Below are 72,089 nucleotides of genomic sequence, written 5' to 3' on the forward strand. Positions count from 1 at the left end.
ATTCTTCAGCTCTGGGCCCCAGATTAGATGATGAATTATATCCTCCTTTTATTCCAAAACAATGAGGTACTGAATCTATATTTGAAATAATATAATTAGGCAGCTGTGATTTTTTATTTTCTTTGTATAGACAGATCCTGTCTTTTATTAAACAGCCTTAATATACATTACAGCTGCTAGTCTTACATATGTTCATATGATTTTTCTCAGCCTCATGCTAGCTTAGACCTTCCTTCCATTTGCAACTCAGAGGATTTTATGTAATTTCTTTCTCATCCTCCTGACACAATAAAACCTGAGTTTTATTGACAGCTCTGCATTTCTGTAGCCAGTTTCTTTGTTCCTAAACTCCCCACCAAACTTCTCTGTTGCTCCTCCCCTGCTGATCCATTACTAATCTCAGTACAGATAAACTATTCTTCCTACCAGCTTTCAACTACTTTTCTAGGTTGGCTTTTCTTCCTCTTTATACAGAGCCAACTTGTGTTGGGCGTATAAGAAATTCATAATTGCTATGGGGGTGTATGCACTATATATACATTAGTGGGGCATCTCATTTTCCTCAATATAGCTGACAAATAAAAAATCAGTTTTTACTTGTAGCATCAGGGAACAGATTGCTTATTATGAAATATAATCAGTATGTGAAGGCATAATTTTTACAATTTGTGTTTTCTGGCATCAGTTTGTTTGTATACATTTAAAGTTTTGTTTCCAGCAAACTTCACCTGTGCAAATTGGTAATTTCTAAGAAGATAAATGTCAGTTTTGCTCAAAAGTATGCCTCCTCACAGAGCAGATCATATTTCAGAGGATTCAATGTGGCCAAAAATAATGGAATACTCTGCATTCATATATAACATGTATAGTATATATGTATAGTCTGGATATCCAGCTAAGGCCTTTAACATGATTCTTGCATTTCTCATATGTATAAATTTTCAAGTGGACTTTTTTCTCTGCTGATGGACTGTTGGATGTCTTATTCCCTGGTCTTTCTAGCTAGTGCTTGGCATATAATTCAGTTATATTCTGCCAGTAAACTGAAGACAGCAAAAAAAAATCCTGTTTTTCTCAATGAGTTCTACATTGCCACTAACCTTTAAGAGTTTAAGTGATATTTATAGGATGAATATAAACATAAGCACACTTCACTCTTTTGCATCCATAATCCTGCCTAGTTTCTGTGTGCAAATTAGTTGTATAAATAAGGAAATGTGGTATTTGGGAGTGAAAATGTTCTGACTTGTATGCAACAGTGTAAGAATTGCATGTGGAATCCAGACATGCTGATCATGAACATTTGTTGGGCTGAACTGTATTCTTTGATAAGCTAAAAATCAGATTTAACATGCCTTTATTTTGAAGGTATATGTATAGATGAACTTTCAAAATGAAACGTGCTGATTACACACTTGGAAAGCCTGAATTTTGTAAATTAGATGGGTGGGGATTTGCATGAAGGAACTCTTGCTAACACAACTGAAGAACACCAGCCTGGTATGGGGGTTTTGCTTTTTGAGTTCCTGTGTGATGCTTAGACATAGCCTCTCTTACATTACACTAGCAATTAGAAAAATTGTTACCATTTGTGTTTCGGTTTCAGACAGAATTTTTGGCAACGGTGCTTCTGGATTCTGAATTTAAGGCAATGAGAGAAAGAATGACTGAAAGGGACAAGGCCCAGAGCTGTAACAGGTGACACCTTTAAATTGCAGACCCAAACTTCCCATTAAACTAAAGTGGCTGAAAGCCCTTGGTAGCCAAAAACCCCAAACCCTTGCTATTTGTTGCAGTCACTTGGGATTGGATCTTTCTCACCTGCTTTTTACAATAAAGTGATGCATATCTCATTTCTGCAGTTGTGTGACAGCACTGGTGGCTGTCACCCACATCCCCTGGTGGAGTGGTTTGCTTCTGCTTTGAAGCAGTTGGTCCAAATGGGCCTTAGGGATGCTATTCCCCTTCTCCAAAACATTAGGAAAGAAGTGTAAATGGGTTATCTGCTTGGACATGGGAAGAAGATGATTGAGCACATTCATCAGAAGATCCTGGAGCAGCAGCTGTGGTTCTGCTGGTGAGAGAGGTGGGTCTCTCAGTGATGATGGGGCTCCTGAGTTTGTGAAAGGTAAGGTCTTGGTAAAGAAAATTTTTAATAGTAATAAATCTGTTCAACTGCAATACTTCTGTTCAACAGTAATACTTCAGGTCTACCTACCTACCAGATGTCAGAAGGTCCAGGTCTTGTTTGAGGGGAAAAAAAAATGTAGTTTTTGATCAAATCACTTTCAGATTTTTGCCTTAGCTGTTGGTTTGCCAGCTGAGGCTGCAGTTCTGCTGCTGGATTATCTAGAACACCCCCAAAAAGCACTTAGATCTCAATAGCATGGAAATGTATAGATGTGGTTTTCCCTGTGCTTGCTGCTGAGCAGTGTGCAGCCTGGAACAAGAGGGGCTCCTGCAGAAGCAGCATGCCCATCATCTTGGGGGCATTGCTGGCTCTGTGCTGAGCAGGTGCCCCTGAACTACTCCACCACCCCTCTCTGTGGGGACTTGGAGACCAAGCTCATCCTGATTATTTGGGTTAGACCAGGAAAATCAGTTTGTTGCATTGGCGATGGCATGGGATTTCTGTAGCAGTTTGGGAGCACAGGAAGCAAAGAGAGAGACAGCCATTTTATTTTTAGGCTTATGCTATACATTGAGATTCATTATACAATTTTTCCCCTAAATTAATACAAAAATAGTAAAAATAGGTTAAAAAAAGCCTAAATGAAAACCCCTGACATCTTGCAAGCCATTTATTTGATGCACAGATTAAGACTTCTTGGAGCTTAAATAATCTAGAATCGTTTCTGCCGACCTTTTTTGTTTTGTTTTTCCCAAAAATTAAAAAAAAGGTAATGACTTGCAGAATGCCAACGACATCAGAACGATTTGTGCCTGAGAAGCGGCTGCCCCAGGCAGGCGCACGTGATGCTGAGGTGCCCTCTCTCCAGGCAGGAAGCTGTGCCAGGACAACAGGGCAAGGGGTGGCATGGCAGGGCATGCCATTCTGCTCCAACCCACGCACCATGGACAGGAATTTGTGTTCAAATGCCCTCCTGGGATACTTTTGCCATCTCTTTCTCAAAAAAAAACCCAACCAAACAAGAAGTGCCACTGCGCTTTCCTGGCAGTGAGTGGGTTTCACAAGGGCTCCCTGGGGGCCCATCTCCCCCCATAGTTTGGAGTAAAAGCTTCTCCCTGCTCTCTAATAAGGTTGGGGAGGGGGAATAAGGTTGCCCTCCCCACTGCACTGAGCTGGGGTCACTAGGGGTGCCCTGCAGCTATGGTGTAGTGCCTTGCCATGGGTGGAAGATGCTTCTTACCTTTGGGAAAGGGAGGGGGCTCTGCCCACCTCCTTCTCATCAGACTTGTGTGTACCCCAGAAAGGCTTACTTATTTCACAATGTTTATAAGAAAACGAATTACAGGTACTTTTAGTGATAAATGTAGGGATAAAGCCATGGAAGAAATACACTTTGTCCCTACATAGGTAAATTGTACAATCTGATTTTTATGGATCAGGATTTTAACATGTGCAAAGGCAGGGGAGGAAAAGGCTCTGGGTAATTCTTCCTAAGCAAGAGCCTCCAGAAAGTGGTTTCCTATGGGGCTTGTGCCTCACCATGAAAGCACTGGTTCAGCAAAACCCACCAGCAGTGCTGCCACAGTGTGAGAATCGTGAGGAACTGTTCCCGCACGACAGCTGATTCTCTCTGCAGGCTGCACACCCTGGGAACCCTGGGCAGGGCTGTGGGATGGGGACAAGGGAAATGGCACCACCACAGTCCCTGGTCTGGCATCCCCAGTGCCCACACAGCAGTGTCAGCCCTGCCCCTCCCAATTCCCATCCTGCTGACAGTTCCCAACCAGGCCAGAGGAGAGACTGTAACTGGAGTGCACAGCAAACCCACAGCTGACTCCTGCTTACTCAGCTTCCCTTCCCCGTGTCTCCCTGAATATGCTATTTGCATTCTGAGTTAACAAAGTAGGAAAAAACACCACTTTGCTAAGTTTTGAAGTCACCAGGTCTTCTCCCACAACCCACTTGCTTTGCTGGCTCTCTCTGGCTTTCAGAGAAGCCAGTCTTCCTTCTGGACTCCCCTGATCTCTACCCAGTCGTGCCACCACTTAGCTTTGTTTTCCCTTTGAATAAAAATAAAGATGTTGGCTGATGTGGGATTTCATGGCTCACAGGAGGACAGTCAGCCTAGAAAAAAACCATTTAAAAGTACACCTTTCAATTTACAGTACATGTTTTACCTGAATTCAGCGCTGGCTCAGGAGGCTTCTGAGAGCAGATGTGAATCCTCTCGTGACTCAACATAACCTCAGGCCACTTTGGTACTGTATTCCCTCCAGGTTGATGAAGTTGACCATAATAAGTGTGTTTGCTTGTCTTTGGAAAAGAAGTTATTTTTCTTTGACAGATAGGTTTTTCTCAACAATTCCAGCTCTAATTTTAATCTAACTAGAACACTTCCACAAGCAGAAAATTCTGTCTTCATCAATTAATGTTTATGGCATAGTTATTCCAGCTATAACAAATTTTATTTTTTTTTCTCCAGTTAGAGTAATTGTAAATTGAAAGTGGACTTGTGCTAACACAATATCAGAAGTTATATTACAAGAAAACTGGATTGATCTTGAGGGCCATATGCCATATGAGGGCCATATGCATAGGTTGTCTCTTTTTCCCCATGCTTACCCTGTAATAAAAATATACTGTACACCATACCTTACTGTATGGGAATTTTAATGTTTGTAGAAGATATATGTGCTCAGTGAGCCATAGTCCTACATAGTCTTGTTAGCCTTAGCTAAAATTTTCACTGTTAGATTTTAGTCAGTGTATAATACTCTGTTCTACTCACTGCCTTTATAAAAAATTGGATCATCTATATTGCAAACAAAACCACAGTGATACCTGGGCTAAAAAGCCACATAAGAGTATGACAAAAATCTGCTTAAGCCTAGGTAGTCTTCCAAACTGGAGGTTCACCAGTAAAGGTAAAATCTCATGCACAGTTAGCCACTGGGAGTGCTTTGGACTGAGAACAGAGCACTGCATCTGCACCTACTAATCAATCAGTGCAGGGAGGTCCATTGACTTTGGTGAAGATAATTGCTCCAGAGGAAAAAGTTGAAGGGGAGGAAGGCCAAAGTGGCTTAGCATAGTCTGAAACCTTGAGAACGTGGTTCATGTTGAGGTATTCAAGCTACCTGCAGAGAAGGAGCATTTGGTGCATCCCTCAGACCCATCAGGCCGAAGTCTCACGGACCTGGGCTGAGTGCACCATGGACACTTCCATGGCTCTACCTTGCCAATGCTGGGGAACAGAATGGCAGCTTGATGTGAAACACAGTGAAAAATGTATGTAAGTTGGTTTTGGCTGTATTCTGGGTTTTCTCTCTTTTGGAGATGCTCCAGTCTCCTGCCTGTCCTATTCCTGTGTAGACAGGGGCACAGCTCCTCTTCTCCATCCCAGTCTTGGATGGCTAGCAGGAGTTACTGGTTACTAGAGAGGGTAACATGGCATTGGGGGGGAATTACTGGGAAAGGAATCTGCCCTTAAAAAGACTTTTATGAATGGGCTGGACAAACATCTTTCAGAAATTATTTAATTGTTGTCGATTCTGCCCTGGGGGCAAGGGTGTGCACTGCATGACTTCTCACCCTGCCTTCTGTGGACACTCAAACCTCTTCTGCAGCACTTTGTCACAGGAATGCCTCCATATCCTCTTTCTGACAGGTTTGGAGATACAGAAGTAATTTTATCTCTGGTTTCATCACCTTTCTTGAAGATCTCTGAAGGCCTCACATGGTGAGATTTAATAAGAGATCTGTGAAACTGCAAGCTTGTCTTTGGACATCTCTTTAAAGATGCTCCTGTCTATGCACCACAATTAGATGTGAGGAGGTTTATGGTAACTATCTTGGCGCCTGGTGTTTGCAAGTGAATAGCATGAGGGAGAGCAGAGGTGTAAAATCAGTGTTTGCCATGTATTCCTCTCGGCAGTGTACAAACAACCTCTTTGACACATGGCCCGTTTCCAAGTGTCGCACAAGTCAGCAGACCACTGCAGAGGAATTGCAGCTCCTCTGTAACTCTCAGCTAGTTTGCTAATGCCCTCAGAAGTTTAAAAGCCACTGCAGCTGCCTGTTGAACAGCCAGGGGACAGGGGGACTGGTATTTAAACAACATACTGACGATTACAGAAAATCTACAGTGAAGTATATTTAAGGAATATTTTTTGGCTGGAAAACATAGCTCCAAGCCTGAGTCTAAAAAAACAGGGGAAACAGATCTTTTTCCTAGCCTTACATTCATTTGGCTGTCTTCAAGGTGTCTGCCTGTGTTCTGCCAAGGCTGAAGTTGTTGTTACAGCTTCCCAGCTGCTACTGAAGCAACTGTTGTTTACTTAAGCAAAGAGCCTGTGCATTCCTGGACACAGCTTCCTTTCTTCTGGTCAGGGAAGGGACTTATCCAGGGGAAAGTAAATGTTGCCAGCTGCTCTGCTGATTTCTTTTGCTAGTGAGAAAGTAATACTTTGCTTCAGGGCAAAATATCTGGTTATCTTATTTTCTGCTAGGAAGGTTGCTTCAGAAATATCTCTTTGCTGGAAAATTAATATTCAGTAGGTGGCATTTGCAGGTTTTGTACAGGGCATTTGAGGGTCACTGGGATTTGGATGGTATAGAGACATTTCATGTAAAGAAGCACATCCTGGTTTGTGAGCACAGACATCCTAGTGACTGTTCAGTACCACAGGCAGCCTCCCAAGCCACGGTGCTCCCAGTGCCCCAAGCCCCGCGGCTCTTGCAATACCCCTTCCCCTCCAGATACTGTCATTGAAGCAAACTTTGTGCCAGATGCTGAAAACTTTTCAAGTACTCTTAGTTTCCAGATGAGCTGCAAAAGGGAGCCTGGTTGGAATACATTCTTGTTGCACCACATGGCAACAGTCCGTACGAAACCACCCGACACACACCAGCCAGCTCCCTGCTGCTGGGCTTTCACAGGCAATGTATGGTCAGAATACTCAGCAAAACCTACAGAATTGGCTTACATATCCCCACTGGGGTTCAACCACATGATAAAACCTTACAGTAATGAGCCTGTTGCTCTCAAGGGTGGAGGGGGCGGAGGAGGGAAGAGATGCTGCTTTATCTGTTTTACTCCACATCACAGATGCTGACAAAATTATTGATTTAGAACTCATGGCTCCAAAAAGACTCGGTAGTGTAATCTTTTTAAGGTTTTTTTTTTTTTGTGGTTTTTTTTTTGGGGGTTGGTTTTTTTTTCCCTCTCACATGTGATAGTTTTAATAGACCCCTTAGATATTGGCTCTTTGGGGACACTGTTAAACCTGCTGCTGCTAAACCAGTCCCAACCTTCAGTTTGTTCCACACAACTCTTACTGTCTACTGTCTCCTGGAAGAGCCCATAGCTGCAAGGTCTATTGCTTTACAGGTACTCTAGGAAGATTGAGGGATTAAGTTATACATTATGTAAAACTGCCCACTAATCCTCTTAGTGTGCATTACCAGTGAATGGCCTGAAATAGGCTCTCACTAAAAGAGCCCTAACATTCACTTTCTTGATGACATTTTAGTATTTGAGGTTTGTATCATGGATTGTGGTGCTGAAATATTCAGTACACCATCTTCTGTCTGCTGCTAGATCCACTCACATGTCTTAGTAGAGTGCTAACAAAATTACAGTTGGTAAAGCAGATTACATGTTTAACTAGTAGCGAGACATGTATAAAATAGAATTATATATTTTCTAGAGTGACAGAGTCACATGGATTTTTTTGTTCCTTTTTTTTGTTCTTTTTTGTTTTTATAAGAAAAAGAAACAGCTATAAAACCATGATTAAAAATGTTACAAGGGATGATTTCAATTTTAAAATAATGATACTTTTAGGAAAAAAAATGATTCATAACATAAAGGTGTTTGGAAAGCACTTGGTTGCTGTGTACTGCCTTCTTTCCCAGTACAGTTTGCTATCTTTAATATAGTCTTGCATAAATGTTTAGATTAGGGGAGAAAAGAAATATTAAATGTGATGGCAAAGACTTATAAGAGCTGACTCACTGACTTGAGTTATTGCTGTGCAGAAAGTTTGTAAAGCCTTTACATCCAGCGAACATTTAGTGCTACTTCAGCCTTGACAGTTGACCTTTCAACATGATTTGGTTTAGCCACAATAATTGCAGCATCTGCAGTACAGGCGATGCAGACGACTGCTTAAGAACCCAACTTCTTCCATTAGATCTTACTTCATGCATCTAAAATTTAACCTCTCTTTGCATGGGTGTGAAAATTCTCCCATATTACCTGTTACAGGAACTGAGCAAGGTACAATACCCCAGCTCTTTTTATTTTTTTAAAATTTATTTTTAATTTCTCCCATAATTTTGAATATTCCTGGATTTAGCTTAGAGGAGGGAGGGGAAAACCTCCAATCTTCCTGTCCCCACACATTTAGTCAGTACTGGTTTCTTTTTTTTTTTTTTTTTTCTCAGTAAGACCTAGTGTAAAAAAGCAACCAACAAATCAAGTTAGACTGTTGTAATTTGGTCAACCACTCGGGTGCTATCCATATCCACCATTTCAACACACTCTATTTCCTCACGGTTTTCAGGATTCTTCTTCTCTTTCCTCTTCTTCTTGGAGGGTGGCAGGAAAGTCAGTATCACAGGTAAAATGGCAAAGCAGTGAAAGAAGGTGACTAATGCTATTAAAAACAAGCACCTGAACAGTGTACGGGTCAGATTTGAAGGCACAGCTGCAAGAGGAATCAGACCAACAATATAGCAGAGGTAGCTCTGCAAAATAGCTACCCCATGCACTTCCAGGGCATTTTTCACCCATTTAGTTCTTGTGAACTCTTTGCCCAGGACAAAGGTTGATAACAGTGGAGCACAGTTGTCAATTGTATAATTAATTCCGTAAATTAAGCACAACACAGAAATACAATCTAGTTCCACTTTCCACAAGGTCATAAAACCTATAACTCCAAATTCAACCGAGGCAACAGTTAGAGTGAGCCAGACATTGATCAGAGAGTCTGCCACCAGGAATGCAGAGAAGAAGAGCAGAAATAAAGCACTAATGCAGGAGTTTTGTAAGGGGGCTCCCACTGAAGAGGCATAACGATCCATGTACACAAATGATGGATTGAAAACGATGAATTTCACCTTGGAGGTGAGAGAGAGCTTCCTCAGGGTCTCCAGGAGGTCATAAAGTTCTTCCCTCTTGGTTTCCATTGTCTTGGCCACCAAGAACATCCTGGAGGCCACAACATCAACTTCATTGTTGTATTTCTTGGAAAAGATGATATCCTCTGAAAAATGGGCAAACTGAGGGGTCTTCAGGAAGGAGTTCCTCAACATATCAGTGAAATTCTTCTTCGGCAATCCAGTAGATATGTTGAGTTTCCTAAGGTAATTTAAGTAGCTTTCAAACCAAGATATCCTCACAAAGCCCTTGGTATACTCCAGCACGTCCTCCTGGACACTGGTGTTCCAGTACTCGATTGACTCGTAGATGTAGAACCCAATGACCGGGCTGTAGTTACTGAAATACTTCTGCTGGGCAGTTGTGTACTCGATGGTCCGAGTCGCAGTCGCTACGATGTTGCTCAGGTCTGACCCCTCACTGACCTGCAGGTAGCCCATTAAGGCAAAGGAAATATAAACAAGGTAAAAGAGAACTACAAAAGGCTTGACGTAAGTGTTTGTTATCCAGTCACAATAATAGCGTTTCAGGAACCACACCAAAAGATGACTCTCGTAAGTGTTCGTTTCCTCTGAATCATCCGTGTCCTCACTGAATCTGGCTGTCAGAAGAAACCTATACCATGCAGGCTTCTCTTGCAATACCTCTGGCTTTGGTACCTTTCTGCAGAAGATACTATGCTGGTAGTTGTTTTCTATGTAGCCAGTAAACACCAGGCTGGAACCATAAAAGGAGAGTACATAGAGGTAGTTGAAGAAAATTGCAATACAGGAATTGCAGCAGAAAATCCTGGCTGCTTCAATGTTAGTGAAGGGACTGGCACCTATTCCAAAAGTGACCAGGTACATGGCAGTGGTGAGAGAAAACGAGAGCATGGAGTCTGCAAATACAGCTGCAGTCCTCTCTTTAACGTGTTGGTCTTCTCTAGTTTTTCTCCAGGAGGACAACATTTCAAAAGTCCCATACAACCCATGACCTACAATAGAGAACAAAGGCAGTGTTTAATGTATTCAAATCCCGAATTACACAGAAGAAAGTAACGTTCACATGCTAAAAGGCTCCAAGGAGACACAGCTGGATGCTACCAGTGCTTGAAGGAAATGTCCTGCAGAAGAGAGAAATGATTATGGAGGTGTAAACCACAGGAGTGCATTTCCTACCTGCCTAGCAAGCCTTACTGCCAGAGCTTGAGGAGAGTTCTGCACTGCTGGCACAGGATTCAAGGGTTAAAGAAACAGGGTTTTTTTACCCTGCTTGGCTGTTTTGTTTCATTATTTCCAAATGCCTGTGATGGAAGATGCTTTCAAATTAGTTTTTCCTGGTGATGATATCTGACCTGTGGTGAAAAACAAAGAAATACGACCTTGAAGTGCCTGTGCAGGAAGCAGAGCATTAGTTGGCTGCATTGTAGAAAATCTGTAAAAAATGAAAATTCCACATAAATTGAAAATGATCAATTAAATCAGTTACTGATTTCTCCACTTCTCGTACAAATTTTCCATCAGGAAAAAGAAATCCTAGAAATGAAACAAACCAATAAAAGAACAAATAAATTTTAGAGAAGGAGAATGGTAAAACTGATATGGAGCTGCTTAAGGCATTAGTCTTCTTTATATATCTGAGAGCTTATAAAACCAAATACAGCCCTATATTTCTTGGCAATGCCTACATTTTGTAATGTATTGAACTGACTCTTAAAATGGATATACCATTCACAAAAGGAATGGTATAAAATCCTGTCTTTAACCCCCAAGTGCAGGTGAATCAGGAAAAGTGCATGCTTTTATTTTAATCCCTGGTTGGTCATCTTCCTCTTACAGTTTTTATGTTGTGAAGATGCATTTGGAGGACACAGACCTCTGCTCTCTGGTAGTGATCTTGAGCTGGGAATGCAGCCATTCACCATCTACCAGGTGAGAGGAGCTAAAGTAAATGTAGTTTGATGATTTACACAGAGATAAACAGAATATAGTCTTTGTATCACACTTAAATATGAGATGGTAATATTTTCTCATAATAATTTATTATAACGTTCATCTTTACTTAAGAGATCTTTTCCATATAATCCCAGCTTCTTTGCTGCATTTTAATTCCTCCTCCTCCTTATTCTTTTGCTGATTTTGCTGTCACTTGTCTGCTTCTCTGGTCTGCTCTTGGATTATCTCCAGAAATTCCCAAAAGTCAGTCCACTGTGTTTTGCTCTTACCCATCTTCTCTGATAGTAGCAGATAAAATGATCAGTGCTAAATTAGTTGCTGATAACACTGAAGTGCAATCACTGAACTTTTGAAGCTGATGCTCCAGTCAGGAAGGTCAAGGTAATTCACAGGTCTCTCTTAGAATTTCAGGCTGTCTGCAGAGTACCAAAATTGCTGTATCAGCTCTGTTCTCTTCCCCTGTAGACAATTATCACTTTTGCTACCAGGGATATAAATACCAGTCCATAAACGCCAAGCAAATGAGGTATTTTGAAGAACTGGAACACCACAAGATATATTAGGGATGTTGGAACTAGATGATCATGAAGGTCCCTTCCAGCCCAAACCATTCTGTGATGCTGTGAGTCTATAACCATGTTTATTCTTAAATGCCTCATACAGGCTAAATATTTAATCAACTTGACAAAATAACCCTTTTGTGGTCAGCACCTTTTACTGTAGGGGCAATTGTTGCTGATTCACTTCACGCTTCTTGAAATCTGTATTTTGACAGATGGCAGAGCTGGTCACTCTGTTATGCTGAAAAGAATAGGTATGGAGTATTTTATAAAGAAGTCACAATACAGAGCTCATAAGATGAGACAATAGGACAGCTGGTGTACCTCCTTATCACCTGATGTTTAGTGTAATGAAGTCCATCCATACTCTCATGTATATCAGATATTTTGCCTATTTTGTTATTTAGAGTAGTGGCATGGACCTCAAATGTCCAATTTGTAGCAGTATTACAGACCTGGCTTTGGCATTCATCTTAATTTTCCCCAACAGTGTTTTACAGCTGCTTTCAGAGGCCAGGTCAAGACTGTCAATTTGATAACTAGCACTGTGCCCCCTCTTAAGGCTAATAGGGAATACTGGAACTCCCCAGACATAAAATCAAGCAAAAAGCACAATCAGTGACTGGCACCCCATTGCTAATTATGCTTCAAATAGTTATGTTCTAGGCCCAGTAGGGAAAGCTATTAAGCTTGCTTTCAGTGTGTTCTTTGTAAAGACAGACTGACCTTTATTTAAATGTAACTGATCACTTGCCAAAGTAGGGAGTGAGAGGTTTAATCCATTTATGGCTCCCATGAGTCCTGCAGACAGGCTTGTCTGCGAATTTCACATGGCATCATACGCATTAGCATTGAGTGAGCAAAACAGAATAAAATGAGGTCATTGAATATTACAAATTACTTCCATCATGAGCTTTAGTTATAGCATGTTTTTGTAAAAAAACCCTCCAGCATTAATAGGCTCTTCCCTAAAAATACTCAAATAGCCATATTAATTTGGGGAACCTCTGACTGTGCAATGAGAGAAGATAATTAGAGCTAGTTAAATATGATGCTGAACATGACGTTTTAACAGGTATAAGGCTTTGGATAATGCCTGATAACATGACTCCTGATACCACATTCCTTCTTTAAGCAGGAAAGATAAAACCACAATTTGCTCTTACATAATCCTCAAGACTACCCTAAAATGGAATCTGATTTAGAGAACTGCTCAAGTAAATGCATGAAGAGGCGTCACCACATGTGCTCCACAAAGTCAAGAGAAAAATATTTGGATACTTTCCTATTTTAGGATAGGTTCCTTTTGTTGTTTGCTACACAATCTGTGTACTAGGAGCTGGTATTTTCCTTCAATTGTACAGTTTGTGATTTCTCTGTCCATTTATACGATAGCTACAGAATTATCATTTACATTGAGAAGGACATGCCTAAAGTTGCAGACTTTTGCACCAGTGGCACTCCTGACCTGATCCAGTTTCCTCAGAAAAAAATTAGGCCCAAACTCAAGCACATATTAGGCTTGGCAGTCAAAAGATCAGCTGTATTTAGCTAGGATGGGATTCACCTAACCTAATTTACCTCTAAATACTGACTGTAAACACAACTTGGGTAAAAATTTCCAACACTGTAAGTCGCTGATGTTCATATAAGTCTAACCCACAAAGACTAGGGCAGATATCTCCACGGAAGCATTTGGAAAGAATTTCTTTCACTTCTCTGTAATTTCAGAGTTTTCATTTTTTGCATCCCTAATCAATTTCCACCAATTACCTCTATTTCTCTCACTGTTGCAACATCTATTCCATGTAATATTAATGAGACAAAGGGAATTTTTTCCTTGTAAATAAATTCTGTAATTGCTTCAACTGATTTTCCCTTTTTAATAGAGATTCAGCCACAAATCTGTAATCATTTAGAGCAACTTGTTCATTATTCACGGTCATTCAATAAATAATAAAGATGAACTCAAACAGCTAATGGGCTACTGGAGATCTTTTGCTGCTGACATTTGCTGTTATGATTCACCGGTCGTGCCCTACAGTCAGGCTACAACCACGAGCTAACAAGAAGTACACGGAAAGATGGGAGTTTTTTTAAGAAAAAGAGGTTCAGGGTCAAAGGAAAATGTTAAAGGGATAGGAGAAAGGTATTGGACAAAATGGGAATCAAGCTTTTTTTTCTTATTCTCTTTTTCTGCTGCTTTGCATTTAGGAGATACTCCTACCTTATGTTGGAGGACTGAGAACAGACATTCTGAGTTCTGTAGTCAAAGAAAATTAAGAAGAAAATTACTGTTAAAGCTGAGGATCTCCACAGGTTTTTCAGCCTGAGATGGGCTACCTTTAATTTTAGAACCTTATAACAATAGCAATACTACCAATAAACCCAATAAATTAGGCCTAGCTTAAATACAGTACTTTTATGAGTAGCTTGAAAATGCTATAAAAAGTTTCATTTTCCTCCTTCAGAAACAAGTCTTGCAATTACACATCCTCTGCAAAATCAATGCAGAGCATACATCAGAAAAAAAGCATTTGTAGGAAGTTGTGAAAACGAAAGAAAAATTTTATCTTCCTTAAAATTATCGAATAATTTACCTCATTTTAAAATACTACTTATGTGCAGGCACTGAAACAGTTCCTTTTAGTACGATTTTCAAACCTCAAAAAAGAAATGCATCCTTTCCCCGGTTAAGTGGTTGCATGAGCAAGGGGCCCTGATGAATTGGCACGGGCAGCCCGGGCTCAGTGTTGGCTCTGCTCCTGACTGCAAAGGGTGACACCAAAGCGGAGGGAGGAGAAGGGATTTAAGCAGCCCTAGAGCCTGGGAGAGGGCAGCAAAGTGACCTGCTGGTCACTGGAGTGAAACCAGTTCTCTATTTGCTCGGCTTAATTGCTTACCTGAAACAAGGCATGCTGCTTGCTTTTGTAAAACAAGTGAGGGGTATGTTCAATTTTGCATTGAAATCACGTGAAGTTTTGATCTTATTGTGGTAATATGAGGCTTGGATATCCAAACAGACTTCTTCCATCAGAGAAATTGAGGGGAATGACTGAGAGAGAGGTTTTTGGTTCTTCTTTTTGCACTTTTACCCGTCTATGAAAGTAGAGAACAATAGCACACTGTGGGTCTCATCTTTTTTGTCCTTATTGTTTTGAAGCTTGTATGTCTCTCTGTGTGTTTGATACTTGAGTAAAATTTCTCTGAGTAAAATGCCACTTACAGTTTGTGAAGTTCCAGACTTCTGTGTGGAAGGCGGCATTTCAGGGCTAATAGATTTTATTAATGCAAAGGCACACAAAAGACCAATAACAACAGATCTGCCCCTCAGGGAGGCTGAGAACTGCACCAGGATATATGGTGCCCTTAATTCCCACAATTAACACCAATAAAGCATTAAACTGGCTTCCAGAGGAAGCAGACTTCCTTAGTGGCAAAGCTGGGCTATGGGGTGTTTCTCCCTTCTTAGGCATTACTTCCCCTCTCCTGAAGTTTTCTGAGTTTTCTGCTCCCACTGATGGCTACTGATTCACCTGTTTTAGTCTACACTGGACTAAAGGAATGGTGGGGATCAGAAAGTAGCTACTTTTGAAACAAATTTTTTTCCTGATGCTGATGGCACAAAAGACTGTCTGAAATGGGTAATGACTCATGGTAGGATACATGGGAGCCTTGTAAACTGGGTGGCTGAAAATTTGAAGTGGAAGCATGCTCTGATGGAATTTCTGAGGTTAAGTGTGGATTTTGATTTATGGTTTCTGCTTGCACTGTAATGGCTGCATCCTTGTAACACTATCAGTTCAGTGTTGTCCCACTCAGGCTGATTTAAGCCTGAAATCACCCCACTGCTGCAAGAGGAATTTAGTGTCCTGTGAAAAAGGGTGTGAATGTACAGAGGGCAAACTACTTTGCACCAGCTTTCTTTGTGGCTATCTGTGAAGCACAGCTTGATTTACATTCAAAGTGGAGTGAAATATCATCCGCAGAGACAAACACCAGATGAATTAACATGAAATAACTAGGATGCTGTAAATTCATATCCCAGCTTGCTGCCAATGCAGGCAAGGTCTCAGGAACCTCTCTTGTGCAAAAATAGTACACAGGAGATCAGAATCATATCACAGGAATTGCCCTTTCCACAGTGGTACCTGCAATAACATATGATATAATGAAGGTGCAATGAATTTTCCTAGCTGACAGTATTAAAAATAACAATGTACACTGCTCAACTCTAGAACTGCTTTCTACAGTAATGTCAACAAAGAGGCTGAGATAATTTCCCCCTGCTGACTTATTTTTTTCCAGCTAGATCAGTGATCTCATCAGCTCCCATCTTCTGACAAGCCAAGTGAAACCACTAATCCAGACTCCCTTTGTCACAGGAGTTGCAATCAACCAGTTGTTGACTAAAGACTTGGCCTGCTTCATGTGGCCTCTCCCAGCAGGCACGATTTCAGCCCAGAACATATAACAGGCTCAAACTGCTACTGAAGGTGACAGGCAGAGCAAGAATATTTGCATCCAGCTGAAGCAAACATCTGGCTCCATAGCCTGTTCTCACTAAAATAATACAATACTACAGATAAACAAGATCCTTCAGCATGCAGACAGAATCAGCACCAAGCCTAATTTATACAACACTTTTCACTGAGTGGATAACAATTTACTGGCAAGGGTGGAACTGACCAGCTATACCACTATTAGCATGCTGTTATAACAAACCCTAAGCAATGTCCAACTTTGTGGTCCATAAATGGTGCAATACTCCAGTTTTGCTGCATGAATGCCAGTCGTGAAGGAGGGTGTGTATTGCTGAACATCCCACAGTGCAGACTTGTCTGTCCCAAACATTTGTGCTGAGCTGAGAAATGCACTGTGAATCCTGCTTGCTTTTCCTACACTTGCCTGTTTGTGGGAGCCCAGTTCACCGTGTAGAGTAAAATCCTGGAGGATACTAACATCCTGTAAGGTACTCATCTAAACAACTGTGTTTCCAGGCAGCAGTGTTTGTCTCAGGGAAATTGTGACTAGGGGATTGCAGACTGTGGACAGCTGAGTAGCTTTAAATGCATCCTTTTTGGCAAAGTGATTGAAGTCCCAGCCACACAAGCTCAGCCTGACCTCGTTTCATACCTTCAAGCACAGGTTCAAAGGCCAAGTAAGCCTGAATGCTGTGTGCAGGCATGGTACAGGGATTCAGGACCCGTGAAGAGCAACATGGGATGGGATGTAGTGGTATAAGCATAGGCTGTACTTATTGCAGTGCTTTATTCACCTCCTGTCACACAGACTCTACCTGTCAGTACTGTAACTGCATTACAGGTATGACAACACACCTCAGAAGCATGGTAACAGTGCTGTTGGGCAGATTCAGTGTTTGCAATTGTTGTTTTAAAGACTACTACATTTTACACACACTATCACCTAAGATGCACTGTGACTGGTACTAACATCTGACTTGGGATCTTCCCAAGAGAGAAACATACTGAAATTAGGTAGGTGAGCCTGTTAGGTATCTAGGCATGAAACCATTTGATCAATCTCTGGTTTTGCTTTGCATTTGATTATTAGCCATTCACCCTCAAGTGTCAGGCTGATCTCTCCAATTGTGTTTACAACAGCACTGGACATCCCAGCCAGAAAGCTCCATGCATGCCCAAGTATTCCTCAGCTTACTCCTAGCATCAAAACCACAGCATCTTGGTGCATGCACACCAGATAAAAATCTGCCTCAGTCTCTGGAGAGAGAGCTGTGTTTTGTGCTGTATCTACTTGGCAACAAAGTAAGAGAAACCAAAATGTTTAATAATATGCTCTCAGAATCTGCTGTGTTTCACAGCTGTGGGTGGCTGTGCCCACAGAAATGCACTGTGAAGAGAAAGTGTCCCCGTGCAGCACACGCTGGCTTGGTTGGAGCGTGCAGAGATGTCTTCAGCTGGTGCTCAGTGCTTCACACTGGGAGACCACAATGACATTTTCAGTCGTAGATCCTGCTGAAAGACTCTCCGGGCCATTAAGCCTGCACTGAAATTGCTTAATGCACAGTCAGGAAAATGGAGTGTGTCTGGAAATCCAGCACAAGGTTGAGGCCTCATTTAGGTCTTGTGCAGCACTCCCAATCACAAAAGGGGAGTAGGTTCCTCCTAAGACTCGTATGAATCTGCTGCACAACAGTAATTTAGATCCCAGCCTTCTGGCAATGGATGTCTGCCATAATATCCTACATTTTTAAACTGAGCTTTTGGAAACGGAGCGCCCAGTCAGCTCTCTGCTGTCCTGTGAAACAGTCTGTTTTGGTCAGGTGTAGCCCTTTCTGACCTGTACTAAAAAGTACACATTTGCACAGAGCAGGCACGGACAGAATGAAATCACCCCCTTGGTGTCACCCTGAACTGTGGGGACACAGTCAGCAATGCTTGGGGTATACTATAAACTCCCCAGTACTATTCTTTATCATGGCAAACAAACTAAAATGAGCCAATATTTAAGAAAATGGTACAAGTCACAAGCTAATTTTAAAACTATGATCACATATTACATATGTATATAAGTCATGATGACATATAACTATTGAAATGAAAGTCATTCTACATATAAATCTCTATCTTTGAAGAAATACATGCACGTACACAAGACACACATAAACATTCTGTAATTTTTCTATCTATTTAAGGGGAAAAGAAACAAAGAGAATGAGAAGTATTTTAATTAAGTAGAATTGAACAGTGCCTTGATATTCATAGTGCTAGACTTCACCACAATCCCTAATCAGCAATGGTGGGAACATGGTTCACTACTTTTTGTTTTTGGAATTTAATTTTTGAAATTTAATTTTTGAGCCATTTACTAAAAAAAAATCTTACTATCTAATAATGCATTTTCAAATTATTTTTTAAAGTATACCAAATTCTGTTTAAATTAACAGCGTCCTACTATAATGATTATACATGCAATTCAGCACTTACATGGTAAATTCTGAACAGACCCTATGATTTCACTTAAGTAAAATTATTGATTTAGGTTTTGGGAGAATGAGGGATGATTTTCTTGTATTTTTTACTTTTGAAACAATGTAATGTTGGAGATTTTTTTGTTACAGCAATAGCAAGAATGTCATATGAACACATTTTAAAAAAGAGATACATTTGAGAGAAACCTTGAGTGGCTCTTGTATTTTGATAAGCAAACTAAGAGTTCAAAATCTACTTTTATATATAAGGAGAACATTTTTTCCACTTAAAAATCAGTAAAGGGTTGTTTTGGCATTTAAATAGCAGGCTGTCAGCTGTGTTTAAAAGTGTCACTTGCTTTCCTCTGTTTTCACAAAAGGCCTGGCAAAAGTTAAAAGTCATATTTCTTTCAGTGCAACAGAAGGAGATGTGTGTTAGCAAAATTTGGTTTTATCTGCTGGAACATTTGTGTCTGCATGGCTTGCTCATCTACTGACCCCCCAGACCTGCTGCAGGTCTGAACGGAAAGCATTTGAGCCAAACCTGTGCTGTACGTGCAAGTCTGTGCTTCTGGAGCAAACCCCAGGGGAGCACCTGACTCTGTCTGGCCTCCAAAGGGTCTCCCTGCTCCAAAGTCCTCCCAGGAACGCCTCTTCATCCTCTTTAGCTCAGAAACACCAGGAAATCTCCCAGGAAGCAGAGTGCCCTGGGTAGGCTGTGTTTTGAAGAGAGGCATAAAGCCACAAGGAGGATGACAAGAGGAGGGCAGGGGTCTGCTGGTCACTGCTGCTGGCATGGAGCACAGACCCCAGCGTGTCTGGGGAGCCAGGAGCACCCTGTGCACCAGGGGAGCTGTACAGGATGGGAGGGTGCCATGCCAGGACAGCAAAGGAATGACAGGAATAGCTGAATTTCCCCCAGTGCACGTAGCCCAAGCCTCCCCAGCTGAGGAGTGGTCACGTGTGGAGTTAGCCTGTTAAGAAACCCGGGCTCATCTCACTTATGGCATGCTATGACTCACATCAGCAGACAAAATTGAAAACTGATTGTCATCACTAAGTGATTTTTGGATGGATTTTATGCATGCTGTGGAAAAGAAGCACTTAAAAGCGAGAGCCTCCAGCAATCACCCGTGCTAGGTTAATGTTTACCATGCTACAGAACAGCCAAGTGACACACAGAAACCTCCTGAAGATGGAGTAAGGCATAGTGGGTGCATTTGGGGCAAACATGTTTTAAATCTGCTTTAAATTTCTAAGGCTACAAGATAAAATATCATTTGCTTCTAGGAGTGCTGTCCCAATGGAACATGGGCCAGTGGAATATGGATTTGTTTACCACTCTTCAAGTTTCTCCTTTTCTGGCGAGAAAGCTACAACTGCAACATCTCAGGCATTTAAATTCTCCTGTTTTAGTGATGTTTGTCACTACTCTTACTCATAATATATAGATCAACCATATGTGAAACACAATGTTCAGAAAGTTGCAAAAATTGAGTTAAAGCACATCCAACCTACTATTTTTACTGATTAAAAAAAAAAAGTAAATTACAAGTTTGGAATTCAGCTTGGGCTTTTCACAAAGCATCCAGACTCCAATTTATTTAATCCACCTCTGGATTCTCTGCCAGAGGTTTCATGACCTGAAAATAACTGGTCCCCTCTCTGCACACTTCTAGACTATTGCCTATTTGGGGGATATCATTTATATGAAGCTCACAACATGCACCATCTCTCTCACAGCCAGACCTAAAATTAAGTCACATCAGTTCCTGCTGATGTTTCCCATGTCTTCAGTGACCACCCAGGCCCAGCAGATAAAGTGTACCGCAAACATACATATATATATATATAGACACACACACACACATTCTACATGTAGATATAGAGATAGAAACAAGTTTTTCTTGAGGGATTTCACTACTTGAAGAAAATCAGGATGTCAGTGCCAAACTCCTGGTACCGTTTGGGACACCTCTGACAAAGCCCTCCACTGAGCCCTTGCATGCACCCAGTTCCTCACAGTTAAAAGAATGCAGACAGCAAAAGTGTAACAGCTTTCTGTTACTCTTTGCATTTGCATAAATGAATGTTCATTGAACACGCTGCATCACCTGTAACATACTTTTCACAAGTGCATATTGGAGCACCAAAAATGAAGAGGAAATGGCTGTACAGCATTTGATTTCAATATTAAGATGTTCTCTGGACTGACTTCCTATGGATACAGGTAGTCTCTTCCAAAAAACATTGTAAATTATCTGAGTCATCAGCACTCTTCTGAAGCCAAGAAGCACGTACGTGTGCAGGGATTTCAGTGGGCTCTGTGGTGGTGAAGGGGGAGCTTGGACACCATGTTGTGTGTGATGTGTGTGATGTGTGCCAGCTGCAAGCTCTACCTGCTGCTTTTGAACTGCTCAGGCAAGGGCTGGTCTCTAAAACAGTCTGCCACCACTTGTTTTTCAAGTCTATTTCTTTTCCATACAATAGTGGCTTCTGTGTTTGGGTTCCTTACAGGGCTTGAAACATCATCCTTCAGGAGGAGAGCTGGAGTGAGGAAGACCAGCAGGTGAAGGAGCTGAATAATAAGCTCCATTTTTGGGTGGAAACTGCTGACTACTGAGAGATGAGAGGACTAATTGGTACACTAAATGAGGAGGGGTGGTCTGGGAACCTACTTCTGTTCTTAATCCCTCTTCCACATGAGGAACAGAAATGCCAGGTGATTCTTGAAGGACTGCAGAAGATGCATGGCTGCTTAGAGATATCATAAAAGACTGAGGGACTGAGAAGAGAAAAGGGAGAAGAAAAAAGCATGATGAGGAAAGTGACATGCCTGGGATTCCGTCTGTTCAGGGTAGATAAAACCAGATAATTTTATTCATTTCTTAGAAGAGGGATGAAAGGAACAAACCACAAAATGCTTTAGGACTGTAAACTGAGCTGTGCAGGGTTGAACTGGGAAAGATGAGCAGATGGAGTGACAAAAAACCAAGTGTACTTCCAGGGCACTCTTGGAGTGCTTTGGCAGCATGAAAAAAGGAGAGGATGAATGGTGGAAACCACAAGCAGCTGAGATACAACTGCAGAGCATAGTGGGGACCTATCTGAGTGCCAAGGAAGTTGTGAAGAATATAGGGAAAATGGTGGGAGCAATGGGCCCAGCTGTGGGTGAGGAGAAGGGAGGATGACAGAGCAGAAATTTAAAGAAAACCCAACCAAAATGGCACAGGGGACATACTGACAGGAATGTGAAAAAGAGCAGAAAAGATGAAGGAAGCTTAAGGAGACCAAAAGATGCTGAGAGTTGTGCAAGCATTAGGAAGGAGATGCCACGGCCTGGAGCAGGAAGATGGGTGACACCTGCTAGAGGAGGCTGCCAGATATTGCAAAAGAGATGGATGAGATGGGAGAAAGGGATGTGGTGGCAGCCAGCTGAGCCAGATGAAGGAGAACATGCTTCTTCTCAGCATAAAAAGCCAGTAGAGGGACAGTTGGACAGACAGAGTGAGAAAGCTTAGCTGGGGAATAAAAAACCAGACTCAGTAATCTTCACACTTTTATTAACTGACAGCTAGAAATTTGGTGGGAAAATACTATACAAAATCAAATATTTGGGGGTGTGTGTTACTTCTGTGTGTGAACTGAAGGGCACTGGGGAGATCTGTGGAGGGGCTGCTTCACTGTCTTTGAAAATCTCTATATGTAACCAATGTTGACTCTTCAGCTTTATTGAACATAGCAAACGCTTGATAGGGAGGATAATGGATGCTTTTTTGGGTATATAAATTTGGCATACGTTGCAACTCCCTACCAGCAAGTTCTTCCAGAGGACTAAGCAGCAGCCAGGCCAGGTGCCTTACTGGCAGCGAGGCACACACCAGTGAGCCCCACGTACTGCTGTGTGCTGGCCTGAACACCCTCGGGGTTTTGTGCTGCTTGCCAGCTGCCCTGCTTGGTTTAGTTGCCTGCTGCCTTCATGATCTCTAAACTTCAGCAGTCCTCTCTCACTTGCCCTCCTGTGCTTTTCACTCCTATCATCAAAAACATTGACCTCCCCTCTTCTTCTGTTGCCTTTTTCCTTCCAACCTTCTTTCCAAACTGTCCCTGACCTCAGATCCCATCTATGGTGCTCCAACTTTTCGCATTTGTAAAGGCCCTGTTTAGGTATCTCAGCTCACTTTTCCACTAGCACATCCCTCCCCCAGGCAAGCCACATGGAAGGTGTGTGTCCAACAAATTTGTCTAAGAAGTGACTGGAACTTCTCTGCATCTGTAAGGTGCCACTATGAGTCCTGGTTCCTCCAGGTACCCTTCAAAGTGCTCCACAGCTCACCTGCTCCTGTGCTTTCTCCGCAGCCCTGTAAGGGCATCCTTCTCCCCCTGACTTTCCTCCACTTGAGGCTGAGCCTCAGGAGAACCCTGCCTGGGTTCTGCCTGACATTTCCAGCTGCTCCTTCCCACTCATCCCTCCCTGGATCTCTCTGTTGACTGCTTTTCCTTTCTCTCATCCCAGAAGGGGCATGCTGCAGGGTGGCATGCGATGGGCGTTGTAAGAAGGGATTTTCATTTGCCTCTTTTTTTGCTGAGTTTCACACATGGCTGGCTATCATTTCCTTTTACAGTGTGCTACAAGCTCAAGCCACTCTCATAACTTCTACCTGCTTTTCCCCTGCCAGCACTGGAGGCTAAATATAAGCTCTGGGAGCTGGCCCCGCGTCCCTGCCCATATCTGGCAGCGCCCGGCGTTCCAGCGCGGTTCCACACAGCCGATGCTTTTCACGAACTTGGCAGCTGGAGACAGCCACTTCTCCCCGAGTAAGCTGCATTCATTTCTGAAGGAACAGCAAACACATTGCTAGTTTGCAGTGCAAAGGTCTATGTTGCAATTTTCTTTTGAGTGCCTAGGTTCCACTCTGCCTCTGGGAAGGAGAAAAAGTCACGCCAAAAACTTGTTCAGACAGCGTGCTGGTTGTTGTCCAATGATTTGTTTGGTAACACTGTGATATTTTGAGGAAAACATTATTTTTAAAGGTTTGGCAGTTTTTAAACAGCATTTAATATGTAAGGGAAACTTATGATGGATATATTAGCATCTGTGCCAGACCAAACATCTGTAGTTTTTAATGAAGAAGGCAATAGGAAATCAGATTTTTAATTCTGTTTTTCAGCTGACACTATAAATCAGCTATTTTAAACCCAACCTAGTTGTAGAATTAATTTTTTTTTTGTTCCTATGGTCAAAAATGAACATCCCTAATTCAGCAAAGTATTCACAAGATCTAGACATGCCAGCAAACTTGTCCCTAAATTAATTGTTTGCACACTGTGGATGTGGATGGCAGTTTGAAAAAAACACAGGGACATAAGCTAATTCATACTATGTCCTGATGAATGGTGGGAGCCTCCTAATTTTCCCAGGTTTTAGGCTTGACTTTCAAGTCAGAAGTACCTGTCTTAATCTATAACTGGAGAGGAGCAGTTCCCAGTTTGACTTGACAAGATATCCCAGAGAAAAGAGTGGCTGCAGCCAGCCTGGACTCTGCTGCCTCAGTGGGGTTCAGGCCAGCCCCAGCCCCAGCCACAGCTCACAGCTGGACCTCCAGGCACCAAAGGGAATCTTCAATCTTTTAGTATCTGCTGGGGAACTGGCAACATTCCTCCTGGCTTCAGTTTTTGCCATTGAGTTAGAAATCAAGGACAGCAAAAAAGAAAACCTGCCTCACCATAAAAATCATCACAGTAGTGACATACTCAGACTATGTAGAGTCATCTTTTGTAAGATGGGTTACAGTAATCTGGCTTAATTAAAAGTAAAATAAATTAAAATAAACTACCATGATTAAAACCAAAGTATGAAGTGTTTAAACTGGCATGTCATATTTAACAGGTGGAGTAGGAGTAAAAGATATTCCTGCCTACAGTTACACAGCCTGAGCTTAAGACTGTAATTTGGTAAGTCATGGTAATTTAGTAACTTTTAAAATTCCCTGTTGATGCAAAAGCTGAGGATTCAACATCCACAGAGGCTGGTACCCTTCACTGTAGCTTGTTTGTTTTTGGAAATGGCTGATGAATAAGGGATGTCAAAGAAAACAGGATGAATGGAAGAAGTATTACAAAGCACTTTGATCAGACTATTTTCCAGACATAGTGCCTATATTTTTACAATGGGCTTGTGACTGGACAACCTATTCAGAAAGTAATTCTTGAAAATATGAAAAGACTGATAATTGCAAGACATTGCTGTCCAGCTAATACATCTTGGAGACAGTGATGGTCTCCAGACAAACTTATTGAGGAGAAATGGTGTGAGACAAACAAGCTATAATTCAGCAAGGACAGGGGCAAACTTCTACATGTAGTTTGGAATAAATGACTGTGAAAACAGGGTAGAAAATGACATGGAGGATCTGTGAATTACCATGTACCACCAACCAAATGCCAGCCATTTCATACTGCTGAGGAAAAAATGAATGACATATGGCGATGTATGAACAGCAGTGCCATATGCAAGATGTGAAAAATCATCCTCCTACTCTACGTGCTGCTGAAAGCCTCAGTCTGAATCCTGTGCCTGGATTTAGGCACCACACATGGAAGATGTGGAATGGTCAAAAGTAAGAAGATTGCTGGAAGTCTGATAAACACAGTCTGAGGAAAGCTGGGAAGAAAAGAAAGAAGACCAGTCTTCTGTGAGAGTGAGAGTGGTACCAAATATGCAAAGAAAAAGAAAATAATTTATTTTCCAGATGCAATGGATAAATAAGGAGGACAGCTAAGTTGCAAAAGGGGAACTCAGGTTAGACATGATGCAAATGCTGCAGTGGTTGTGCGGTGAAACACAGGAGGAAGTGGTCCAAGGAGGAGACAAAGTGCATGATGAAAACTATTTGTTATGAAAGATGTAATCTTATCCTGTGTCAAATGATGTCTGGAGAGTGTCCCCCCGCCTCCGCAACGCTGATGAAAAGTTAAAAATCCTCAGCTGCTACAAACCAGGGAAACTTCATTAATGATGTATACCAGGAAAGGGGCTGTGCCTGAAATGTGTCCGGTGTAATCATTTTTTCTATCCCATTTCTGCTTTTAGCCATGAGATTATGAGTAATAGATACAGGGCTACATCGTTAGCCAGAAATCCTTTAGCTTTCTAAAGGTCAGTTAATCTATGATCTAATCTGATGGTCACTGAAATTAAGTGGTAGCAGTTCAGTGGGCTGTAATGGAGGGTTCTTGCTGTCTGTAGCCTTCAGTTGCCTTGACTTAAAACATCCTTTATGAGTAAAACAACATCTAGGTATGAAATATATTTCAAAACACATGAATCTTTACTTTGTACTTCAGGAAGAAAAAAAAGGGCCAACCTGCCTTTCTAGCTATCTGCCAGTTTAAAACAGTAAAACGGTTCTGCCAGTTTAAAACAGTAAAACAGTTCTCATTTAAAACTCCAAAATGCTGTCAGTGCCTTCTGTTCACCTGTTGATATTCCCATCCCTTGGGAGGTTTTATGCAGCTGGGGAAGCGGGCAAGATTTACAGGAACTTGGCTGCTCTATCTTCACTTGCTCACAGTGGGAGCTCAGCTGCCCTTTTAAGAGTGGAATACTTCAACCACGAAAGAGCAAAAAAAAAAATCAGGAAAGAGAAAAAAAAATGAAAGAAAAGCAGAGTTGACTATACAGCTTGGCACTTAAAGGAGCACTAAAATAGACATGTGAAACTTTTCATAGTTATCTGTAAATCTTTGAGGATTTCAAGTCTCAGCATTGTCACTACTAGTAAATTAAAGATCTGAAAGGTTGTCCCAGCGAGCAGATATTTGATTCCTGAACAAAGCTAATATTTCATAGTTTTGAATCACCTTTCCCATGTACTTTCACTTCATAAGTCTGGACTTTAGACTGCTTTTCTGCTACTCCTGTAACACGTCTGAAAATCCCCTCCTATCTAAAGTTACACTTAATATACACTACTTAGTTTGAAGAATTGAATTTTATAATACATGAACAGGCATAAAAACCCACCAAAGAAACCAGAGACTCAGGTCAGAAAGATACCCTTCTTTTGACCCTTGACTTTTTTGTGTTGCATTTCCTCTAGATTACAATGTAGTTTAATTTTCATGGATGTCATCTGAAAATGACAGCCGATGTAATGTAGCTGGATTCTGTTTGTCACAGAATATATTCTGTATGTTAACTGGTAGTGTGATGCATTGAACCATAGTCTTTAATTAAAGTGCAACAATACCACAGTGCAGCAGCACTACAGTACCAGCACAGCCCAGGAACCTGGTGCTGGATATAAAAATAGCTGTGCTCAAAACGTGTCATATCACTACATGATGTGACTAAGTCAGTGGAGACACTCTTACACTTGAAACCTGAAGTATTACTGAACACTGATTTTCAGCTGGGGAAGCTGTGATCAAATCAATGCATGTATTATTCTCCACAAATGAATGATGGCGTGAACAAGGACATATTAAACACCTACAGTGCACAAAGCTTTTCACACTGGTTATGAACCAAAAACAAACAAAGAGGCTGTGAACTCTCCAGAGCTCTTGTTTTGTCTCCCGTGAAGTCCTCCTGCCTCTTTGGGTATAATATGCAGAATTCCCACAAATGCCCTGGTGCCAGCAGGAGAGGGCTCTGACTTTGGTTTGGGAGCAAGACGACCAGACTTCTGTCCTCCCTGTTCCTACCCTCGACGAAAACAAAACAAAACTGAAACCACTCCACACTCCACAGTGAGTGAAGGTGGTACAAAACCCAGGGAGATAAAGATGTCTCTGCTGGCACAGGAGCCAGGGAGCAGCCAGTGCTGCTTCCCTGCACAACCCTCTGCCATGGGATGTGCTGGTGCTGAGCTTGCTGGTCCATCCCTGACCAGGGGTACCAAAGTTCTCTCCCCCAGGGCTGTGAAACTCTCCCTGTGCTTCCTCAGCCAACATAGGGACTTCTGGAGAAGTGCAACCCAGAACAACCACCACTCTTATCCCACAGGATAAGCCAGGACAGCATCGCTCTGGTCTCCGGAGGAGCCAGCACTCCCTAAATGCCCAACATGGGCAGCCCTTTGATTTGCCAGCACAGCTGATGCTGTCAGTGTTGTATAGGGACCACTGCAAAGGTCTCCCTCCAAAGCCAGAATCAAACATCCACAGAGAAGCAGCAGCTGGGCTCCCTCTCTGCAAAACGCACAGCATTTGCACATCTTTGTTCCTTGCTGCTGCACAGGCCCCACATCCCACAGCATTGTGCTATGCCATACTGGAGCCCCACGCATGATTTTAACATCCAGGCACCGTAAAAACAGTTTAGGAAAAGAGGCAGTGTGCATTTGGCATGGGGCAGTGCTGCAGGAATGAGAAAACAGGAACCATGCAGTGATGCTTGTCTGCTTGCTGGGAAATGCGTCAGGAAGGCACAAACACACAAAAGAGAGAGAGGAGATAGTTACCTAACATGACGAAGGGGATTCCCAGGAAGGTGGAATTGTATTTCCCACCAGTGAGATTGATGATCCCAGCAGCAGTCAGGGTGGCAAGGGTCACTGTCAGCAATCCCAGCAGGCCAAGCCAGGGTTTGCTGCGGACACAATCCTGCATGGAGCAGCAGAGAATGGCCAAGGTGACCACAAGGACCAAGCTTGTGATCAGGTAGCGTTCTGACACCCTGCTCGTCTTCTGGAAATCCTCCTTCAGCGAAGAGGAAGTGAAAGGATACATTTTGACTTTCCTGTTGGATTTCTGGAAAAGTTCAACAGTGTCACAAAAAATGGACTCCCACTTCTCTGCCACCATGTCATTCAAGGAGTTGATTGCCTGCAAGTAGTAGGTGAGCTGAATGGCTTCTGCAGACTTCACCCGGTCCTTGCTGTGCACAGTAACCCCACCGAGCTGATGCCCATTGTACACTTCCCTGCCATCCTTTAAGTGAGTAATCGGATAAGTGATTGCAAAATTAGTTCGATTAGAAGAACGAGCAGCCTTTAATTCCTCCAGTACATGCACTATGTCGTCCACTATGCATGTCTTGTCATTGTTCAGGATACATATATGGGCAAAGGTGTAATTGAAACCAGGTCTTTGAACTTGGATCCTGGTCACTGCAGAGTGCAACTACAAGGGAAAGAGAAATCACACACGTTATTCATCAGTTCATCTCGCACAGCAGCAGCCAGAACGACAGCAGCTCCTCACCGCCGTCCCTTTTCTATTTCACCTAAGCAACACCAACAAAAGTTCTGGTGACTGCAGTATTAACAGCACACTCATTGCAAAAAAAAAGAAAAAAATAGGAAACATGCATTAAATCAGCAGTATTATTCCCCTGTGTCCTTTGCTGGTAACTCTGGCATAATGTGACGTGTGTATGTGCCATGTGCAGCTGCTGTTTGGCCTCTCTAAATAAGTAAACTCAACAGGTCCAGCTAAAGCCCAGCCGTGTCCAGGGACACTGTTGTGCTCAGGATTGCCCAATTACCCTCTCAAGAGATCAGCTTGAAGTGCAGAAGGCAGAAGAGCACCGTGACCAGGTGTGCCAGCTGTGCAGGATGCGCTGGCAGCCTGGCAGTGCAGGGACCAGCACAGGCCACAGCTGCATGTCCTACGAATAGAGACCATTGGCACAGCAGGGAAAAGAGGTCTGGCAATAAGCAATTTGTCCTCTTTTCTCCTCCCTTTTTCCCCCATCAAATCCTCAGCAGTCTGAGAGCTGGAAGCAATGGCACAGACAGACACTGGTTTTCTCTTGCTCTCTCTGAGAGGTTCTGTTAATTAGTGAGGGTCCCCTAACTTTAGGGTTTGTAGGTTATTTTTGGGTCTAGCAGCTCTTATTGGACCTTCCCTTTTGTTTCTCATCCTTCTGAAATTTGCCATGCCTGAGCTCTGATCCCAAAACGATTCAGTTATTTTTGAGCATCAGAAAGGCAGAAAAAAATACCATCTCTTCTTGAAAAATATAGAAAACTCTTGCAACGTTTTCTGAATCTATTTTAGTCAACATAGAAGAAACCAGAAATTCAAAATATGGCAAAAGAATGGCCCAAATAGGCTACGGTTACAATGTTTTCAAAAATAAAATATTGAATTTGTTTTTGTGTATCACTCTGTCTGAAGATAAACCCTTTAAAAAATAGAAGATAGTGTACAGGAGAGCAGTAGAGCTTATACACTCTTCTGGGGGCAATGGAAAAATGTCTAATAATCCTGGCTAACCTCCTGTATCTGTTGCAACTAAACAGTTATAGAGACTTTTGTGTGGTATTTGAGACTTATTTGCAGCACCCCACCCAGCCACCCTTCCCCCTCCTAATTTATATGGTACCTAATTTATATGGTACTATCAATCTGATTGTTTTGTGATTACATTGCACACTCTGTGATGGGTATAAATTTAGTTATGTTGTCTCCATTCCTCAGGACAATGTGACATCATATAGACAAAGGTTACAACATTCCTATATTCTCATCTTGTTTCTCTAGCAGCTTGGGGGTGTGGTTTTCCACCTTTGAGTAGTTTTAATTTTTTCAGAAACAACAGTTCAATACTTATGTTAGGAAGATAAGTTTGAGAAATGAACTGAACTAACAAATCTTGTCACAGTACTGTGAGAACATGATACCTGGCCATGGTGAGAAGCAAAATTTTCCATTGTGGTGGGAGAAAAAAATGTAACTGTCTGTGCAACAGATTAGGGTCTTTTGCACAACTTTCTTATAAAACAAAATGAAATAAAATATTTGCAGGAACATGGCAAAGAAATTAACCTCTACGGGGAATACTTCCTATGTTTTTCAGATTGGACTTGCAAAGTTCTGCTGTTTTGGGGTACAAATTCTATTGTACGTGACCACAGTTTGGGGAAAATGCCCTGATTTACCAGATCAAAGACAGATATCTGATTTTAATTTTTTTGCAATGGGAGCTACTGAATGGTTTTCATTGACAACAGCTATAAAATCAGACGTCACATAAAGAAGCCCAGCTGAGGGAAACCAGGAGGAATAGAAGGAATTTCCTGCCTTTATTAGATTCACAATACAACTGCTTCAGAGAGGATCTATGGAGTGACACAATGCAGAAGAAACTAAACTGACATGCAACTTTTATCAAACAGTGTGTGTTGCTATTTACCCACTCTGCCTCACTGCAGCATTTGCTTCCTTCCACATCTGAAGCACCTTGTTTTAATATTTAGGTTATAAAATAACCTCATCTATTACAGCTACTACTTCATCTTTAGTGAAGGGCTAGAAGCTAAATGTCATACCTACAATACTCCTTTCCTCTTGGAAATGATAATTTCAGGCTGAGGAGCTTGTTCTGCAGCAGTGGCCTGGTGCTGGGCTGGACCAAGCGCTGCGTGGAGAGGACCTGCCCATCCCACCTCTCAGCAATGGGGCTTTGGGGAAGAGAGGGAAGCAGGCAGACAGCTCTGTGTCCTGGCACATCCTGGCAGCTGAGCAGCCCCAGAGCTGGCTGCAAGCTTGTGCAGTTTAGAGCAGCTATGAGCTTTGCCAGTGGCCACAATGTTTGGTCTCAAATTGGAGGCAAACAGCCAAAGAAGAGGAAAGCTTGCCATTCCCTCCATCCCAACAAAGTATGCTGAGAACTGCACCAGCATGCTCAAGGATTCAGCACCAGGAATTCTGACCCAGACTTTCCTTCTCAAGACAAACACAACACTTTATCTGCAGTTTTTTCAGCCCTCTGCTGCCTCAGTGCAGGGCAGGGGTGTGCTGCAGCATGGCTGCAGGCTCTCTCTCCTTTCTCCCTTTGCTTGCCTGTGGCAACCTGTGAGCCACAGGATGCTGCCTCCTCCCTGGTGAGAGCTGCAGTCCCAGGGCACTCTCCTTTCTGCTGCCATGCTGGGAATTCAGCTGTGGCCACACAGATTTTTCCACCCATCCAGAGCCCACAGTCATAACCATGAGTGACTGGCTTCCACAGAAAACAGAAGCTCCAAGAGCTTACAAGGGCACATCCTGTGAGTTCAAAGGATTGCACAGTCTGCAATTTGGCTTGCCTATGGTACACCAGGAGGTTCCCCAGGAAACTTCAGTCTGATGGTAAAGGCTGTTGTGTGATGGGGACAACATTAGCAATATGCTAATGAATAATGCATATTGCACTCCTCAGTGCAGAGGATTCTAATAGCAAGTAACCATTGAATAAACCTGGCACCTAGTCCTGGGACAAATGACTGACTACCAGATCCTCATTTATCCAGCTGTTCTTATCCTTACTCATCCTATTAGAAGAAAGGGAAATTTAAAGGAATAACAAAATCTGAATGAATGCTTCTTCTTGAAGGGAGACATGCATTGCTTGCTCATCACTCCCAGCTTTTTTAGCTAGCTAACAGTGCAAGGAACCAAAAAGCAGCTCACTGCTGAGATGCCAGAGCACTGCAGCATGAGAACTGCACAGCACCACCTAAGCTCCCTCACCACAGTGGCACATGGTCCCTGAAAGTGTTCAGACATGAAATAATAACATCCGCTTCTTCCTTCTGCCATTATTTAAACAGTGATCATTTCTTGGGCTGCCCCTCTCCCTTCCGAAAATGGTATTTATGTGTCCTGCACCACCTTAGAGATTTCTAGAACAGTGTTTTCCTTAAGTCTTTAGTAATTTCCATTTGGTAACATCTTGGTCTTGGTCTTTGCTTACTTTAAGTCCCATGCTCACTTGGTTATTTATTTTAGACAGAGAGGAATGATGGCTTCAACACGGAGACAAATCCCTTTCAGCAAATATCTCCAGGTGAGGGCTGTACTGGTCTCACACCTCCCCACCAAACCATGTTTAAACCTGTGGCACAGCTGACAGATGAGAAGTGGTGAAATTGCACTTCCCTGCCAGCTGGTTCTGTCCATGGGACCAGGAGGGGATGCCAGGAAGCAAAAATCCTTCCACTTATCCTGGGCTATGGCATTTGCACCAGGGCCTCAGAGAGCCATGGCTGGGAGTTCTTCAAACTGTTTTATTTTTGCTGGTTCTCCTATCTCTGCCACCAGCACAGGAAGACAGGTGCTGGGAACCAGAGCCCCTCAGTTTGGGTGCCCTGGGATGGCCAAGCCCCACGCTGGGCTCTATGAGCCAGCTCTCCACTGTACACAACTTCAGCAGTGCCATCAAAGCTGAGCCTGAAGGCAAAAGGGTTGTACTTGGAGATGTATGGTCAGGACAGAAAGGAAAGCTTGTTTTTATTCTTAAGTCCCTGCAAAAGATGCAGGAAGCTACAAGAAGGAGTGAGAAAAAAGTGCTTTGTCGAAAAATCCTTTAATTCGAAAGTGAGAAGGTATTGCCAGAATTTTGTTAATTTAATCAGGTAACAAAGAAGTCTGCAGCCTCCCTGTGAGGGAAACAGATCCCTTCCCAGCAGGGATGGGTTAGAATCTGCTGATTCATCTGCAAAATGGTCCAATCCCAGAAATCCTTTAAGCTCACATTACATAATTTCCTACCCCAATCAAATCTATGGGCAAAGGGGATGAGGACCCAACCACCAGTGTCCCACTTGGATCTCACCTTGCTGGTGGCACAGCTTTGCTCCCAGGGAAACTCCACAGTGACAGCCACAGCAAAATGCAATGGGACCATTCAGTCTTTAACAAGGTCCCATGCCCAGCTCATGAAAACACATCCTGACTCTCTTGGAAGCTGGGTCAGTCACAGACACCATTTTTAATCATAAGGATGTGTAAACTACCTCCTGCTTATCATATATACCTCAAAAATATGTTTGGTTTTGCTGCTGAGCAGTGATATGTGGTATTTATAGAGGACATAACTCACTCTAAGGACTCGACTATACTTTGTACTTGACATACAGTCAATGAATGGCCAATGAGACAAAACTAGCTAGATATATGGATGTCCTCCTGCACTGCCAATGATCTGGCAGGCAGATGTGTTTTACTCTCAGGAGCATCATCTTTGCAAAGCCGTATTACTTTGTTGTTGCTGCTATTATTTGACTTATTTAGTCTTGCAGTCTCCATCTGATGGTTCAAATCCGATATTAGCTTTGCTCTTCAGTGTTACCACTCTTAGAATATTTATGCTGTCATTTTCACCAAGTCTGTTTTTTCTGAGTCCTGGAGCCTGAAGTATTGCATTTTTTTTTTAAATCACAGCTTTCATTAAAAAAAAATCAAAAAAGAAAAAAAATCCTAAACTCATGGTTATGGAAGAAAGACTGAGAAGTCTCTGAACTCATTACCTATTACTATTTAAAATTTTATCACTGTTTTGGGTTCATGACTGAAAAACTAGAAAGCAGGATGAAGACAATAATTTTAAATATACACATCATTTTTATGAGAAGCTGGTTTACTCTTTTAGTAATTTTTACAGGTAACTTGTGCCAAGGAAAATGAAGAGGAGAAAATGCCTTTAATGGATAGCTATAAATTTCTCCACTTTTTCAATGATCTCAGTAATCTCTGGCATTTCATACCTTTGCAGTGTACTTTTTTTTCACGTCAAGAGGTGGCCTCAGTCAAAACGTAAAAAGGTTATGAGAGGGAAAAACTTGCACAGCTTCCAGCTTAATTTACAAAAAATCCCCACTGTGGGTTCTGCAGATACGGGCAGAATTAAACTTTCAAGAGTGCATTTTCATCAGAAGGTGCAGAGAGGGAGGGCAAGGGAGCCCCTGGCCAGGGCTGTGCCCTGCTGTCAGTGCGAGACCAGGGTCCAGGGTAGGGGTTCAAGGAGGGTGGTGGGCAGTGGCCTCCTGACCATGCCAGCCTAGCAAGGGATGAAGAGTGTGCACACAGCACAGAGGAAGGCAAGAGATCCTAATAGCTGGGGGTAAACATTAGAAGTCACAGCTGGAGAGCAAGCAGCAAGGATCGCTATGAGTAGTTTGGCTCTTTTTCTCAGTCCTACAATCAGGTTTCCTGAAGAGATGCTAAGATACTAATTATGCACGGGATTTATTTTTGCAACTAATTTTTTCAGCTGTCCAAAACACAAGGATTTATCTTTTCTCCAAACATTTTTCAGAAAAATAAAATCTAAAAATTGCTCAAACTACAAGCCATCAACTGAGGGACAACTATTAGTGCTGGAAGCGGCAGATGTGCGTACATTTACATTTCCATCTGTCTTCTTGGTAGCTACAGAAAATCGCTAGATATGATTTCTCTTTTCTAATCTGAAGTGGAGAAGCTTTTCTAATCAATACCATCTTAATTCTGACACCTTGTAAATCTGCCTGAATTTGTTCCACCGAGAGAAGCCCACTCTGTTTTTTGGGCTGACTGCTGCTGGATGACAGGACACCTGGGCAGCAGAAACCTCTCCGCGCAGCCCGGTGTGCGGCAACAAGATCAATTCTTCATGATGGGAAAAAAAGAATAAAACTTCGCTCCTGTGTCTGATCTTGCATCAGTTCCACCACGGGTGGCTTTCTCCATGCACTTCAGATGTCTCCATGAACACCCTTCCATCTTTATCCTGCTTCCCAGGGGGCTCTTGCCAAGCAGAAGCCTGAGGAACAGCCCCTTCTGCGCCGCAGGGAAACCTCAATAGCTGCAGGTTCACAGCCCACGGTCTCAGTCAACAACTCGGCTCCTCCTTCTGTCTCTCAACAAGAAAGAGGGGGTTCTCTGGCTGTAACCCCCAATTTAAAGGCAGGGCCTTGTCACAGATTTTAGGAAGTACAAATGTGGTCAATGGGGAGGCCTGGCAGCTCTCCCTCAGCCTTGTGACACTGCCTGGGGGTGGCCTGAGGGTGGCACAGATGTCCCTGGCCTCTGATGCCTGCCCTGCCCACCCGTGTGCTCTCCCTGAGGGGCGATGCCCCCAGCACACACAACACATCCAGCCACCTTCTGAAAACACCTGTCCTCCATGTGTTCTGTTTGCCAGAGGGGAAGCAAAGTTTGACCTTCCAAGGCAGGAAAGGCAAGGCACACGGGATGCTGGGCATTCTGAGCACGGGCTGCTCGGCGGCAGCAGCGCGGGGTGGTGGGGAGCATCACACCATGGAGTGAAGCAGGAGGGAGAGCGGAGGGGCTCCATCCTGGCTGGTGCTACTGGAGCAGGGCCGGGGGCTGGTGGGCACCAGGGGGATGTGATCGTCCTCCCAGGCACAGGCAACTTTAGGACTTCTGCTCCAGGCGCTGACCAGTGCCTGCGGGAGAGACCAAACCCTCTTGCCTGCAGGAATGACTGTGAGGAGCTGCTGCTGCTGACACCGGGAGCTTAGGGGGGTTTCTGCACACACTTCCACACTGTCCTTGCAACGTGCTATTTACCTTCCCTCTTCCTTGGCTGTGCCTGGATCTTACCTGCGTATCTTAATTCTCATCTGTTTTCGCATAAGATACATTTTAGCCCTGCAGCATTGTGCTGCTATGACAACAGGCTTGCACTTCTGCTGCTTTCACACCCTTGTTTTTCTTGTATTAGGACTCTTCCCCTCATCTTACAGCCTTGCTCTAAAGACATGACTTCATCCTTTATTTTGTTTTCAGCAGAATGCACTGTATGTTCTATTGACTGTTTCCCAAGAAGTGTTTTTAGTGCTTAAGCTACCCCGAGAAGGTGGAGACCTACTGCATCCATTGCTAGATCCACAGCTGACTTCCTGTGTCCAGGCATTCAGGAGTAGCCAAAAGTTTCTAAAAAAAGGGTACCTTGCGTTACTCAGGATTGCAACAGACCCAGCTTTCAACCACTTCCACTGACTTTGGAAATAATGGTTTAAGCGTGCCATGTTTGTACAGCAAAGCAATTGGGAATACCACAGACAAGGGAACGTGGTTATTTCTAAACACGGTTGTTTCCTCCACGAATTTCCTCACATGTACAAAGTAAGTGAGGAAATCCGTGAGGACCGCAGACAGAGCGTGCCAACACACACGTTAACAGGAACAGCATCATTAGGGAGCAGAGAGAGGAAACAAAACCCCAACAACTATGAGGTCTGCAAGATTTTTAAGCTAAACTCTTTCGTTCTGCAGCAATCAGAAGTTAAGAAGTTCTTAAATAAATGTGTCCTTAAACAGAAATACCTGACTTTACTTTATTTGTGTGTACAAATACTTAGTCAGTTACCTAGATCAAATAATGGCCAGTTTATAAGAGAAGCAATCTATAAGCACTACAGATCTGTAGTTAGTAAAGGTTTCTTTAAGAAAAAAAACCCCTGTCATCTACAGATTTTTATAGAAGGAAACTGCAAATACAATCCCCTTCAGTAAGGCGTGTTACATTTCAATCCCTTCTCATCTTGACATCTTAAGTGGAGTTTTTGCCCAAAAAATATTAGTACTGTGTTATTGTTATAAACACAGTAATGGAAAAGGAAGAGAGAATATTTTTCTGAAAAAAAAAAAAAAGATAAATCTTTACATTAAAAAAGTCTTTGGTATGGTGCAGTTAACTCACTGTAAGAATACAGAAATAAACAGAATCGGAAGGATCGGTGTCTCAAATTCTGTCTAAGTTAGAACGTATTTTCTGAGGTTCAAAAATCTGTCTAGGTCTGTATTCCCATGAGTTTGTGTAACTTTAACCTAACAAGTCTCTCGCTGCAAGTGAAAATATCACCATGAAATGATAGGGGGCCTATTCTAACACTATTTTTAGGTGGGATTCTAGGTTTTCTTAGAGAATTTCTAAAGACTTTATATAATCATCTGAACCTCTGCATGATGGTCCACACCAAGTATCCCAATTATTTTTGCTTTTCTAAGCACTCACGGGAAATACAGGGGTAAAAGCACACTTTCTTCAATTAGGTATTTTTACCTCCTACCTCTCTCTCTCAGAAGACAAATCTTGAGGAAGAAACGTCCTGTACAACAACAGCACAGGATGCCAGTTCCCTATGCTCAGCTACAGAGCAGGTACTGCAGCAAGTAAAATTTCATTATTGTCCTCCCACGATATCTCAGTCTCAGGATGCATCTCTTCCATATCTGAGATTCTACCAAGGCTTTTTATTGGAACACCTATTCAAGACCAGAGACTGAGGATATGTTTAGATTTCTCCCTTCTGCAAATGACTATGGCAGCTGGAAATGCAACGTTGGGATGGCAGGCCTAGAATGGTGTAAGCACTTACAGGGAGCTATGAGAACGATGGATAGAGATTTACACAAAAATAAGGGAAAAAAGAATACTTGGCATCGTCTCAAAAGCAAAACTATTCCATAAGGGAGCCACACACCTCTCTGCTAAGGAGGGGGGACCCTGTGTGGAGCAGCGTGTGCGTCCTGCAGGAGCTGGGGCTGTGCTGGGGGCAGGCAGCGTGGCGCTGGCAATGTGCGCTGGCAGCGGCAGAATCCAGCAGCTCCTGCTCTGGGAGCGCTGCCTGGCCCTGGGCTGAGACAGTCCTGAGGCTGAGCCCTGCCCAGGATCCCTTCCCAGCCAGCAACAAGGCATCGTGCAGCACTGGCAGTGGTGACTTGCTCAGCCGGGTAACGCGCCCACCAGAACTGCACTAAGCTAACCAGAGTGTTTTAGAGATGTCACCATAAGAGTCATTTCATTGAATAATGAACTCACTTGGATGTTAGACTGATTAACTTTTGACAGGACCGTCTATGTTTCAGTTTCAACCGCTTGGAGTCCAAAACTTTGTATCCCTTTACTAAGGAACAGTAACAGAAGCTGACTTCTTCCTCTGCCTAAATCAGGGAAAATCCCCTTTCTTTGACACATGACTAAGGAAACTGTAGCTGCTCAAGGCTCATTCTTTTCCCTCTTTGGCAGATGAAGCGGGATATGGCAGGTAAGGAAACCAACAAGACGTGCTGCAAGAGCATCCAGCATCTGCCTGGGGCAGCCATCCTCCTGTGTCTCCCATCCTCCTGCTTGTGGGTGGAGATGCAGCAACAGCCATGTGGGAGGAGCCAGCATCCAACCTGACATTTATTCCAAAGCAAAACCTCTCCCTTGGGGAGGTCATCCTCCAGAAAAGGAAAGATAAGCAAGAGCTGCCGTGTAGGTTCTGTGCTTACATGGCAGCTTCAGAAATGTGAGTGGGATTTACTCTGTGGTTTCAGCCAGGACACTTATTCACAAGCACAGTCCTTTGAGCTGGTTTGCTCTGGACTGCAGCTGGGGCTGCCTTTGCTCTCTTCTCCCTTTCATGTAACAGAATGTGTACAGGAAAGCCTTGATGGTCACCTTTTTCCTTCTCCTTCCCTTGGTGGGCCCTGTTAGCACCAGGTGATGTAGGCCTGCACCACCACAGATGTACCAATACTGGGAGCTAGGAGCCCTCCCTCCTGTTTTGCCGTTCTGTGGCCCATGGGACGGGCTATCCACAAGACTGGACAGGCTGAGCCTGCCTCTGCCCACAGACAGAAGCATCATCAGGACAAGGAACCGAATTCATTCTACACAAAACATACTGGAATTAACTAGATAAGTAAAGAGTTGGAAATAATGCATCAGACACGTCTGACAACATCTAAACAATCAAATGGCAATGGTATTCCTTATCTCACTAAAAGAAAAAGAATAATTTTTTAGTGAATTCTGCCTATTAATAATGAGGCCATGTTAAATACTGACAGAACTTTTAAAGTTATACCTCTTTTGCTGATGTGATAAATTTTATGCAGAAGTTTGCCTGCAGAAAGATTCTGAGTACCATTTATTTGTGTGTCACTCTGCTATTGATAAAACTACAGATCTCCAGAGAAAGCAGTACAGAGAAAAAAAATCCATTATCATTATTATCCTATGACTGAGTAAATGTGCACATATTGGATGCAAATGCAATTCACAGTGCAAGGAAATGAAGGAATGAAAATGATTTCTCTGGAGTTTTCTCATTCGCCAGTAACATTGCTGTTACTGTACTTAGTGAGTCGACACTCATTAAATGTTTGCTCATTACTGTTGGGTAATATGTCAAAAAGAAAACAAAAAATACTGTGTGGCTCTGTACCACAGTTCTGTATGTGCCTACAGTGGAAGTAAAACATAAATAAATTCACTGTAACAGTTATTTCATTGTTTAGTAAAGAGAGAGGTCTCCCTGAAGTCTCTTACAATAGGTGTTTGCATCTGTTTTCTCATTTTAGAAGAGACACTCCTTGAAGCGATAAAGAAGAATTAACATTGGCTTTTATATGGGCTGACAGTTTGACATTCAGAGGGAAGAAAAACAAACCAATCCTGAAATCTTTTGGGCTTCTACAAGGCAACAGCAAAAATGTGCAGGGTTGAGCTAGCCACACCTCTGCTTATTTCCAAATCTTCCTTTCCTTTTTCTTGAGTGAACTTGACCCTCTTAACACTCAAGTTTTTGCATCTATCATCCCTGTTTTTCTTTCCAGGATTGTTCAAAACTACTGGGGCATAAACTAGAGTACCAGCTTCAAGCAACGCAGGTTTCTGACATGTTGTGATATATAGCACAGCGAGATGTCCTGTCAGATTGTGACTCGCACACTCTGTGCTGCTCAAGTGGGAAGATGCTGCCCGCTCTAACTTGAACCGGCAGCACAGGCTGCACCATGCCTGCAGTCTATAGCTGGGCTGGATTTTCTCTTCATCTATGAAACCGGTGGTGGTGGGCTGGGAGTGGAGGGGAAAAAAACACTACCCACTAAAAATAAGCTGCTGAGTTATGTCATTTGCCTTGATGAGCAGTGAGAAGAAGGTTTTGCGCTACCCCCTCCATGCAGAAGTGCAATCCACACACAGCAGCAGCCCCCCAAACCATTCTCGGCAGCCTGATAGACTGGTACCTAACTGTTATTGAAGTTTGAGTTTATGAAAGCCCGAGATGCCCTAACTCGGGAGCACAACAGAGACACCAAAAAAATTATTTAAGCAAGCCAGACTGCCCTTCTTGATCACCCAAGGCAAATAAAAGCAAACTGGGAGAAAAAAAAAATATGGGGGGGGGAAGAAAAAAACAACAAAGAAAAACAAAAAAGGGCGAGAGAGCGCGGAGCCCGCGGCGCGGGCGGGGAGCGCGGTGCCGGCTCCCCGCGGCGGGCTGGCGTCCCAACTGTTGCAGGGAGGTGACCGGGGAGCTGCGGTGGCAGCGCCCGTGCCGGGCGGGCAGAGCACGGCATGCGCGGGTGGGTCCGTGCCGGCGGGCAGGTGCGGGGAGCGGGGCGGGATGCGGAGCGCCGGGCCAGGCGGGGGAGCGATGCTCGGGGCCGGGGGACCCGCCGGGGTTACCTTGAGGATGAGATCGGTGTGGTGCTGGTCCAGCATGTTGGCCTTGCGGAAGGAGGTGATGATCACCCGGCCGTACCTCCCAGGCGTCTGCAGGTCGGAGTAGAGCCGGTGCTTGGAGCGGTTCACCGGGAAGAGGCTGTCCACCAGGTTCCTCTCGATCTTGGCCAGGCTGTGCGTGGGGGCCAGGAGGTGCTCCACGCTCTCCTCCACCTGGTAGCGGCTGAAGCTGGCGCCCAGCAGGATGGAGATGAGCACGGGTGCCGAGGCGAAGAACACCGGGTGGCTGGCGACGAAGTGGCCGAGCCGGGAGAAGGACGTCCCCAGCCCCCTGTGCAAGACCTGCCGCAACATCCTAGTGCGGAGGGCGCGCAGGAGAGCGAGCGCCGCGCCGGGGCCCCCGCAGCTCCCCCACGGCCCCCTCAAGACCATGGGGCAGCCCCGCCGGGCGCCGCCTCCCCGCCGGCCGCGGCTGCGGGGGGCCGGGGGCCGCCGCCGCGCGTGTGCGTGTGTGTGCGGGCTGTGTGCGCGCCCGCCCGCCCGCCTGCGTGCGCGGGGCGGCTCGGGCGCTCGTCCTCCCGCAACGCCGCCGTGCCCGAGAGGAGTTTCCCAGCCCCTCGGTGCCTGACTTCCCAACCCGCCGCCCCTGGCCGCGGACCGCCGGGGGGGTGTGTGTGTGGGGGGGGGCAGCCCCGCCGCCGCCCCGCCGCGGGAAGGGGAAGGGGCAAGCGCCGCTCCCCGCCCCCGCCGCGGAGTTTGCGCGGGAGCGGGGCTGCCCGCAGACTGCTGACTAATCCCCCGGCCGCGGCAGGCGAGGCGAGGCGGGGCGGGCGCGCACAGCCCTCCGCGGCGCCCCCGCCGCCGCCGCCCTCCGCCCAGGGGCGCGGGGCCACGCCGGGCGGCGCCGAGCTCGGGGCGGCGGGCGCAGCGCCGCGCTCCCGCCGGGGCCGCCGGCCGCGCTCGGGACGCCGCGGCGCGCCCCGCCCCGCCCGGCCCCGCCCGCCGCCGCCGCCGGCACCGCCGCCCCCGGGACCACGGGGCAGCGCGGGCTGCCCGCGGCCCCGACGGGCGGGCGGGGGGCCGCGGAACGGCCGCCCCCCCCGGAGGGGTAATCGGGTGTGTTTCGTGGGGGGCTTTGTTGCGGGGACCCGCCGCCAGGAACGTGCGGGCACTTCCCCCGGCGACGGGGGCCGGCCGCGTCCCGGGGTGCCCGACGGCGCGCCCCGCGGTCCCGCCGCACGGCCACCGCGGCGGCGGCGGCAGCGCGGCGCGGCACAGCCCGCCGGCCCGAGTGGGCATGTGCGAGCGCCGCACATGCCCATTAGGGAAAGCGGGTGCCGGCGGCGGGGCTGTCCCTGCCCGTCTCACCGTCCCCGGCCACCCGGCATCGCCTCCGGGGCCGCCCCGGGCTGTCCCGGCCGCGCCCCGCGCCGGGAGCCCGGCACCGCGCCGTGCCCCGGGAGCGCTGCCGCTCCCCTCAGCGCGGACCGGCATCCCCGGCGGCGTGTGGGTGAGCGCGCTGCCCACCTGTGTGTAGGTACAGAGCGGATGCGATTGGGGGGCACGGCCTCGTTTTTAAACGCAAATTGTATCTAAATAGCAGAAACGAGCACAGATGCTCTAGCTGTTGGCATATTTGGGCACGCTGATTCCTAGCGCTGTTGTCTGGCCCAGGCTGCTACTTTCCAATCCAAAGGTGTTGGTAATGGGAGTCCAGTTAGTACCCAGGCCAGTGGTTTTACAAACCGTAGAAAAGGAAGTTTCTGTTTGACAGGTGTTACATGTATTGCTGCATAAAACGGCAGTGGCTCCCTGTTTTGGCTGTTGATAGGCTGACAGACATCCTCCCTCTCACATTTCAGTAGCATCTGACCTAAGATAATGTTTTGTCATGGACGCTTCATGCACAAAACCTTGACATCATTCCTGTCTCCTCTCAGCTAGGTCACACAGCTTGAATGCTAAACTCTTTCCATGTTTCACTTGTAATGTGGTGAGCAAGTGAGTGGCTTGATTGAGCATGGCCAAGGTCAGAACCAACATCTTGTGGTTCTTCTGGGTTTCATGCCCAAGACCAGGAATCACTCCAAGAGTGATCTGCTTGTGAGGTCAGTGCAGCTGCATCTACAGAGCCCAGTCCAGGCATGCTGGGGCTTGTAACATGATCGTGCCACTGCTCGGTTCCACTCCCACAGAGGTGGGTCCTCACTGCTTTTATCAGTCCTATGTAAGTTTAAGAAAGAAAATCTAATTTCAATGTATTTTAAAGAACATTTCAAAGGTGAACATAGAAACAGAAGTACAGACATAGGAGAGGACTGGACCCGAGTTTAGGTGACCGTTCACTATTAGGTCAGGTTCAGACCCCAGGTCTGTTGTCTCCCAGTCCAGCACTTTCCCCTCACTGCCATGACTGTACACAGATCTGAACACAGGCTCTGTGCTGGGGGAACGTCAGGATGTGCCTAGTGCTCTACATCATTAGCAACAAGTAAAGAACTTTTGTCATTGCTGCAGGCAGTATCATCTGTGCTGGTTTTTTTGGGTCTCCATTAAAGATATTTTATCATTATTAAAAAGGAAGGGAGATTATTAATTGTTTCAGTAACCATCCAGTGGCCAATTCACAGTTCTCCAGGGTATCCCAGGAAAACTAGTTTGAGGATGTGACATCTAGCCCAGTTCTCAGCGCATTAACTTTGGTAAGCTATAGGTGACCCCAGGGAGACTCAAAGAATCATTTGACATCATTGAACCCAACCATTTACAATACATATGCATTTTTTCAGGGGTATAGAGGAAAACTGATGCATCAGCAATTCTGCTGAATGTTCCTCTGTCTTCCCAGAGCAGTGTCAGTTCTACTGCCTGTTGTAACCAGCATCAGGCTGCACTGTTAGCTGCAGTGGAAATTATGTCTTTCCAAAGAGAGCCATAGGATTTCCCTCCACAAAATTCTTCTTCCCTTTGGCCCAAGGAATTGCCCTGCCTTTGACTGTGGGGTTGTCTGTAGGGGAGGAACATACGGGGGAATGTTGACATGTGCTACTGGAGCTCAGCTGTGTGTGCCTGAGCTGCACCGAGTGCATTACAATGCTGCAAGCACCCTGTGGATGTTCCCAAACCAGCGGGGAAACCTGCATATTCCTGACTTTGTAGGTGGTGAAATCACCTTGCTACTGAGCATCATTGCTCTGGCACTCCAGAAACTGCCATCAAAATGTGTTCTGTGGGACTGTGGTTGTCAGGAGTGGAGCAGCTGGACGCCTCCCACAGCACTCTGTGAAGACCAAAGCCTGGTGAGCTCTCTCCTGTGCTGCAGGGAAAGCTGGCAGCACGTGCTGCACAGCGAGCTCTGAGCATAACCCGCTCTGCATTTCTTGTGGAGCAAAATGGGAGGGGAGGATTTCTGTCACGTATGTGTGCCACTCTGCCACGGCTCTGAATGGCGCTTTACAAAATAGATAATGATGTCTCATTGCTCCAGAGAGTTTCCAAACTAAATTAAGAGAGAATGATGGGAAGAGATGACTGTACAATGAGGTGCAGATGCTGGGAATAGGGATAATGAGGGGGGAACAATATGATTATGTCCTTTCAAAGCAAATGCCTCAGGGTAGCTACTTTTGGGGACAGAGTATAAAAGGGAGATGGGGAAGATGTGACTCAAAGGCAGCATCTCCACAGGGTTCCAGTCTGCTCTCAAGAGCAGATTTGTCTGCTGGGGAGCATTTGCTGACTCTCACATCCCTGCAAAAAGGCTGCCTAGACCCATACTCAGAAGCTCTCAAGACCAAACAGGTCATGTGGATTAGCATGAGGCCATGGTGTCATGGTCAACACACAGCCCAGGCCAGAGGGCTTTGGGATGACTTGAACATCCAGAAATGAGCATTTATGCATCTGCTCAAATCTTGTTATGATGATAAGTTTTAAAACTAATGTGAAAAGAAGAAGTTGTCAAGGTTTTATTTAAAATAACTTCTTTCTCCTAATTCCCCAAAAGTGGTCCAATGAAGGAAAAAAACTAAGAGAAGTGATGGAGGAGGGGATTCCTGATGAGTAACTTCAGATGAGTGAAGAGGGCCTAGGGGAAAGCAAAGGTGTCAGGAGCAGCTGGGATGGCTGTGGGAGGTATGCAGAGAATCAGGATTTTGCATTGTTTAGTTAGGCATGAGGAACCACAGAAGATATTTTAGGAACATGTGCAGGGGATTTAGTGCTGTGAATCGGGAATGTTTTTTGCAACAGGGCACTGAGCAAAGTGTAATGCAGGTTCCAGCTGGAGCTTGGAGAGAATGAGGTTACCCACAGTGAGGAGATGGGTAACAAAGACTTTTTTTAAAAGGGAACTAAAAAGAAAAATTTCAAGGAGAATTTGATAATTATGGTTAGACTCTTAAGGGTGGCAAACCCTTTTTATTGACATTGGTTATGTTATGCTCATTTATACTGGCTGAAAGCCTTGCTGGAGACATGGAAAGACCCTGTGCTTTGTGCCAAGGGATCAAGACAACACGTAGCCAGTCCAGGATGGCTGGGAAGAGAAGTAACTCTCATTGCATCACCTGACCAAACTCTGCTCTATATTTCTTGGCCTCGGGTCTGGGACCTGGGCCAATGCCAATTAAATTGGTGAGGGCACAGACAAGGTTAATGATAAAGTTAATCTCCCATTGCTGATTGGTGAGGGATCCTCTCAACTTGCAACTTTTGTCCATTTGCAGTTATCAGAAGAGTGAAGCAGAAGGAGGCATCCTCCTTATTTCCAGCCGGGTTCCATCACAGTAGGAATATTATACAAAAGTATCACTCTTTTTGCTCTTATGTGCTGCATTTCTCCCAGAACGATGACAATTTTCTTACACTAAAAAGGGCTTTCTAGAAGTAACCTTGGGAAATTGAAAGCTGGACTCAGTACAGTTAGTAGTTTATATTTAATCAGTGAAACTTCACTTGCCTCTTTTCCTCTCCTCAGTCCCACCTTCTTTTGGATGGGACCAAGGAGTGGGGCATCATGGGCACAAGCATGATCAGAGCTTAAGAACCCCAGAACTAAGGTGACTTTTTAAACTGTGCAACCAGAGAAAGAAGAAATTAAATAGAGGAACAAAGCAGCATCACAGCCTGAGTAATCCCTCTCTACACCAGTCCTTTGGGTCATGAAGGATGGGGCTGTCTCCAGAACAGCTGCCTTCTTAACCCAGCGTACAAACCAGGATGCAACACCCTGCTGGGGGATGGCCACACGTTTTGCAATCTGCATCCACAGGTTTCATTGCTGGAATTAAAGATGGCTGATTTCTTACTTCCCTCAAACAGGTTACTGACAAAATCAGTCATGTTGGAAGTTTTCTTGAGTGTGTGTAAGCCCCTAATGTTCACCAAATGGAAGGGAAGAGGGGGACAAAGACGAGGAGGAGCTATGGATGTGCACGTCCTTTGCACTGCCTGGTGCCCACCTGTGACAGGATACACACTCCACACACTGGGCTTGCTAATGCAGATCTTGGGAGAAATCACAGGAACTGAACTATCTTTTTTGCATCTGCTGATGGGAAAGAAATCTTGCCTCCTGCTCCTGCATGACAACACCTCTTCTTTGCAGTCTGTCCTGTAAAATGCAAATATGTAAATGCTCCTCTCTGGCCTGTTCCTCCAAGTGGATAGAGAGATATAGGAAAATGAAGTAAATCACCAAGAAATACTTTGACAGCTGGCACCTGATTCTTTCCCAAGTGCCCTGGTGGTCACTCTTCGGCAGCTCTTTGCTGATTCATGAGGACTGCTAAAGGAAAGCATGTGTGACATCTTCTACAGATTGTAATAAAAGGAGCACAGTGCCCTGTGTGGCTGGAACTGTGGTCTGTCTCTGAGATGCTCCATTAGCCTGCTCCTGGCAGTGATGATACAAAAACTGGAAATCCCCAGTTGTACCATTAATATGAATAGATTGAAAAAAAAACCCTGGAATGTAACAGAGAGCCAGTGAGCCTGTGTTTTTTTCTTTTATTTTTGCTTTCTCTTTTCTTTTTTTTTCTCCCCCTCTGCATGTATGAAAAATCAGTAGAGGGGAAGGATGAATCTGTTACCTTGCATATTGGCATAGCCTGCACAAATCCACAGCTCTGCTTTTATTTGAGCTCCCTATATTTTGTTAGATCCAGATTTGCTTCTTAAGCTGGAGCAAATCTGGATCTGACAGAGACCCAAACCTTTGGGTCTCTCTCTGGCTGTGTTTTTGACTCCACTGTCTGATATTTGTGATTGACCAGACTATTAATCATGGCCTCTCCTTTGTTTATTTTAAAAGAGTGTCTGCTGACACTTCTGCCAGACCTAGGGAAAGGTCCTTCCTTCACCATAAATAATAATGGCTTGATAAAAAAAGAGTCCTTCCCTGCAGAAAGATGGATTAAGTTCTTGTTTTGAAATGCAGTCTGAATGGTCCTGATGCACTGAAATGTTACAGCTAATATAAGCAGACGAGTCAATTTACAGCTTTCATACTACATTTTGGGAAACAAAACAAGCAGACGACAACACAATAAATCTGCTTGGTGTCTTGGTCTGGTTGATGTTAACTGAATGCAGTTGTATTAGATAACTGGATGATGCAGCTTTCTAAAAAAATAAGAAATGCACAAATTTTATCAAGAACATGAATTTGTCTAAAGAAGAGGACAGACTTAAACTATATATCCTTTGGGAAAAATGTCTGTGAGCCAATGAAGAAGCATTGCTGTGTATGTGTTATCCTGGGTGCACAATTCAAAGTTCTTATTGGAATAACCCTGATTATTCTGATATTGGAACACTGCTAGAAAAGGAATTATAATACTCAGGGTTCAAGGGACAAAAATAGAAAAGATTCATTTGTGGATAAATTATTTTTAAAGGATAGGTATTTTTATTTTAACTATCACAGTTAAGTGTATAAAATCTCTAAAGGTAAGGCACTGCTTTAAGAGACAAGTTTTTGTATAAAACAAAACATTAACTGGGAGTTTAGTAAATATGTCTGGAGATACTGGGATTTTTGGCAGAGTGTAACTCCTAGAATAGTGTGAATGTTTCTCTTTTGTTTATATGCCTTCATACAAAAATGGGCAAAAGAAGTAGGTTGCAAGTGAAAGCAGAAGAAAACACACAGAGCTATTAAAATAGGTTAGCATCTGATTTCAGATTTAGGAATGAATACCTACATATGCACACATAAATGCACATGTATATGTGAACATATACACATACACTGTATTTATGCAATATATGTAAATGCTTATTTATATGCATTTTATATGTATTTACATAGGCTGAAATAAAACCAGGAGATGTTTGAGTTGGATACCAAAAATGCTTTTTGATGGTGACATTTTTCTAATAGTGATGTGGAGAAGGGTGCAGGCTTTCCAATACTAGTGGGTTTTAAAAGCAAGCTGGATAAATGTAAAAGGCGTGATGTAAGTCTTGCTAATCCCACTTTGGTGTAGAAGAATGGACTGGGAATCTTTGAGGACTCTGTCAGACAGCATTATTTTCTGTGACGCCAAGATATGGGCAAAGAGTAGGTTAGATGCCACACTTCCACATCTGATGAAGTACAAGAAAAATAGCCTGTGATTTGTGGATGCAAGGAGACTCATTTCTGAGCACAGTGAACAGCTCCTACTTAGCTCATCTACTCTCTCTTTCAGGAGAAAATGTGGGTTTGATGGAAGTCCCTGGCAGAGCAGCCAAGTTGTGTAGACAGGCCTGATCAACCTATTTCTCCCCTGCTTTACTTCTTTATATTCTGACATACATCCCCTTTACAGCCTTTGGCTAGGCTTTGTGTCTCTCAAGCTGTGAGTAAAAACAATTATCTAAGTATATATTACAGATGTACAGCTTTGGGGCGGCACACTGACTCAGAATTGTCTTCATACTGCTCTGTCACATTATTCCACCTGCATCTAGATTGCATATTGAGTCATATTGACAGTGTTGTTGGCTATAAAGTAAGAGACCTTCACTAAAGGACATTTAAAAAAAACCTCTAATTTTTCTCCAGTCTTTCAGAATGTCTTTATGGACTGGTGTCAGATTGAGTAGATTTTAGACAATATCACAGGGGTTTTGCATCATTTATAGGATGCAGCACAGATGACAGACCAAGGATTGAAAGTCAGGCTCTACAACTGCTGTGTTGCTGTAGGCAATTCACTTTTATTCTCTCTTTGCCTCAGTTTCCCCATCTTTAAAACTGGGATGATCAAGTTTGTGTGTCTCTTACAGGGAGTGGAATGACCATAAACAGCAATTTAACAGTATTTAGGAAACAGTATGATAAACCAGCGCAGAGTTTTATTCAGAACCCTTACTGTGAGATCGTTCTTAACATTACACTTTGTTATGTTTTATCTACTGCTTTTAAATTTTGTAATGAGCCAAGTAATAGAATTAATTGTAAAGGGAAAGTGAGTTTTACCTACTCTTTACCCAGTCCATTTTCAACTTCCCAGAAACATGGATCCCAGATGGCCATTGTTACAGCCCTGCACCAGTGCTTTCTCAAGAAACACCAGAAAAATGCACCAGGGATGTGTTTGTCAGCAGTTTGGATGTACCTCTGTGCTGCTGTCCTTTCTGTCTGTCACAAACACATCTTTCCCCTGCACTGCTGTAAGTACCCATGCATGAAGACAGGAACTGGCTATAATCAGGAGAAAAATAGAAGAGGAGCTTCTTAGGACCTTTAAGAAGCAAAACAACAAACAAAACAGCCACATTATCATGATGCAAGGGATTTGCCATTCTTACACCCCTTCTATTAACACATGTTCAATAAAAACATACCACAACCATATTACAATAGCTCCTAAAATGTCCCATTACTTGCTTACCCCACACTGCCATGCAAAGAATAGGCAGGACAGTAGGAGGAGGTTTCTCAGAGTACTCCATTTAGGGTAAGACAAGAGTCTGCCTGTTTTTATTTTTAAGCACTAAAAGTCTCTCATGACAAAGCATGATTGTACAGTGCTGGAAGGAACCCACATCAGCCAGTCACAGGTGTACCTTTTATGAGCAGGTGAAATGCATACAGTCTTTGAGAGAGGTCAGTTATTCTTAAGGAATACATTTTCAGTTCAGAACCGTCAGGTAATTAAGCAGATGTGTATTGAAAATAAGAAAACATTGGATTTCTTTGTCTCTTATATGCTTTTTGTAAGACTGGCTTGATTTTCCAATTATTCCTGAAGTTTCTGGGATAAAAAGAGAAGCAGAGAATTATCCTACTGTATGAGGCACATTTGATCTTTATAGGATTTTTGGGCTTGCTTTCTATGAAAGCTGCATTCCAAGCAGCTCTTTCTGCTCATGAATATAGAATTACATTACTGTAAATGTTATATGTTGCTTTACATTTTAATTGAGGAGCTGGTGTTCTACCTGGGTAAGTGCCCATCAGCATTAGATGACACACAATTAAAGCAGAGTGTCTAAACCTAATTTTCTAAGGCAAATGTTTAAAATCGCATCTGTGCCTATTTTTGGATCAAAACCCCTTATCAAGCTGTACACTGGCTTTCCTTGCAAATCCGAATGTGCAGACCATGGCAGTATGAATCATCAGCCTGCCTCTGATCAGCATTCAGGGTATATTCTGGTTTGTGTATAATACTAATTGAGTTTGGCTTTGCACCTGAGAGCACACACTTTATTTTGACTGCATGGGAATATCATACAAGGGAAGACTGTTCTATATTTCAATGAAATTTACTGTACATTTGAGGAAATCATTAAGAGTATTTTTTTTTCCCTCAAGGCTGCTGCAAGCTTACATTTTGGTTCGTGGGCGATGAATTCTATTCCTAAAACTAAAATCAGTGTTTCGTTATTCTGTAATACTTATGTCACAGTAGTACTTAGAGCCTTCTCTTGCTGTTCCTGTAAAATCCTTCCAAAATTCAGTAAATCATAATAATCTCCAAAGTCACTATTTGCACATGCTAAGCAGATGGTTCCTAAGAGATGGCTGCTTAAACCACACTGTATTTAGCATGCTCAGTTTGGGGCTTTGCAATTGCTTTTTTTGGAAGCCAGGGGCTGCTCTGGTCCCTGGCAATTCTGCAAAGTTCAGGGAGATTGTTTTCATGGGTTTCTTTTTCTTTTTCTTTTAATGCATCCTTCTCTGATATGATGGAAGGTGAATTAGCCTGACTGAAATGGAGAGGAAGAGAGGTGCATGAAGATACAGAAATCTTAGGCAGCTGATGGAGAATAATGGTGCAGAGGGGAGCTAGGACCAGCAGGTGGGATAAAACAGTGAGAGGATGAATCCTGGTCTTGAGGAACACATTACTTACAGGAGTGGAAAATGAACAGGGAGAAGTGTCTTTCACCATCACCATGCATCACCCCTCTTTGTGTTCCTGTGTCTCTTCTGTTGCCAGAGAAGGCTGGTGACAATCACAGTAAAAGGAGTGTTTTATTCTCCCTTGAAAAGTTTCCTTCTCAGCGTGTGAGGTCAAAGCCTGCATATTAAGTCTTCAGATCTCTCACTGGGTCCTCTGGTAATAATGTGTGGGGGGTGGGAAGCCATTTGCTTTGGAGACATCTGCCCCCAGCCCCAGCCCCATTCCAGAGTTTATATGCAGATGTGTATTAAAGAGCATTCATGTTGCAGAGTCAGGCACTGAAATGTTCAGTTTGGGACCTAAATTCAGGTCCCAAAACGACACTAATTTGGCCTCAGTGTAAATATACATTTTACTTGCATGCTGACACATTAGCTTTTTTTTAGGATTAAGCCATTCCTTTTTAGGTGTCCAGGGTCAATTAAGGAAGGAATCAGAGCTGCATATGGAATGAGTCTGTTCCCTGGAGGCCAGACCCTGTGTCTTTTGCTGTGGGTGCTGGAATGTTGCTGTGACTGGAATGAGAGGAAAGATGATTTGAAGAAAAGACTCAAGAGTTACATAGCTCTACACCCTCTTGCACATCAGACTTTGTCCTTGCCTCTCACTGCTATGTCTGACTGCCTGAAGACTCATATTTGAAAGCAAGGAAGCAGAGTTTTGTCTGGGTAAAAGTATGGGAGGAAAGGGCTTGAGTGGAGAACCGCTGCAGTGAGGTGGGTGAACTCAGCTTTGGCTTCTGAAATTTGTTATCTGTCTTCTTGTCAGGGCTGGGAGATCCTCTGAGTGAAAGAGAAAATCAAGATAAGTGACACTAATGCTTGGGTCACTAATCTGTAGCCAGAGGTCCAGGTGGCACGGAATGACCTGGACAAAGGTGAAACCGGCTGCAGCTTGACAGAGCAAAGGGAGTAGAATATGAAGAGTGGCCAGGCTTTGGAACAATCAAACTCACACAGATGCGAGAAAAAAGATAATGGAAAAGGGAAACCTTCATTAAGGTGTTGTTCAGGGTCGAGAGTGACTGCTAAGCTCCAGCGTCTCTTGGTAGAGCTTTGTGATTTCTTCCCATTTGCCGCTGCTGAGTCTCTGCTGCTTGCAGCGTTCTTCGGGGATGCCACCAGCGCGCTGATGCATCAGCCACAGACTGTAAACAGAGGATTACCTGGGAGAAAAAGGACTCGATTAGTTCTTATTAGGAAAACAGCGCCTTCCATTTACACGGACTGCGGTGTTGTGGGGGTCCTCTTGCCTCCAGTTCTTGGAAAGAGCCTCCCAAGGGGCTCGCTGGCTCTCTGGGGACGCGCTCGGCCAAATGCTGGCCACATCCGCGCCTCTGCCGGGCAGCTGCGCAAGGCGTAGTTGTGTCCTACGTCCATATCAGATCCCGAATATTCCGCTCTTCCTTGCTCTCCGTTCCTCTGTCCTTTTTTCCCTTTTCCCCTCGCCTCAGACCCGCTGTAGGCTCCTCTGCCGCCTTCCCCGCGGCCCCGCGCGTTCGCCCGCGGGACGAGAGGGGAAGGCGGGACGGGGAGCGGGAAAGGAGGCGCGGGAAGCTCCCGGCGCTCCGGGCACACCGGGCAGCTCCGGGCACACCGGGCACTCCGGGCACTCCGGGCACTCCGGGCACTCCGGGCAGCTCCGGGCACACCGGGCACTCCGAGCAGCTCCCGGCACTCCGAGCAGCTCCCGGCACTCCGAGCAGTTCCCGGCGCTCCGGGCACTCCGGGCACACCGGGCACACCGGGCACACCGGGCACACCGGGCACTCCGGGCAGCTCCCGGCACTCCGGGCGCACCGGGCACACCGGGCACTCCGGGCACACCGGGCAGCTCCCGGCACTCCGGGCAGCTCCCGGCACTCCGGGCACACCGGGCACACCGGGCACACCGGGCACTCCGGGCACTCCGGGCACACCGGGCACACCGGGCACACCGGGCACACCGGGCACTCCGGGCAGCTCCCGGCACTCCGGGCGCACCGGGCACACCGGGCACTCCGGGCACACCGGGCAGCTCCCGGCACTCCGGGCAGCTCCCGGCACTCCGGGCACTCCGGGCACACCGGGCACACCGGGCACTCCGGGCACACCGGGCAGCTCCCGGCACTCCGGGCACTCCGGGCAGCTCCCGGCACTCCGAGCAGCTCCCGGCACACCGGGCACACCGGGCACACCGGGCAGCTCCCGGCTCTGCGGGCACACCGGGCACTCCGGGCACACCGGGCACTCCGGGCAGCTCCCGGCACTCCGGGCACTCCGGGCACTCCGGACACTCCGGACACACCGGGCAGCTCCCGGCACTCCGGGCACTCCGGGCACAGCTGGCAGCTCCCGGCACTCCGGGCACTCCGGGCACTCCGGGCACAGCTGGCAGCTCCCGGCTGTGCGGGCAGCCCGGGAGGCGGCGGGGCCGCGGGGCGGCGGTGTCGGGCAGCGCTGCCGGGCGCTCCCGCCTCGCCCCGCCGGGACACGGCACCGCGCTGGACTCGGGCAGCGACCTGGAGCACTGGTGTGGGACTTTGGGAAAACCGGCCAAAAATCCCTGAAAAAGCAGCTGGTGATGCTGGCGCGAGGCTGCGTTAAGCATGTGGGTGTTACCCTGCCAGCATAGCGAGCATGAACTAGTACAGCATTTCTGCCCCAAAGAAATGGCCCGGTTCTGCTCTTTGGGGTTTTGTTCACCTTCCACAGATGGAAAAGCAAGGAGAAGGTGCAAGCAGCCGGGGGGTGCCCAGGTGCGGCACTGGAGTGCAGGGAGTCCGAGGATTCCTGAGCAGCAGCGGCAGCAGCACAGTGTCTCTGAGCAAGTGTCAGAGTGTCTTGGCAACAGTACAAGATGTCTGCAACTTTCCTTCACTTATGCAGAAAACACGTCGTGTAGGCAGTGCAGTGGTGCGTGAACACAGCAGTGTAGGCTTGGGGTTGAAATATTTGCGTTGAAAGCAAAGGCTTGTTTGGTCGGTGTAGGGAGACTGAAAATTTTGTGACAGAGGCTATGGCATTTCTCTCCCTGGCCATTAATTGGTTGTTACAAATCTGCAGTGCAGTAATTCTCTCTCTCTCACTCTCTCTCTTTTTTTTTTGTTCTCCTTTCCCTCTCCTTTCCTCTCCTTCCAATTATTTATTCTGATAGTAATATTAGTTTTCAGTGGTGTAGAACATGAACTAGTTTCTTTGGTAACCAAGTCGGTTACACACCCACACAAAGTTAGAATCTGCTAGGTGCAGACATTTTCTCTTTCAGAAAAGATGTGGGTTTTGAAAAGCACAGCAGTAGGGCAGCAATATATGTCTCAGGGAGTTGTTTCAGAAGTCCCATATACCATATGCAGATTTATATATAAGTCCTGGTCTTTTGTTTACATACACATATGGAACTTGAATATACTACCAATGTATTGATTTCTCCAGTGACTTCAGGATTACATACTTCTTGTCCCAATATTTCATTCTTCCCACTTTCTCCCACTCCTACCTACTTGTGGAGAATAGGTGGCTGTGAAAGAGCATGCAGTAGGGGTACAGCATGGGTGAATAAGCCTGCAAATACATGCTGCATTTCTTCTTAACCTACTTGATGCAAGTGAAAATTTGCCTAATTTCTTAATCTGGCCCCTGAAATTACAGAGATGAAATATAGCAGCTTTGTAGATAACTTATTTTTAGTGATTTAAGTAAAAAATTGACCTTTCTGTTTTATTGGATTTTGAAAGCAAATAGCTACATGCAGGATTAAAACCAATTTGTGAGTATGAATTGTAACAATTAATGTGACTAATAATCCCTGTCATATTGTCTTGATCATGATCAGTAGTTTGGTCTATAGCAGAAACTTGTAGACTTTTGTTGTGTTTTCTCTAGTGACACGTCAAATCCTGACAAAATTTAAACATGTACATTTTTAAACATACTTCCCTTGCTCTTGTATATGAGGCAAGAAGGCACTAGTACCTGAGTACTGAAAAGTAGCTATAAACAGAGACTGAGCCTGGCAAGGCCATTTCATTGCTCTTGTCTGAATGAAGTGTTAAAAAGGAAACAATAAATAGGTAAGAGTGAATTAGAAGTCTTTCTTTCCTTTCCTGTTCTGAATCATCAGTTATAATAGTAGCTACCTTTTTAGTTAAATATGGTTTTTATGCTAATGTAATGCTTTTTAACTGCAGTTCTTCCAAAGAGGGAAAAGCCTGACACAAATACAGAGAGCATCTGAAAGTACTCTTATGCAGTACTTGTTATTTCAAAATAACCCTTCCTGTGCCACAGCAAAGTACATAACAGGCAGTGCAGTTCTGCACTAGAAAGCTGGAAAGGTTACATTTCACAGTTTTCAGGAGCCTGATGGAGACTGAGCCGGGTGGTGCGCAGTAAGCACTTTTTACAGTACTGCTTGGTTAAAATTTAATCCATTATAAATAAAAGGTAATGAAAACATTAATGGTAAGGAAAACCTGACTTGAAGCAAACTGACACTTATTGCTATTTTCCTTTATTGTCATCCCATGGCCACATCACTTTCCTAAGCCTGCAGGGAATGTTTCTCTCTGGTCTCCTGCACATTCTGCTGTCTCCTCCTGGTGCCAGACAGTCCTTTCTGCAGCATCTTTCCCAGGCTCTTCTTGTCTCTCATTGCCATAGAGACAGTGTGTGCCTGTTAGAGTCACTGCAGAGATGTGCTCATTCGAGCCCAGGGATGGCTGGAGAAGGCAGGCCATGGGCAGACCTGGAGGCTTAGGGTGCCATGGAGGGAATTTTGTGCCCAGGTCCTGATCTGTGTAGCTGTTTCAGTACAGAAGGGCAACAGACTCCAGAAATGCTCCACAACTGAAGTGAGCTCGTGGGGTCCAGCCAAAAGGCTTAAGGAACTCATTCCCAATGCCCTGGATCATCTGAGGCATTTCTGTTAAAGATGGTGCACAACCTTAATTTATATTCTCAGTGGTAACCAAAAGGATGCTTGGAGCAGGAAGGCTGGGATTGAAATAAAAGAAGTGGCTTTGATTCCTGTCTCTGGCCCAGCAATTCTGTGTGGTTCCAATTTGGAAACCAAATTCTTTCCCTTATTTTCTTCTCTTCAGATTAAGGATATTGTTTTGTTTTCTCCATTTGTAGGGTGAGAGCCTAAGTCATCATCTGACCTAATCTCCTTGCACATATACATTCCACATTTGCTCCAGAACTGGGTGCTTGCAGCCCCTGAGCAATCCACAAGCCTGAGCACCTCTGGTGCCTTGCCATGGACGTGCAGCCTCCTACACCCTGCATGGAGAGGCAGGCTCAGGCCAAGGTGCCCTAAGGTGTGGTCCATCACCAGGTACCCTCAGTCCTGCTTGTAGTAACATTGGCACTTTGGGCCTAAAGTGCAGTTGGAGCAGCAGGAGTGTAGGTTCCAAGTACCTGGTGACAGTGTTTATTGAGAATGAGCATCAGCTCTGTTCCAAAGTTGCTGTCCCAGAAGTGCGTGTGGTTGGTGCTGTGGTGGGCAGCAGCTGTAGGGCAGAATGCTGTTTCTGCTGCACTGGTGCAGGCCCTCTGCAATGTTTGCATGTGGGAGAAGAAGTAGTGGGAAAGAAATGGGGAGCAGGGTGAATCACGGCCCCACTTTCCCCACCTGGCCAAGGCACTGGAGAGGCTGGGGCAGAGCACTGCACCAGGGACAGACCCAGAACATGCGGCGTGTCTGTGTGCATGCGCCTGGTGCAAAGACCCTTGTCCTGTGCTGGCCAAGTGCTGTCCCTGATGGTGAGACAAGGTTAACAAACATGCACTGAGGCTAATAAAGCTTGACTCTCAGTGGGGCTAATTAGCTTCTCTACAGCAACATGGCAAAATGAGTGGCAGCTCTGCAGCTAAATCACTGGGCACAGTCCCATGCAGAGCTGCTCTGCCTTTCTTGTCTGCTTAGAGAGCATCTCCTATTCATGCAGCAGCGGCAAAGTCGTGAGGACAAGTTGCCTTTGAGGAGCTGAGGATGAAGGTGGTGTCCATCATTATAGCTCTTTCTGAAATGATAGCTAAAAATAGCAAAGGCCATAATTTACAGATAGATTTTTGTATTGATATTCTAACACTTTCAGCCCTGGTTAGCCCCATTTTCATACTCTCTCCTATTTTCTCTATCTCTTCATGAAACATGTCTTAGTCCACAACAGCCCTTAAAAATGTATAAGGCTGGGTTAGCATGTGGGCTGCAGTAAGCACTGCTGTTACTGGTGGTGAAGGGAAACCAGCTTGGAAGAAAACTTGATGTTAGATGAATAGAGCCTGTGCCTACAAGGTGGATGAGCCAAGGGGTGTCTAGGGAGGAAATCAGCTGTCAAAAAAAGGAAGGCATAGGGCTCAGTTCCCCAGTTTTATGCTCCCAGCCTTCTCTTGTGAATTAGCAAATGAAATTCATCATAGAGCCCTAATATGGAAAAGCTCCAATGTGACCCTTTATCACTTTTTGGTTTGTGTCTACATGCTTATGTTTGCTTATTTACTGAAGCCAGAACTGTTGTTCTCACCCTGAAGGTAAGGGATGGAGGATGTGGCTCACCTCACTGTGTGAAATCCATCTGCATATCTGGTCCCTGGGTCAGGCCTGGGTTTCCTTTGTTTCTCATTGTTCAGGGCTGCCAAAGAGCACCTGCTCTGAAGTGAAAGTGCCTCATGTCACCAAGGCCTTATAAGAGCTTCATAGTGCTTTCATCAAAACTTGGATTAAGCTCATAATAATGTCCTTTATGTGCTGCAAGTACATTAACACACTTCTCTGAGACAGAGCCTGCTTCCATTACTCTGGTTCCTGTGGCACACAGGAATTACTGCCTCCCAGAGAAGTGTTAAGTGAAATGTCGCCAGGGGATTATCACCTCCCTTTCCTGCATGTTTTGCTAAACTGAGCAGGGGAAAAGGAGCTTGCACTGCCCTGCTAGGAAGCCTTGAGGAGGAACACTGGTTTGCAGTTTCTTTTCAGTAAGAGGGGAAGAAACATTGTTTTGCTGTATGTTTTTCTGGTCTGAAGGGCTGTTCCACAGCTCACTTCTAACACTTCTAGGTGCCTTTGTGGAAAACAAGGCATGGCCCAGGAAGATTCACCTAATTAAAGCTTTCCCTCTCCCCATTTCCTCATATGCTTCAAACATGTCTCCAATGGAGTTTTACTGATCATACATTGCTTACAAGAACCAATGGTAAACTTAGTTGCTTGTACCTTTTGGGTTCGTTGTACTTCTCATCTGCCAGCCTCTGCTGCCAGCACAAGCAAAATCTTTGATCTTGGAGTATTTTTTCTCATCCTGGTCACTCTCATTTTCCCTAAGATGAATGTGCTGTACTGTGAATTCCAGTTATTATTCACTGTGATTAGTGCCTAGTTGTGATTTAAACCAGTGTTACCTCAAACAAGGTGTGTGTACTCCCTAGCTTGTGTACACAGGCCATTGACAGCATGAGGAAAATAGATGACTATGAAATTTTATGATAATAAATTAATTAATTCTGGAATGTATCTCAGATGTGTATGTATTTCAGATATGGATCTATTTCAGCTGTGGTGGCAGGTCATCATAAGATATTTTCTACAGCAAATAATAATTGGAATGAAGATACATGGTTTTAGGCAGTGATATATTAAAAACTAATTGTGGTGCAATGCTGATGCCATTTAAAAAGGTTAAGCATTGAAAACTGCATTTGAGCCAAGCTGAAGGGTTTGCTTCCTCTTTAGCTTTCATTTTCCCCACGTGCTCCCAAACACACAAGGCTTCTGATGTACAGGAGTAGAGGCCTGGGCAGGGCATGGGGGAGCAGCCCTGGCCTGGGGCTGGGGAGAGAGGGGGCTCTGAGCTCTGCACCACTCACTCCTGCCACACACATTCCTCTTCTTGCCCTGAGAAAGGAATGTCAGATCTTTGTGAGAGAAATACAGATCATAGGCAGGGGAGCAGATGTGAGGGAGGAGCGGAAGGGAGGTGGGGAAAGCAAGGATAACACCATTTCTCACTGTAGCATGAATGCATCTCGGGGTCCATTTAATTGCAAACTTTCTTTTTCCTCCCTGTCTTTAGCCTCCCACGCCCTCTCCAGACAACTCGAGTGGGATTGGAGTGAGAGGATGGAGATTCTTTGGGAGGGAACTGGACGTTAAGGAGCATGTGGAGCAAAACACAGCAGCTTGGGAAGAAGCACCAGGTGTAAGGACGTCTTAGGGTAGGTCTGCAGCTGAGGGTGGCTTTCAGAGGAGCACATAAATCCTCCATCCAGACATTTCTAGAATCGTGTCCAGGCATACTTCATAGTGGGAAAATTAAGGATATGTAGGTTGGAGGTGTTGACAAGGCAGAGGTGATGGGAGCTGCAGAAAAAGTCACAGAGGGGTAGGGGGGGTGTGTGAGACCCACGTTGCTGAAGGTGCAGCTGAGGATTTTGAAACTGGCACCTGCAGGGTGGAGGAAATTGCCTGCTGGTTGAGTTGCAGAACCAACACACCCAGAAAACTTTGGCTTCTTGTAAAGCCTCCTGTGAGAGACTTTATATTCTGTGACTCAGCTCCCATAACTGCTAAAGAGAACAGCAGTGTATTTGTCAATGTCAGGGGAGTTAGCGCATCAGTGCTGGAAAATTGCTGTGAGGTCTTTGGATGGACAGAACCACGAAAATCACTTTAGTCAAAGAATCACTGTAAAAACACTTAGCCTGGTATCTTACCATTTATGTTTTAAAACAGATTTTTTAATATCATATTCAGCAGAATGAGCTAGTGTTGCTGTTAATTTAAAAGTGACTTGCATTGTCTTTTCTGGCTTTGTGATATTAAAAAATGCCTGCTTTATTTTGCTTGTCGGTGTTTTTTATTTTTAAAGGAATATTTTGTCTTTCTATTTTGATTTCAATTTTGGGAGACATAAGGTTAGACCTTGATGAAAATTTAAGGGTTTTTTTTTCCCTAATATGGGCTTTTATCTTGTCAAGAAAAAAAAAAAAAGACAAATTGTCAACATTAAAGAAATAATTCTCATAGGGAAACAATGAAATGGGTATAAATACAGTTTCTGAATGATACGTTTTCTAATTTTTTTTAGTCTGTTGAAAATGTTACTGTCAGTATTTACCCCAGCTGGAGCCAAATGTAGGTCTTGCAAGCAGTGGGAAAAGGCTGTTTTGTAAGAGGGGAGGTGAGACTGCTCAGGAAAAAGGTGGGCGTGGACCAAAATCTCACAGCAGGGAATGTACCATTGCAGTGAAACCCAGCCAAACTACTTCAAAACATAAGCATTTTGTGTCAAAATGAAATATTTACATCTGGAGTAGAACTAAAAGTTTTTGTGGTTAGTGAAAATAAAAAGTATCATCAGATCTCCTCCTCCTTGCCAGAGTTTTATTATGTAGCTTATGCATTAGCCACTAAAATATCTTCCCAATATAACATTTCTTGTTCATTTCTAGGTAGGATGGACCCAAAATATAGTGGGTCTAGTGAGTGCCTCTTAATGCTTTAATATAAAATTGCTAGTCCCTACTGAGAATGAGTGTGTTCTGAAGTGCTGGTGGGGAACATCTGGTAACAGGAAGGGATGATGTTAGGAGAAGCAGTTTGCTAAATTAGTGATGTTGTATTTCAGTGAGAGATATTTTAGTATTAGCTTGCACTTGCTATAATTTGTTCAAACTAAGTTGCATTTAATATTGTTTGTCATGATTCAAGTCTCAAGTGAGGCCTATGCAACAAGGTGTGAGAGTTCAGATATCTATGTATGTGATATAAACTATGTTTAAGAGAATTCTGTCAAAGTTAAGACTCAGGTTTTAGCTATTTGATGTACAACACACTAAAAAAAAAAATCTGAATTCTAATTCTACCTACATGTCATTGCTGAAAAACCAGAAGGAAAAAGTGGTATGACACCTAGAGTACACCTATAATGATTTAATTTGCTGCAGAGTCATCCATCAGCAAAATGATAACTAGCCAACCCTTTTGTCAACAGAGCACTACAAAATTTATCATTTATGCTGCCAGGTAAACAAGAGAGTTAATGAACCAGAGACCAGCTGGTCATGATGGGCAAGAATTTAGGGATTCTGCATTTTCTTCTCCCTTGTTCATCCTTTCATATCTCTGCTACTTTGATCTGGAACCAGTTTTACTTCTGTTTTACACTTGTCTTGCACTGCACTAAATAATTATAAAAAGTTAAAGGCAGCTGCAAATCAGGCTTGATATATTTCATAGAGTAAATTGCAAGAACCACAGTTAGGACTCTTTAGGTGCTTGGTTTTAAAAATCACTTTTTATTTGGCCTTTGACAATTACATTTTCTATGTTTCTGTTTATCTAACTGTACTACTTCCTGGCATGTTATTAGGTGTAATTAATCTATCACTCAATATGCTCTTATAAAATGTTTTGAAAGAGACCAGGTAAGTGCAAAATAAAAATTAGCAGGATAATTCACCTATTAAACTTGGTTTGTTCTCTCTTTGATATACTGGGCTTTATGAACAGAATTGTATCTAAAATTTTTAGGAAGTGGAGATGGAGAAATCCAGGAGAGGGTTATCAAGATCATGGGTATTTAAAAAGATTAAAAATTTCAAGAAGTGGTGAATGGGTCTCTTTAAGCATGATATGACACTGAGGCTTTCAAAACAGCTTAAATAAATGAATATTTGCATTAATATTTATTATTCAGCAAGGTATTCTCAATGTTTCTAGCTTGCAAGTCAACCATGAAGAAACAGTTAGAATTTAAAAAAGATCTGTAAATACTGTTAGTCAGAAAAAACAATTTCCAAGCTTTCTTCATGTCTTTTAAATGAAAGTTTCAGTCACCTCAGAAGAAGTAGAATTTGCAAGGTACTTTTCTGAGCTCATGCATCTCTGTGACTGTAAGGTTTAAGATTGCAAGTCCTCACTTGAAGTAGGCAAAAAAGCTTTTTTGTTTGCTAGAAATTCTTTCTTGGATGTGCAACATCACCTTCATAGAATTGAATTTTTTACATAGAATTGAATTTTCTAATGAAGATGATTATTTTTAGTCAGAATTGTTTTTGTCTAGACTACTCTGTAACAACTAACAAACTACAAATTCTGTCCGAAATAATAAACTATAAACTCTGAAGTTTCATTCACTGAAAACTATCCATCACTCTCCTTACAACAGTGAACAGGGAGGGTTTTGTAATGGCTGCCCCAAGAAAGTGAGAGCAGCTGAAAAACTAACCTCAAACTCACAGATGCCAAGGGAGATCACAGCAGGATCTAGAGACTTGATGAATATATAAAGCCAGGTTCAGGTGTTAATGCCAATTTTTTTTTTTTTTGGTAATTGGAAAAGCATTATGAGTCAGTCTGCTGGACATGCTACACTGTAAACAGATAATGGAGGAAAATTGGATATGCAGCCATCAGGATAGTAGCTGTAGAAGCTGAAAGAACTAATTTTCAAAATGAAGAAAGTATGGAGAAGTATGTATTGTACATGAAATGTCTCTAGACATGATGTTAAGACTGCATATTTTTTCATTTAGAAATCAATCCTGCATGCTAAATTGCTGTGGTAACATAATTTCTCTCCTGATTAACGGGACATTTCTCCCTCTTCAGAAGTCCCAGCACTGAAAAAAAACCAAACCCAGGCAACAAACCCTTTGCTTATTGCAAAATGCTGTATTGGGATCTGGGGAACTTCTGCTCCCCCCAGGCAGGAGCTGGGAGCCCTGGTTGGTGCCAGCTCAGGCTGCTGACCCAGCTTTTCTTCAGTGAGCACTGCAGCCCTTCTGCTTCTTACTCCCAGCCCAAGCTGCAACATAATAAGGTTATTTTCTCCTGCTAGCTGAAAGGGAAGAAAGCAATTGAAAGGGTGTTGTACCTGTGCTGAGACACTTGTGAAGGGCTGGTGTATTATGGGACAGGAGGATCATTACGATGAGAAGATTTAAGAAGATAAGTAAACTGATGCAAAAGTGATTTTTGCACTTTGCTCATTCTCAAGCTGAAGGCACATCTTTGTCTGTAGATCTACCCTGGAAACATCATGGTTTGTCTTTAACAGGAACTTAATTTTGTCTGGTTTCCAGTAAAAGTCCTCAAGCCCAGTAGATGAATGTCTGTTCCTCTGCCACCTCACACTATGGGTAGTCACTAAATTTTGCAGAAAACACCTCTTTGGTCTACCAAATCTGACCCTGCAATTCACTTTTGTGGCAGATTTTTTATCTAGACTATGGGCACCACCTTGTTTTTTGTTCTGCAAGTCAGTGGAGGTTTAGACCACAGGACAGGAGGCACAGTTATTTGCTGCTCTGTCCTCAGCATGGCACATCTTTATGTTTCTCATCTTCTTCCTCTAAGCTGGGTGAAAAGTTGTTCAACTCTATAGGAACTTCTATTCAAACCATCACTAATTCTGGATTAAGGGATACAAGTTATAGTCTGCCATGCTTCTTTGGGGATACAAGCTCTTGAGGGCCAGGCAGTAATAAATACTGTCCTTATGAGCTAGAAGCTTCTGAGTGTCGGTGCTGCCAGACTGCCACATTCTTAGAGGCATCATCACACCCCAGTGGCTGATGATCCTGTCTTGAGTGATTAGCCTACTGTGGGTGGTTGGACACAGGCAATTTCTTTTATTATATAGCTGCTCAATATAGGAGATAGTGGAGGCCTGAATTTCCATGGAATTAATGCACTTTTAACCCCACAACTGACTCAGAATGAGGTAAATCTGTGGGTGGAGCAGGGGTGGCCATGAGCACAGCATCAGGTTGGAGAGGCTTTGTGCTCTGTGCCAGGACCCCTCACACAGAGTAACTGCAGCACAGGGGAAGCTGCTCTCCTGCTGCCTCACAATGCCCTCTCTATGCACGACTCAGCTCATCATTATGCCACGTTTTTTTATCAGCCAGGAAGCTGTAGGAAGTAAAACCCTTTGAAAAACAAAAAATACTCATCAATAGTTTATACACTGGTTGTGGAATAAATTATTTGTGAGCATCACTGCACTGCTCTGTTGGGAAGAGTTATAAGCCCCTGGCTTTGCTTACTAAGTCCTGGCCAAGTCTTCCTTGGTTGCTTCCATTCTCTCTGGCATTTCCTTTTCCCATTGCTTTATTCATAAGGAGATGATTTTTATCACTCTCTGCTCAGCAATAATGTGGTTCCTATCCTTCCTGCAAGAAGAAATTTCTTATTCTTTTTATTACATATAATCATTCTTTTCTTAATTTATATCATGTCATGTATTATTCAGTGACATCTCTTGGCTCTGATTACGGGTTCTATATAATCTTACACACTTCAAAAATGATTGTTTAAATTACAATAAAATAATATCGAGCTCATTTATCTGCTGAATTTGTCTTTCATTTGCAGTTATCGGGGCCAATGTTTTATACAAAAGAACTTTCTTGAGGAACCTTGCAGAGAGGTGGAGCTGATGTGCTGGGATTCCTTGAGAAAGAGAAGGAAACAGCTCTGGGAAGTACTACCTGCCTCAGGGGAGAGATGTTGAGGTTTGGAGAGAAATGACACAGAATCTTGGATTCACTGAACACCTGAGTGAGGACTCATTGAAGACAGTGGGAGCAATATCAGAGGATGGCAAATTGTGATCTCAGCAGGTTTTTAAATTCTTGCAAAGGTGGAGAACCAAATGAAGCATCCTTCTGCTTACTGCCTACAGACAGACTCAGAGCTCAGGATCCTAAGGGATATAGAAACTGCCTCAATTCCTCTGCTCTCCTTTGGTGGCCTGAGCCAGCAAGAGCCAAGCGTGGTTTGGTTTGGTTTGGTTTGGTGTGAGATGAAAAGAAGACTTGTGCAGGAGGTGAGACCAAGGGAAGGGACTTGCTTTTAGGAAGTGGACAAATAAGGAGGGGCTTGAAAATTTGCTCTTCCTTGACCCTGATGAAATTAATTTTCACACCTTTTCTCAAGGTGAGAATCAATGAAATCATCTGTGTTGTGGTATTTGCCCATCAATCCAGACAGAAATGGCTTGTATTAATAGTTAAGTATTGTGGTAGTGTTATGAAACCCTGTTGGAAACTGGGCTGCTCTGGTTTCAGCAGTGGACATCCACAGAGGACAGTACATCTGCTCCTTTTAACTCCTAGTTTCAGACAAAATTTCTGGTCTTATTTATCCCTTTCCTATGTATTTAGAATATCTCTGGTCCTCTCCTGGATCCCAGCTACCCTCTTTCTGTTGGAGAGAGAAAGAAATTCCTGCTGTGCTGTTGAATAAACAAGCTGCTTTGCAGTCATGCCTGGGCTAAACCCTGAAATAAAGCTACAAGAAGTGCTCAGGCTTTTCTCTTTCTTTGTGAAGACCCACTGAGTCAAGGGAAGACACTTGTGAGGGGTTTCTCAGGATGCTGTTAGGACTGTGTACAGTTTATCAGAGTTACTAATCTAAGCTGGCTACCCCTTCAGCTCCTTGGCCTCATGAAATGTCTTTATGAACTCTCCTCACTTCCCAGAAAGATCTGGTTTTTCTTCCTCCTTCAGTATCCCTCCACTTCAGAAGAGGCTGCTGGATGCTCCTGTACTGGAGCAGCTGCTCTGGCCCCCTCTGTGTTTGTCAGGAGCTATTTCATAGGGAAATCACTTGTTCATGCCTCAGCCCTCCTTCCAGCCAGCTCCAAGCTCAGATGCCTTGAAGTGAATGCAAATCCTGCCCAGGAATTTGTATTGTCTAACTTCTCAAATTAGTACACCCAGGTCCTGACCCACTGGCCAAATTGATATCCATATTTTGTAATTTGGGCCTCTTTCTAATGAACATTCTAAAAGCATAATGGCACATACCAAGGAGCACACCTGTCTCTTCCAGGCTTACTTCAATCTGCTACAGAGATTCTGCTGCTGTGTGATTTCAGCTCCAGCTTTCTCAGTTTTGAGGGAGAGGGAAGGTGCTGGATGCCTGTGCCTAGTCTGTCCCTCAGGTTATCATTTTTGCACTCACTTGGACTGGATGTGAATTCAGCTGCAGTGGGCGACCCCTCCCCAGCTTGCATTCCCAGGATGGAACAGAGACCACTTCTACCACTGAATAAATTCCTATTAGCAAAACTGCCTGCTGGAAGCTTTTATTTTCTCTCCCAGTGCCAGGGAAAATAACAAGTTTCTTACCTTCCTCACACAGACATTTTCTACAGATGCTTTTATCAAATAAAAGCAAGGGATGGGTTTTTTTGTTGTTGCTTTTTGTTGAAGATTCCTGACTGAAAACCTGCAGTGCCCACTCTCTTCTCTGGTTGGGATCCAGCACTGCAGAAACTCATTTTCACTATACTTCAGCTGAAAACTTTAGAGACTGCGGACAGGAGCTGGAGCAGTCTCTGGATGCTGATTCTTGTCAGGTTTATAGATGTATTCCTAAGCAAGTAGTTTCTGCTCTCTGCAGGATGTTGCTTCTGTCTCCAAGGGCTAGGTTATGTAAAAATAGTGGCAGAAACCTGCCTTAACCTGGGGAAAAAAATGGAGTACCAATTGTTCAGTGCAATGCTGCCTTTTCAATCAATCCTCCTTCCTAATTAGTGCTGCATGGTGGAGCTAATCTTTCAATAATAATGGAAGAAAAAAAAAAGAAAGAACTGTTTGGTTGATGATTGATGGGAGAAAACCTGAATACATTATTAAAAGTCCCAATCAGTTTTGTCTAGAGGGAGTTTAATAAAAAATATTTTTGATGGGAATCATAAGACAGGTTTTTCAATATGAATATAAACTTTAATGTAGTCTGGTGTGACTTGGGGAGGGAGGCTGCTCTCACCAGCTTTACTTCATGCAGTGTCAAAAGTTACTGTGGGCCTCAGCAGGCCCTATTGGAAAATACGGGTTTTATTTAGGGTACTCAAGTGTGCAGAGGTGCAGAGTGGGCCGAGTCAGCCAAGAAATGTGGTTTTACAACACTAGAAATTACCATAAAGCTGAGTTGATACATCTTAGTACAAAGGCTGATTGTAACCTATAATCCCTCTTTGCTTAGGCACTGGTCTTTTCATTCATCAGTAGCTCATTGGTTCCAATCCTCATTTTCAGGGTTGATACAAACTAGTCTGAAACAGTAGGCCCAGAATATTATACTAACTCACTGTAGGAAGTATTTCCTGGGTTAAAATTCTCTTGTTTTACTGCAATATTAACTCTAACAAATAGCATGGGAGGATATGGTGTTTTGTTACTGACCTGCATTTGAGGAAACAGAGCTAATAAAACGCATGCACTTATATCCCACAGTGGGTATCAGCCTCAGTATGGAAATAGCCATTAAGCCAGAAAAATAAGTTCCTTTCATCTAGGAGAAAAAAGCAAGACAATTCAGAACAGGCTTTTCTAAGTTGGTTAGATTGCTCCACTGTTATAATGTCTTAGGAAACATAACATTATTGAGAATGCCCTAAAAATGTATGAGCTTGTGCTTTCTAGTAGCCCCATCTATCTTAACCTCTCTTATTAGGAGGCATTGTAGGTTCCCAGTAAAAATCCCAAACAAGCCTCTGAAGCCTCTTACCTGCTTTTCTTTGCAGTGGTGTGGCATGGCCTGGCCAGTTAGTGGTGGCAGCATGGATGCTGGAATGAGGATCAAAAGGAAATGGGTCTGAGCTATGCATTAAAGATAGAAGCTTTCCTGTGCTCTTTCTCAGGCACAAAGAGCTGGAGGGTGTTGGTTGCAAGCTCTCATTTTGCACTACTTTGAGTTTGGAGGTGTTGAGTCCATTCAGCTTGAACTATTTTAACACAAGTGTAAATGCCCCTGTAGCTGTGACATGTAATATCACAGCCATGGCTCCTCTCTTTGTGAGGAGGAGCAGAAGCTAACTGATTGCAGCCAGGCTTTAAAAAAAATATATAATTAGATGTAAGTCACCATTTCAGAGCATTGTTGCTGACAGCTAGGGGATTAATTCCACTCTTACTTATTAGGCATATGCTCCAGATTTTTGATATAATTTAAGTTGAAGAGAATATTACATGACAGGCATGCCTTTAAACTTTTACGACTTCTTGGATCTCCTTCCAGTGTTAATTGTAATCCCAAGTGATGAGCCTACCCATTTAACACAAAGTCAGTAAGTTGTTCTGCCTCTGGTGAAATGGTTGCTGGGTGTGGGGAGTCATTCTGCCTCTCCTCTCCGTGTGTGCAGCCAAGGGTGGGTGAGGGACTCAATCCTGCAGTGACTGGGGTGTGTTCACTGGTCACAGAGGAAACAAAACCATCTTTAAGCTGCTTGGTCTTCCCCTCTGCTCCATTCTGCTGTTCCTGGCTGTTCCCTTCCCCACTTTTTGTGTAAGAAGCTTTGGAGCTTCCTCATCCCCTGGGGCTGTGGCACCTGTCACCCTAACAGCCCTTAGAAGTTGCACTTGTGAGCTGTAAGACAAAAAGCATCTCTTAACAATGCAACTTGCTGCAGCAACACCACGAGTACTGAAGTCCTTGGGTTTGGGTTTTCAAGGGGCTGGGCAAGCCTTAAGGAGCCATAAAACTCATAAAACTAATTTTGCTAACTTCCAGCAAAATGTACTCTATAGTGCTAGGTTAGAGGAAGATGACAACATGGATATTTCACTGGGTGGATTTAGAGTTGGAGCTTCTGTTTCTCTTGAAGACACAACGTGGCTGTTGGTTTCTTTGCCTGGGGAGGCTGAGGGCTCACGTGTGGCACCCAAGCCATGGCCTGCAGCAGCCACCAGAGGCTGGAAGATGCCAGTAGCAGCAGAGCAGCAAGCATGGGTGAGCATCCATCCCTCTGTGGGCTGAGTGGTCTCCTGTGAGCAGCTCTGTGACTATTTACCCACATTTGTATAGCCAAGAATGATAGTCATGCTCCTAGCTGAGAGAGGGGTAATAAGGAACTTGAAGCTGGCAGCTGCATTATGAAAAGAAGCCTTGGCTTTTTCCCTCAGCAGCATGCTCAGCTAGATAATGCTGGTGTAGCTGCATTTGAGCTATATAACCCACCTCCATATTGTATTATTAATTCTATAACAATTGTGTTGCAGTTCTGTACCACGGATGGGGTTTTTAACTATTTCATTAGCTCAGTGGGAACAGTACACAGAAACAGTTTAATTCTGCAGGATTATAATGAGTCACAACACTCAAAGGAGCAAATTCCAGGATACTAGAACAAATTTGGACACTGCCAGCCTCCTCACAGCACAGGCTTCAGCTAAGATCACTCTGACTAAAATATGCAGCTAAGGCACAGCTGAACGTGACTCATAGGAAATAGTATGCTGACCTGAATACGCATGCTGAGTGCAGGCTGTGGGTGGGCAGCTTAAACGCTTTGTAAAACCACTTCTTTCAGTCCTATTTTTTCCACCAATGCGGAAAACTGAGCTTTAATAATCTTGAGTTTCCCCTCTGCCCTGCAAAAGCAATAAATGTGCTGTCCCCCCTACTCCCAACACCATGGGTTTCTCTGTTACAGATTTATGTAAAAAAGCTTCTGCCAAATCTGGTGCTGACGAGTAGTGGGAAGGATTTGCAGCTGGGAGATGCTGGAGGTGGTGTGAGGTGAGGGAGGGGGTTTGGGTGAAGTGCTGGGCTGCCAGGGTGGATCTGCAAGGACTGCTACAGCTGCGTGGAGGCACAGGCAGGTCCCTGCACAGACACACATGCTGCACTGGCTGAAGGCTTTGTTTTAAATTATTTTTTGTGTGTGTTGTCTAAGGTAGATACAGACTGCTCAACAAAGTCACTTACCAGTGCAAAAAATACAAACGCTGACAGGATTATTATGCCTATTAGTTCACAATGGAAAAAAGTTCACAATTCCTAATCCCTACTTTGAGTTAGAAAAGAGGCATACAGTGATGGAACTTCTTTTATTCATCCTCTCAGGTCTTAAGCAGCATGAGCATTAGGCAGGCAGCGTGTTTACAGCCTCACATAGCAATTCCCACTGACTGCATTTGGGCACACGTTCCACTACAGGCAACACTTGCCTCCGTAAGGGGAATTCAGGGAAAAAGAGGAGCTTATGTTTTCTTGACATTAATGAGAGGGATCTGGCATTAACTGAAAGTAATTGACAACATTAGGGTAATGATAAAGGGCTGGCCTTGTTGCCAGAAAGACAGATTAGAGGGAGAGACTTTTTTTTTTTTGCATCCAAGAATTATTCCGGAGGCAAGGAAGTGCATTCTTTCTAAACCCATAGGGATATATAATGGATCTACTTAAAATTTCATATTGCTGCACAAAAACTTTCAGTCTCTGAAACAGTGAGCTCATATTTTTTCCCACTGTGGAAAAATATAGATCAGGATTGTACTGGCCTATTGGAACCCATGGTCTGCAGCTGAGCTCTTGCTGAATTAAAGAAAGTGGGTCCATGAACCAGTTACCATGACATAGTAAGTTACTATATGCCAGTTGAAATGTGCTAAATGGGAGAGGAGATTGCACCAATGGATGAAAAATATTATTTTTTCAGTTTTTTTTCTTCTTTTGTTTGCTTTTGTGCTAAATACTTACAGAGGATGACAACTTATGAAATTAAATTCTCTGGTGTAGACCCATATCAGTGGCATTTCTGCTGTGCTAAATGATATATTTATATTATATATATACATATATATATATAAATATATGTAACATATAACATATTATCTATTATATAATATATAGATAATATAATATATAATAGAAAATATATAATAGATACCAGATAATAGATAATATATCATACATGAAACATTATATATGATATATGATGTACAATACATGATATACAATAGATTATATATTTAATTGACAGAACAATCCTAAATATACACAGGACTGAAGGTAAATGGGTGCCTCAAGACAAGGGCAGGACTATACAGCTGGGAGTTCATCACTGTAAACATGGAGTGAGTGTATAGCAACAGGTTTACCTGAGTTACTTGAATGGATACTTCAATTTAGAAAATGCTTATATTTATGGAATCTATCTGTGTAGCTCATCTAAAGACATCATGTTCGTTACTGTTTCTTCCACATAAGAGTGAGGCACTTATACAGCTTTGGAATAGAATATACTTTACTCTTAGCTCAGCTTTGAACTTCTGAATCACCAAAAGTATCTGACTAATTTTAGAACAAAGACACCAACTGAAAAATAGCGAGTCACTAGGATGAGATGGTGTTTACCTCAGCATTCCAGAGGAACGTGGGGATAAAACAGCTCAGCTTCTAGCTGTGGTGCAGACACTCTGTGGCAGAACTCCTTGGTTTCTGTCATGTATTTAGGAATTAAATGGGTTGCTTGTCTTGGTTTGAAAAGACAGGAGTCTGTGAAGGAAGGCAAAAGCCTCCTGTGAAATGGAAAAGGTAAACCCCCTCCTTCCGAATTATCACAATTTCAGAATTAAAAGGGCTCTCAGGCAAAGATATGGGAATGGGAATAACAGTTTTTTACTAGGAAGAAAAAAAACTAAATAACAATGTAATTTAGCACAAGCAAAAAACCACTGGCAGAGTGAGAAAAACCTGACACCCTGAGAAGTCAGGGTGTTGATAGTAGTCCAGCCAGATGGTGGCCGCTCCTCCTGGAGTGGCGATCTGCAGAAGGGTGTAGATCCTTTCTGAAAATGCGGCGAAGGAGCAGCTGGGCCTTGGTTCCTGATTCCTCTGGGAAATCCAGCAAAGAAGGCTGTCTGTGGTCTCAGAAATGCTTGTTTTATGGTGGCAGGGATGCTTGGCTCCTCCCTCTGGGTGGAGCATCTCCCAATGGGATGATGTAACTAATCTTACCAGCCACAGTGAGTAATTCAATAGCCCACTAGCA

General features: G+C 44.0%; 1 protein-coding gene across 1 annotated transcript; it reads right to left on the reverse strand.

Moving 5' to 3' along the window:
• Nucleotides 1-2,656: 2,656 nt before the first annotated feature.
• Nucleotides 2,657-41,833, reverse strand: PTCHD1 (patched domain containing 1). The gene is made up of 3 exons (XM_064407459.1): nucleotides 40,923-41,833; nucleotides 28,210-28,870; nucleotides 2,657-10,269 (listed from the first exon to the last, which is right to left on the reverse strand). The coding sequence occupies exons 1-3, from the start codon at nucleotides 41,349-41,351 to the stop codon at nucleotides 8,615-8,617; spliced, it is 2,745 nt and encodes a 914-aa protein (XP_064263529.1). The 5' UTR covers nucleotides 41,352-41,833; the 3' UTR covers nucleotides 2,657-8,614.
• Between the last annotated feature and the right edge of the window lie 30,256 nt (nucleotides 41,834-72,089).

The sequence above is a fragment of the Passer domesticus genome, chromosome 2 (assembly GCF_036417665.1).
Source record: "Passer domesticus isolate bPasDom1 chromosome 2, bPasDom1.hap1, whole genome shotgun sequence".
NCBI lineage: Eukaryota > Metazoa > Chordata > Aves > Passeriformes > Passeridae > Passer > Passer domesticus.

Coding starts and splice junctions, on each gene's coding strand:
- PTCHD1 (XM_064407459.1), bottom strand. CDS start 41,351: ATGGTCTTGAGGGGGCCGTGGGGGAGCTGCGGGGGCCCCGGCGCGGCG. Junction 28,871..40,922: donor ACACCGATCTCATCCTCAAG/GTAACCCCGGCG, acceptor TTTCCCTTGTAG/TTGCACTCTGCAGTGACCAG. Junction 10,270..28,209: donor AATCCCCTTCGTCATGTTAG/GTAACTATCTCC, acceptor TCTCTATTGTAG/GTCATGGGTTGTATGGGACT.